This window comes from Eublepharis macularius, chromosome 15, assembly GCF_028583425.1.
Source record: "Eublepharis macularius isolate TG4126 chromosome 15, MPM_Emac_v1.0, whole genome shotgun sequence".
NCBI lineage: Eukaryota > Metazoa > Chordata > Lepidosauria > Squamata > Eublepharidae > Eublepharis > Eublepharis macularius.
Genome location: NC_072804.1, coordinates 50,812,336 through 50,873,283, shown reverse-complemented (window position 1 = coordinate 50,873,283; position 60,948 = coordinate 50,812,336). Strand labels below are relative to the sequence as shown.

At 45.7% G+C, this 60,948-nt stretch overlaps 1 protein-coding gene across 1 annotated transcript; it reads left to right on the top strand.

The window, feature by feature from the left end:
* Nucleotides 1–4,645: 4,645 nt before the first annotated feature.
* On the top strand, nt 4,646–21,871 carry LOC129342851 (phospholipase A2 inhibitor and Ly6/PLAUR domain-containing protein-like). Its single transcript, XM_054998797.1, has 5 exons — nt 4,646–4,735; nt 10,790–10,909; nt 12,088–12,243; nt 14,437–14,580; nt 16,020–21,871. Exons 1-5 carry the CDS (start codon nt 4,690–4,692, stop codon nt 16,220–16,222), a joined length of 669 nt encoding a protein of 222 aa, XP_054854772.1. The 5' UTR covers nt 4,646–4,689; the 3' UTR covers nt 16,223–21,871.
* The last annotated feature ends 39,077 nt before the right edge of the window (nt 21,872–60,948 follow it).

The window sequence follows — 60,948 nt, the reverse complement described above, 5'->3', positions numbered from 1 at the left end:
CCAATACTTGGCAGTTTTCACTGATTTAAAGCAGGTCATATCCCCTGCTGAAGCAGTCTCTAAGGCACTGCACAGCACCGACATAGTGGCAGATTGGATTCTTCTGCTCTGCTTACGAGGCTGACCTTAGTATCTCCAGCCTGGCATACAATAATCTTTCTGGTTGGACCTGTCCATCCAGATTCTTAGTATCTTCTGTGCCACTGCGCTAAGGGAGGGGTGGTTTCGTTTGGAGGTGAGCAGCTCTCAGAAATGAAAAGCTTACATTTAATCCTCAGAAAAGACAACCTCTGAAATGAGATAAAGACTTTGCTTGTGCATTGATGCATGCTGTGCACTTAGGCACCAAATCTCCAGATGTGTATTATGGCAGCAAAAGTGTCGAAAATCAGCCATGGGCTGTGGCACTTAGGAAGGGGAAGATTCTGTCTCTCCAGGGACTTAAAGCAGCCTGGGCAGGTCACTTCAAAACAGAATTGGCAGCGAAATCAGCGATAGCTTCAGTCTGGAAACTAAAGAAAATGCCAACTAAAGAGATGTGGCTTTCTAAGATATGGGACCATTTCATCCTGGATAGGATTAATGACAATATCCTCAACGCTGAATGCTTTCCTGCCAGGTCTAATTTCTATGAGAAATGGTTCCCTTTTCTTGAATTTATAGACATGCATGATTTACATCCCAAAAATAAGAATTGCTCAGACGTTGACTCAGTTTTCTGATATTTGGTAATATTATGTATGCTTTGTTTAAAAGTTATTGTAATGTTCATATTCTTCAAAACTTGTAAACTATTGTTGATTAGTTGTTGTGTTACAGTTGATGTTCATTGTTGATTTCTATTTGTTGTATGTTATAAAGCTTAATAAAAAAAAAAACCAGAATTGGCACAGAAGGAACATAAGAAATCCCCTTTCCCAGATCCAATCTGTTTCTCAAAGATCTGCATAAAGAAGCCCATCCAAGAAGCAATAGTTATGAAAAATAGGAAGGTAGACTTAAAGGTCTTTGAGCTGGATAGCCCAGGCAAGCCTGATCTCGTTGGATCCAGAAGCTAAGCAGGGTTGCCCGTGGTTAGTATATTGGATGGGAGACCTCCAATGAAGACCAGGGTTGGAGAGGAAGGCAATGGCAAACCACTTCTGTTAGTCTGTTGCCTTGAATACACCACCAGGGGTCGCTACAAATCAGCTATGGCTTGACAGCGCTTCTCACCACCACCATACTTGAACGCAATAGTGTCCAAACGGCCAAAATATGTTGGTTCCCCGCCCCCCATGAATAAAAAATAAAGGCATATATACCCCCCCCCCCCACACACACACATTTTAGAATGCAGATGAATGAGAATGATGGCCCTCCTGAGTTTTAGCATAAATCACTTTAACCTATACATCCTATACCCCCTCCAGCTTCCCCCCAGTTTCAGAGCTTGCTTTGGGGAGGCATTTGAAAGGGAGAATTAGCAAGTGCAGAAAGGGTTAACCGCTCTAACCTTTTTCATTGTGGGCTGTAACTCCACAATGAAAAGGGCTAGAGTTATTTTCTTTTTAAAAAAATGAAACCTAGGAACGAGAAGATCATGTTGATTGACTGTCATCATTCTGTAGCAATCTAGTAATATCCAATTTTTTAAAAAAACACTGCCCAATGTGAGAAGGAAATGATCCCCGTGGGAGATTGGGGCCAGGGAAATGCTGGGAAACCCGCCCTGCGGGACCCGATCGTCGCTTCGCTGAATCAGCTACAATGGGGAAACTACAGGAAGTTGTCCCCATGTGAAAATCCCCTCTGAGTGGATCCTCACTTTACAGTCATTTTATAAGGGGGAGGGGGTAAAGTGTAGATGACTGGGGAAGGCAATGGCAAACCACCCGTAAAAAGTCTGCCAAGAAAATGTAGTGATGTGACGTCCCCCCCATGGGTCAGTAATGACTTGGTGCTTGCACAGGGGACTACCTTTACCTTTTTATAGGGGAGTAAACTTATAAATGCTGCCATGAGTGTGAGCCAGTCCAGCCCCTTAAACAGTACAGGCAGGCAGCTGTCAGGACAGTCAGAATTCAGGAGGCACCCGGCTAGTTTCTGGTGAGCTCTCAAGGGGAGAGCACAGCTGCGGTCTCCCAGCCTGGGGACAGCAATGTCAAGGGAAAGGTCTTCTCCACCATTATTTTTTTTCAAGAGCAATACCCTAGTCACTTCCATCGCTTGAGCTACAAGAAACCTCCAGCCCTTGAAGAGGAAGCACTCTTCTTCTTCTACATCCGGCTAAATTAATTGTTATGCCTCAGGCAGCAACGGGAGCTGGAATTGGCCTTGTTCTGAAACGCCTCAGAAGAAGCTTGAGGGTGAGACAATACGGAAACCATCTGCTTAAAGGTCTGTGCTTCCCCATGTTTTGTTCATGTAGAAAGCAGACTGAGTTGGGATGCCTGTAAATTTGGCTTGGAGAGGACAACCTCCCTGTGTGAGAGAAGCAAAGAATCCTGCCCCACCCAAAGGAGGTTACTATGACAACCGGCCTGGTGCCACTTAGGGGCTTGTCATTAGTATGGGTCAAAGCGCCTAAGCTTTGGTGGTTTGCCATTGCTTGCCTCTGCAACCCTGGTCTTTGTTGGCAGTCTCCCATCCAATTACTAAGCAAGGCCGACCCTGCTTAGCTTCTGAGATCTGATGAGATCAGGCTCACCTGGGCCATCCAGGTCAGGGAAAAGAAGGCAGTAAGAAAGCTGCAATGGGGGAGACAGGTAAGACATCTGGGGCCCAGTTTAAATGTTGCGACGGGTATGTGTAAAAAAACCTTGTGCTGTGCAGAGACTCACATGTGTGTGGTGCCCTCTCTGTATCAAGTTGCTGGACCCACACATGGTTTAATATTGTGCCATTGGCATGAGGAGTTAGCATGCTTGCGTTTTGGATGGATGCCCCACTGGTGTATTAATGCTACAACAGCAGTGTGATCCCTTATGCATTGCACTGGTTGGTGTTTTTAATGTGCTTATTGCTATGTATAAATTTGACCCTTGTTGGCTTCCACTGTACACTCATTTAACACAAATGTGATACTTATAACCAGGGCTTTTTTTCAGCAGGAACACAGTGGAACAGAGTTCTGGCACCTCTTGAAAATGGTCACATGGCTGGTGGCCCTGCCCCCTGATCTCCAGACAGAGGGGAGTTTAGATTGAGCGGCGTGGAGGGCAATCTCAACTCCCCTCTGTCTGGAGATCAAGGGGCAGGGCCACCAGCCATGTGACCATTTTCTCCAAGGGCAACCCACTGAGTTCCACCACCTCTTTTCCCAGAAAAAAAGCCCTGCTTATAACTATGCTTCCTTGTTTACTTTTACTAATTTGAGATGTCTTTCTAGTTGATGTGCAACCTGACCCTATGCGTGTTTATTCAGAATTAAGTCCCACTGAGTTTAGGGTGGATTTATGCTGGATTATTCTTATAGTAGAATGTATTTTTTTTAATTTTACACCATTATTATTTGTATATTGAATTTGTTTTGAGGCTGGTTTTTGTCATTTATGCTTTGAACCAAATACAAAAGATTTTAATAAGTTGCGGTATGTAGATCTATTGAAATGTAAATAGGTTTCAGCACTATTGAAATGTAAAATGTAAATAGGATTGTCACTTCGGACTGAATTCACATGTGATTCTGAATGTGCTTTTCAATTATTCTCCTTCATTTGTTGGTGCATAAGTCTGAAAATGAAAAGTTCCTCCTGAACTCAATTCAGAAAGGTACACTAGTGGAAAAGTTCTTGCCGTTTCCAGTGCATATAGGAATTTTGTCTTATCTTATTCCATCTCTCATCTTTGCTACAGATGCACTGCACTTTCTCTACATATGTGAGAATCTTTATACACTTTTTTCTTTCCATAACCACATGGAGAGAAGAGCAGTCTTTTTCAAAACAAATTTATCAGGAGCTGTTTCTAGAAACTATTAGAAGTCCCTTATCACTCTCAGCTAGGCTTGCCAACCTCCAGGTATTGGCTGGAGATCTCCCGGAATTGCAACTAGTCTCCAGGCCACAGAGATCAGTTCACCTGGAGAAAATGGTTGCTTTGGGGGGTGGACTCTATGGAATTATGCCATGCCAAGGTCCTGTCCCTCCCCAAACCCCACTTTCTCCAGGTTTCTCCAGGTTTCACCCCCAAGATCTCCAGGAATTTCCCAACTTGGAGCTGACAACCCTACTCTCAACCAGCAAATTTTCTAATAAGGCATTTAATAAAAAAGTCATGCCTTAGGTATTATTAACAGTGTTCTGCTTTACAGGCATTCAAACATTCCCTTGAGAACGTTTAAATACGTGGCTTGGTGGGAGGGGAGGAGGGGTTTACGAGGCTTTCCTGAAGTGACAAATTGTGACAAGGGCAGAGGCATTGCTGGTTTCTGAGGTCGTTTTAAAAACGCTGGTGGGCAGTGCCTGGAGTGTCACACGCAGTCTGAAAAGATGAGGCTTCAGGGAGTGAAAGGGAGAGGTAGTTTGACGACTTGAAAGGTCAGAACTGGGCTTGCCTGGGGCACCAGAAAAGTATGCCACATTTGCCCAGCCCAGCTCCTCGCCCCTTTTGTAACCCTACCCACGTCCCTCCCAGGTGCATAACTCCCCAAAGACAGGAAGATCTTGGCTCTGCCTCCAGAAAGCAACGGAGATCCCACCTGGCACCATGCATAGCCTCACCCTTTGCTTCCTTTTCGTTCTTCTGGCTCCAGGTAAGTCACTGCCTGAGTTCAATTTTTTTTTAAAAAAAGAAACCAACTCTTGCTTAAGAAGGTGTACCACTGTTTCTTCTCTTTTCCCCTCCTCTGCTGATTTTCCAATATATGGACCTCTGCTTGCCGCCATCTGTTCAAGTACAGGTTGATCTGCAGTAATTGTAATATATAGCTCCCTGTCACAAAATACGTCACTGGAGTTGTGGCTCCGTGACTGAGCATTTGTGTGGCATGCAGAAGGTCTGAGGCATCTCCAAAGGGTTAAGGGGAAGGTGATGGGAAAGTCCCTGGAGATCCGTTGCCACACAGATTAGGCTACACTGACTGTGATAGACTAATGGCTTAAAACGGTGGCTTCATGGGTTCGTAGCAACCCATGTGATGTGGGTAGAATGTCGGGCCTGAGATCAAATCCACACCGGGCCATCAGGCGGGATGAATGTGGTCAGTCTCTCAAAGGGCTCTTGTGAGGATAAAGCTGAGTTGGGAAGAACCATGTATGCCCCCCAGCTGCTCTGAGGAAAGGTGGAATAAAGGCACTGCAGCGGATAGGGCTGCCAATCTCCAGGTGGGGCCCTGAGGATCGTCTGGAATTTCAACTGGAAATCGGCTTGTGCGACTCAAACCTCACTTCTGGAATTTCCAGATGATAGAGATTGGTTCCCTGGTGAAAAAAACGCTGATTTAGAGGCTGGACTCTATGGCATTATACCCTGCCGAGGTCCCTTCCCTCCCCAAACCCCACCTTTCCAATTTCTACTCTCAGATCTCTAGGAATTTCCTAACCTTGAGTTGGCAACTAAGAGCAGACCAATTAAGTCTCTCTCCGCCCCCGTCACCCCTCTAGATAATCATCATGGTTATACCTCTAAATGCCTTTGGTTGGGTGTAGGGTTGCCAGGTCCAGGCTGGGAAATTCCTGGAGATTTGTGGGGAGGGGAGCCTGGAAAGGGTGGGATTTGGGGAGGGGCCTCAGAATGGTATAATGCCATAGAGCCCACCCTCCAAAGCAGCCATTTTCTCCAGGGGAACTGATCTCTGTCACCTGGAGATCAGTTGTAATTCCGGGAGATCTCCAGCCACCCCCTGGAGGCTGGCAACCCTAGTTGGGCAGTAGGTCTTCCAGATTAAACTGAACTAAATATCCTTAAACCACTCATTCAACTCCTTTTACTATTTGGTCATAATAATACGAACAGAATTGGCATTTAAAAAAAAACCCTGGTCCTTTGATAACAGTCTAACAGGTGGAAATTTAGCAGGTGAATTTATTTCTTCTTGTGGAGCACAAAGAAAAGCATCACCTGTTTAACTTCTGCATGATAGGTTCTATATAAGGCACAGGAGCCACACCAGTGAAAAAGTTGGCAACCTCATCATGCAGGATATATGTTCGGCACACTGAGATAATGAACACTCCGAAGTGCTGAATAAATGCTACGTACTACTATTATTATCAACACCTTGAGAATGATGCGTTCATTGGAATTTTATTCTTTTAAATTTTGCATACTTCTGGAAGAATATCTCTGACCAGCTGCTGCACCAGCAGTGGAATTAGGTGGTACTGTGGACTGTACCACTTCAGACAGTATGGGGGGGGGGATGCTTTGTTTGCATTTTCTCTCATGTTTAAAACCCCTTGCAAGTTAAACAAGGGGGGGGGGGGAGAAAGCACACCAAAGGAAGAGGTTTCAGACTCATCCATTCCCTGTTGTCCAGTTCAAAGCTTACAACAAGACTTTTTTCAATAGTACTAAGTGAGGCATTCAGAAATGTATATTTCTCCACCTGCAGTCTAAAGTATCACAGTTAGGCTACCTTGTTCTGCAGAAAGTCTATGGAAAGTCTGTGTTTGGGATGGTTGTTGTGGATTTTCCGGGCTGTATAGCCGTGGTCTTGGCATTGTAGTTCCTGACGTTTTGCCATCAGCTGTGGCTGACATCTTCAGAGGTGCAGCACCAAAAGACAGAGGTCTCTCAGTGTCACAGTGTGGAGAAGATGTTGGCAGGTAATTTATATCTACTCAGGAAGGTGGGTTTGGGCTGAGTCATCCGTAAGAGTTTCCCAGGGTGTGGAATGCTAATGGAGGGAGGCTTCACTGTATCCTGAGGAGGTTCTTTTGCATATGGATTGGTGTTTGATATGCTAATCTTCTCTGCAGGGCTATTGTAGGGTGTAGAGTATTTTGTTAGCTTGGTGTTTGGGATGTGTTTGGGATGATTCAAACTGTCTGGTCCTGTGTATGGTGGTTGTGTGTATCTGCCCCTATGCACAGGATTTGGTTTTCAGTGCATGCTGGAAAGTTTCACTTTTTAAGCCTTCAGTTTCTGGACTCCTGTTGTCAGATTGGGGTAGGCTTGCTAACTATTCAGCTGTCAACTGTAACTGTGCCTTTTGCAGTCATTTGATGTGCAGCTGTTGGAAGCTGGTAATGTTGGTTGCCATGCTTTGTGAAACTTCAGTTGCTGATTTCTAAACGTTGTTCTGCAGTGAAAGGCACAGGGGTTGGTTGGGTTGGAAGGAGTTGTTAATCCTACCTGGGAATATTTATTTCACTATTCATTCACATCTCTGTTATGTCACTATTCATTCACATCTCTGTCTGAAAATAATGAGCTGTGACTCGCAAAAAGTTCATACTGACATAGATGTTGTTGGTCTTTAAGGTGCCGCTGGACTTTTGTTTTATTTCATTATACACCCTTTTAAAAAGAGACCAGTGAACTGAGGTGGTTTGTATTACAGGAGAAAGTCCCCAAATATCAGAACAGTGTAATGCTGGCAGAAATGGGTGGTTTCCAGTTGTGTGCAAAGATCTTTATATTTGTTGTGGATTTTCCAGGCTGTGTCACCGTGGTCTTGGCATTGTAGTTCCTGACGTTTTGCCAGCAGCTGTGACTGGCATCTTCAGAGGTGTAGCACCGAAAGACAGAGATCTCTCAGTGTCAAACTGTTTGACAGTTTGACACTGTTTGACAGTTTGACACTGAGAGATCTCTGTCTTTCAGTGCTACATCACTGAAGATGCCAATCACAGCTGCTGGCGAAACATCAGGAACTACAATGCCAAGACCACGGTGATACAGCCTGGAAAATCCACAACAACCATCGTTCTCCAGCCGTGAAAGCCTTCGACAATATATCAATCTTTATATTGTTACTGCTGCAAACTAGGTGTCTATAGGCATGTGTTCCCTGCACCCAATATTCTGCTTTACCTTACCAGGTGGCTGTAAAATGCACTGAGATACAATCTATTATGATGTTAAATATTTTTGCAGGGAGCAATACGGTGTTATTCTGTTCACTACTTTTTAACATCACACCCTTAAGTTAACATAGTAGAAAGAGACTTGACAATGGGCCAGAAAAATGAATGGCCCGGCATGCACACTGCCTGAAAGGGCAGGTTGATTTGCAGGAATGGAAAGGTGTAGAGAGCAGCATGATATAGAGAGGGGCATGATCACCTGTTAACATCTGCAGATCAAGTGGCTGAAAAAGCATAGGAGCGCAGAGGTGATATAAAGTTGGCAACCTACATAGAAAAAGCAGTGAGATTTTTTTCTGTGAAAGGAGAGGCGGATAAGATCTATACACCCCTCTTCTCTCCATGCAGGTACTAAGATTGTTTCAGCCTCTGGCTTCATGGACTTTTCCACTGAACCATGCCTTTCTTCACCCAGCCAAGAATAATTGCACACAACCCATGTGTGTCCAAACAGAACCTTCCTGAATTGATGGCCATGTGGTTTAGTGGCGTACTGTAAATGAACGGAGCAGTGCCACAAAAAAGAAGATAGCTTGTATAAGAATTCTTCCTTTTTTAAAAAGAAAATTTCTTTCTTTTCAGTAAGTGAGGACCATAGAATAACTCAATTAGAACAAAATGAGACTGTCTCAGAGTCTCTCTGCACAAGACAACTTACACGGGGACAATCAAGTGACTTATTTTCTGTGTTGTCTTATATTCAAATGTGCTCTGTTTCCCTAGCAGTGCCTGTGTATCCACAATGGGAGAACGACTGTAAGATCTTTCACTTGAGCATCCCCCTGTTATGATGTCTTGTGTAGATAGGCTCTAAGTAACTGTGAAATCTTATGCAAAATTACTCCAGTATAACCCATTTCAGTGGGATTAGACTTGAGTAACCCTATTTAGGATTTCACTCTAAGTGAACAGATGAAAACTAAATGACAGCCAGTGTGGTGTAGTGCTTAGGGTATTGGACTAGGACGTGAGAGCCCCAGGTTTCAACCCCTTCTCTGCTATGGAAGCTTGCTGAGTGACTTTAGGCCAGTCACACTCTCTCAGCCTAACCTGCCTCACAGGGTTGTTGTGGGGATATAATGTAGAAGGATAAAACGTTATAAGCAACTTTGTGTCCCCATTGAGGTATAAATGAAGTAAATCAATAAAATGAAAATAATCACCAAATATCCTGATTTTATCAAAGGCATGGATGAAAAAATGAGGACTCTAGACTCTCTTAAAGGTGTCCAAAATCCTGGCAGTACTGAACCACAGCAGGAAGATGGTCTCATAAGGCTGTGAGCTGCCACCCAAAGCTCTTACCACTTGGTCCCCACCACCCATGCTCTGTCACTAATCAGTGGTTCAGCCAACTGGATTTGTAGAGTCCCACATATGGAGTGGGTCAGTTCCTAAGTGCCAAAGGCTCGGGTGCATTCACTAAACTGGCATGGCTTATTGGATTAAGAGTGTGGGACTCTAATCTGGAGAACCGAGTTTGATTCCCCACTCTTCCACTTGAAGCCAGCTGGGTGACCTTGGGTCAGTCACAACTTCTTGGAGCTCTCTCAGCCCCATCTACTTCACAGGGTGATTGTTGTGAGGATAATAATAACATACTTTGTAAACCTTTCTAAGTGGGTGTTAAATTGTCCTGAAAGGTGGTATATAAATTGAATGTTGTTGTTGTTGTTGTTCTTAGATCAGGTGAGGTGGCACCACATCTGTGGAAAGCCCTTCTCCTTAAAGTTCACCTAGTGCCTACTTTCCTTTCCTTTTGACACTGGGCCAAAACACTTCCGCTTGTGTAGACTTCTGATTGAGGGATTACATGTTTTTTAGCTGTCTTTAGAGCCAGTTTGGTGTGGTGGTTAAGAGAAGTGGAACTCTAATCTGGAGAACCGTGTTTAATTCCCCACTCCTCCACTTGAAGCCAGCTGGGTGACTTTGGGTCAGTCACAGCTCTTCCAGAGCTCTCTCAGCCCCACCCACCTCACAGGTTGATTGTTGCGGGGATAATAATAACATACTTTGTAAACTGCTCTGAGTGGGCGTTAAGTTGTCCTGAAGGGTGGTGTATAAATCGAATGTTATTATTATTGTTATTATTAGAGGTGTGCTCTGTTTCCCAAGAAAGAGCTGCTGCTGCTTTTCTTCTGTTTGAGCTCTGGTACTTTTTAAACACAAACTAGCAGAAAATTCAGCAAGGAAAGGCTATCCTGCTCTATAGAACTAAATCCAGAGGAGTTAGCTGTGTTAGTCTGTAGTTGCAAAATAGTAAAGAGTCCAGTAGCACCTTTAAAACTAACCCACTTTATTGTAGCGTAAGCTTTCGAGAACTACAGGTCTTTTCATCAGATGCACAGCTCTCTTCGTCAGATCTGACAAAGAGAGTTGTGGTTCTTGAAAGCTTATGCTACAATAAAGTGGGTTAGTCTTAAAAATGCTACTGGACTCTTTACTATTTTACAGAACTAGAAGAAAAGATGGCAATCCCTTGGTGACAAAGGCTTGCTTTGGGCTTAATTTGTGCACCAAGATCGCGGTGATTCAGAGACTGAAATAATAATTCAGAAGATAGTGTTTCTTTACACATGAGAAAGCCTATTTTATATCAGACTCCTGGATATATGGGAAAGGAAAGATTTTATGATCAGTGACTTTGTTTCAGACCCTTCCTCCCCAACATTTTGAAAGCAAGCTTTATGCTATCATTTGGGTAGATGGGCACATAGTGGAATGGTTCTGGAAGCAATTTAAATCTAAATTGTTGTATTTTCTTTCTGTTTCCACAGCTGATAGCATCTTCTGCTTCAACTGCACCAGTAGTGAAGGCTATAACTGTAGCACAACCCAAGAAAAATGCACTTCTTCAGTAAATAGCTGTATTACCATTGCCCGGGATGAGGACACAGGTAAGCTGTATATCTCTTGTCTTCTGAGAACCAAGCTACAAGTGACAAATTACACTTGAACAGGGAGGAATACACTTGAGTCTGTTCACTTGCCGTTCAAGTGTCATTCGTCACTTGTAGCTTGGCCCTGAGCCTTTCTATTCTGCCAGGATTTTGAGAGCTATTATAGCCAGGGCTTTTTTTCAGCTGGAACGTGGTGGAACGGAGTTCCGGAACCTCTTGAAAATGGTCACATGGCTGGTAGCCCCACCCCCTGTTCTCCAGACAGAGGGGAGGTTAGATTGCTGGCCAGTGGCACGGAGGGCAATCTAAACTCCCCTCTGTCTGGAGATCAGGGGGTGGGGCTACCAGCCATGTGACCATTTTCTCAGAAGGCAACCATCTGAGTACCACCACCTTTTTTCCCAGAAAAAAAGCCCTGATTATAGCTAATGGTAGTATTTGCTGTAGTATGGTAATGGTGCCCTCCTCTCTTCATAAATTTTGGTTGCTTTAACATATTGTTGTTTTATTGATTTTTTATTGGTTAAACAGCTTTGGGGTTCCTTGGTGAGCCAAAAGTTAGATTTGAATTGTAAATGCTAGGGGTGTGTGTGTTATGTGCCATCAAGTTGCCTCTGACCTATGGCGACCCTATGAATGAAAGACCTCCAAAACGTCCTATCATTAAGAGTTTTGCTCCGATCTTGCAAAATGGAGGACATGTCACATGACTTCTTTTATTGAGTCAAGTCATCTCGTTTTAGGTCTTCCTCTTTTCCTACTGCCTTCAACTTTTGCTAACATTATTGACTTCTCCAGAGAATCTTGTCTTCTCATGATGTGACCAAAGTATGAAAGCCTCAGTTTTGTCAACTTCTTTGGTTTAGCTTTTAGGGAAAATTCAGGCTTGATTTGATCTAGTATCCACTTATTTGTCTTTTGGGCTGTCCATAGTATCTGCAAAACTCTCCTCCAGCACCACATTTCAATGGAGTCAATTTTTTTCCTGTCAGCTTTCTTCTCTGTCCAACTTTCACATCCATACATAGTAATGGGGAATACCATCATTTGGATTATCTTGATCTTGATCCCCAGAGAGACATCCTTATCTTTAACTATCTTTTCTAGTTCCCTCACAGCCACTCTTCCAAGTCTCAATCTTGCTTCCTAATTGAACTGGCTCTTCCCTTTCCTAGGAGCCCAGGATATAGAAAACCCAACCTATGAGAAGAAGTGCAATACTGATGATCGCCTCTGCAACCAGTTCTATGGGTTGGTGGCGGGGGATTTCCGCATGCGTTGGAACTCCAGCTGTTGCCGCTCTGACCGCTGCAATGATAAGAACATCATAGGTAAGGGCTTAGGGCTTCCTTGCACAAGGGGAGTTGGTCTTCATGTTAAGGCTGTATTAATCATTATACCAGCCCAGGGCTGTCACCAGGGTGGGGTCAGCAAAGCAGATGCCCCACCCTACCTGGAACACTGGATTGCCCCACCTAACATTACCCCCTCCAAATAGGTTTTTTAAATTTTGCAACATGACATTTTCATGTTAAAAAACCAGGAACTTGTTTTTGGAACAGAAAATTTATGGTGTAAATGTAGTTGGTGCCTCTCCAATAATGCTCATAATAGACTGCAGGGGATTGTAGCAGAGTTCCTGCTTTGCATCAAGGGCCGTTTCCACACGTCTCCCTCTCCTGAAAAATAGTGCAGAACGTACGGAATGACGCGCGCTCATGGCGCAGTTTTCCATCATGACTTTGCTTCGTGGCTCGTTTCCTGACATCATTGTGCCACGAAGCAAAGTCATGTTGGGAAATCGTCCCATGAAGGCGCGTCGTTCCATAAGTTTTGCGCTATTTTTCAGGAGGAGGAGAAGGCGTGTGGAAACAGCCCAGGTTCAGTTCTAGGCATCTCCTATTAAAAGGGAGTTGGTCTTGAGAAAAACCCTTTTGAGTTCCTGCAGAGTCCCTGCTGTTGAAAGCAGGGCTGTGGCTCAATGGCACAAAATCTGCTTGGTGTACAAAAAGTCCCAAGTTCAATCCTGGGTCTCTCCAGTTAGAAAAGGACCAGGCAATAGGTGACGTGAAAGACACTGAGACCCTGAAGAGCTGATGCCAGTCTGAGTAGATAATATTGATTTTGGTGGACCAATGGTCTGATTCATTATAAGCCAGCTTTATGTGTTCACGTGTGTGTGTATATTCGGGGCACACCACACTATTCTAGACAGATCTATGGTCTAAGGCAGCTTCTTACATTTTGACCACCTGGCTCTGCCTACCTAAACTTCCCCGAGTTCAAGGCAAACTTTCCAAGATCACAGTAAAATGCAAAGACACACTTGGACTGACAGGCCCTGTGATAACTACATTGTAGAGTTGGACCCTGGACTAATCAGGGCCTGTGGTAGTGTTGCCAGCCTCCAGGTGGTGGCTGGAGATCTCCTGGAATTACAACCGATCTCCAGGCAACAGAGATCAGTTCCCCTGGAGAAAATGCTCACTGTTGGGTGTGATCTCTATGGCATTATACCCTGCTAAGGTCCCTCCCTCCCCCAAAACTGCCCTTTCCAGTCCCCCCTCCCAAATCTCCAGGAATTTTACAACCTGCAGCTGGCAACCCTGGCCTGTAGATATCTGTGAGTGTTTTTATGAGGGGACAAGAGGGAACATATCCTGTTTTCCATATCTCACTGTATCTTAATGAGCAAGATTTGGGTCCAGTAGCATCTGAAAGACCCTGACCTGGATGTCCCAGGGGAGCCTGATCTCATCAGATCTCAGAAGCTAAGCAGGGTCCGCCTTGGTTAGTAATTGGATGGGAGACCTCCAACGAAGACCAGAGTTGCAGAGGCAGGCCATGGCAAACCACCTCTGTTAGTCTCTTGCCATGAAAACCCCACCAGGGGTCACCATAAGTCAGCTATGACTTGAGGGCACTGTCCATCACCACAGCCCCTTAAAGACCAACTAGATTTCCGTGGTATGAGCTTTCAAGAATCAGAGTTGTAGAACTACTACAAAAACAGTAGCATTACTGGAACAGTAGAACTACTACAAAAAGAATGAGGAACACAATCTCTTCTACAGTATAATGCTCACCTATGTTTATTTAAATCATATCCAGGACCTCATATGTAGAGATATTTATATCCTATTATGTAAGTTGATTAAAAAAATCCAGATGTTTGATACAAAGTAATTGGAAGAAACATTTGCAGTAAATAGTAGGCAAAATCTAGTAAGACAAAGTCATGGGATGAGCTAGGCATAAATGACATTCATTGATTTTTTTCAGATTGTATGAGTTATATTGGCTGGTTGATAACCTTACAGTGAAACCCTAAAGTGTGATTCTTTGGGTGAGCTGGGCGTACGTTGTCTGTGGATGTAGGCACTGGTTTATGTAGAAAATGAAGCTCATGTCTAAAACCTACATGCTGGGAATTATATGTGAATTAGACTACGCTCTGGAAAGCAGAATGTTGCAGGAGGGAGGTCCTCTTATTTGTTTGTTTTATTACCTGTTTTTGTCTGCAGTACAAGCAGCATCTCAGGTTCTCAACGGTGTTCGTTGCAACTCATGCTTTGCTCGTGGCACGGATGTGTGTTTGAACACCACCGAAGTGAGCTGCACGGGGCAACTGGACCGCTGCATCCATTTTGTTACCGTTGCCAAGAAAGGTAAGCAAAGCAAGTTAATGTAGGGGAGAACAATGTCCACATCTCTGTGGAAACCCACCTTCCTGCCCACAAGCATTCTGAAATAAGCCGCATCCCCTTTTGCAGCATGAGAATAAGTCACGCCCAGACTATGGCTGCTTCCACACACATTGGATAATCCACTTTCAATACTCTTTAGTGAACTGCTTTTCCATGGCCATTTCCACACAAGTTGCATAATGCACTTTCAATGCACTTTTGTAATACTTTAGAAGTGGATTTTTTGTTCCACACATGGAAAATCAGTTTCAAATGTTCACTAAAGAGTATTGAATGTGGATTATCCAACATGTGTGGAAGCATCCCATGTGTGGAACATAAAATCCACTTCCAAAGGATAGCTAAAGTGCATTGAAAGTGCATTATTCAATGTGTGTGGAAATGGCCTATGTCATGTTCCATTCATGGACGCCGCATGCGCCACCTCAAGCAATCCACAGATGGCTGAGTAGTTGCCTCCCCAAATGTCTTTGCCTCCAGATGTTGCTCTTCTACCTCCACTCATTGGCAAGACTGTCTCTTCCTCTCTCCACCCTTCGAACCAGGTCCAGAGTCAGCCTGTCACTTTCTTATCTCAAACGACACATCAAAATGGCACCTTTCCGCCTTTAAACAGTAACTTTAAGAAAAGAATTATATAGAGTATAATTATATAGAATAATTTACATTGGAGAAAATGACGCCTCCCCCCCCCAATTTGCTGATCTCTAGGTTTTTTTTTTTAAGGTGGTGCCAGTTCTGAAAAGAGGGAAATGGTGCAAAGGAGATCAGAGATTCTGTACTTTAATTAGTTGGGCAGAAGGGGGGGGATTTTAGCGCATGTATGTCACATGACAGTGACCCCTTTTTTTCTGCACAAACCTAAAAGGTACTGCACTCACGTCCTTTATGTCTGGTCTCTATAGAAGATAACACCTCCTATCATGGAAACATAAGCAGCTTTCCCTTCCTTTCCATGCATGTTTACTACAAGGGCTGAATAAGGGAGGAGGGAAGAGCACCTTCCCTTTCCAGGGCCGTTTCCAGACGGCTTACCTGCCTCCGGAACGTTGTGCCATCTTGCGGGGAAAACGCGAAATATCGCGTTTTCTTGCGCGAGTTTTCTTGCGCGTTTTCTTGCGCGAGTTTTCTTGCGCGAGTTGCGCGAGTTTCTTGCGCGAGTTTGCGCATGACGTCGCGCAAAACTCGTGCGAGAAAACGCGATATTTCGCGTTTTCCCTGCAAGATGGCGCAACGTTCCGGAGGCAGGTAAGCCATCTGGAAACGGCCCAGCATTTGCAAATAACTAGGAACATACAGTACAGGTAGGCAAACACCCTGTGCCAACTAGTGAATATGACGATAAGAAGATGACGCCAGTCATTCAGCTAGGCTAACCCTTTTTCTACCTTTCCCTGCAGAGGCAGACAAGGACCAACAGATTGCCTTCACAGGCTGCGCCACCAAGAACATGTGTTCCATGGGAGCTACTGCGCTGTTTGCTACGGGCCGCCAAGTCTACGTCAAGACCATCATGTGCAGTGGCGCTCCAGGAGTCCCTTCCCAGCACAGCCTTGTTCTATCGGCCCTGGCAGGGTTGTTCTTCCTTGCTTACCAGTCTTGATTCCTTTTTCACACCTGTTATCCATGTTTCCCCCCTTGTAGGCCTTACTCCCGTCTCACTTGTATGTTCCAGTTTCCCTCTTGGAAGATGCGTTCTGCACCTTTATTGTCACATCGGACACTCCTCTCTGCATAATGTGCAGGTGTTGCCCCCCAACTTAAGGGCTCTAAGCCCTGGTGGAAAGTGGTCTATGTTTTATTCATCCCTTTTCCATCCAGCTGATGTTTGTAAGGGCCTTGTTAATGCGCCTCTGTCACACTGAGGCTCAACACATACATAGAACCTATGAAGTTCAAAGACAGAGGTATATTGGCTCTCCTGCTGGATTCTACCGAGTGCGAAAGGTTGCACATGCTCTTTACTTCATCTACCCTCAAATCAAAAATGTGCCGCAAGGGAAGACCCCCACTTCCCTTATGCATTTTACACACATTTGCAATTGTATTCTTGTGTTGTCGAAGGCTTTCACGGCCGGAGAACGATGGTTGTTGTGGGTTTTCCGGGCTGTATTGCCGTGGTCTTGGCATTGTAGTTCCTGACGTTTCGCCAGCAGCTGTGGCTGGCATCTTCAGAGGTGTAGCACCAAAAGACAGAGATCTCTCAGTGTCACAGTGTGGAAAAGATGTAGGTCATTTGTATCTACTCAGGAGGGGTGGGGTTGAGCTGAGTCATCCTGTAAGAGTTTCCCAGGGTGTGGAATGCTAATGGCGGGAGGCTTCACTGTATCCTGAGGAGGTTCTTTTGCATATGGATTGGTACTTGATGTGCTAATCTTCTCTGCAGGGCTATTGTCGGGGATAGAATGTTTTGTTAGCCTGGTGTTTTTCAGAACTGGAAACCATGCTCTGTTCATTCTTAATTGTATTCTTGTTTTGCAAAAAATCGTATTTTAATTGTATTCTTGTTTTGCAAAAAATTGTTTTGCAAAAAATCAGTTGTATTCTTGTTTTGCAAAAAATCGTGGAGGTTCACAAGAAATAACTGGAATTTTTTTTAAAGCAATGACTGAGAAACAGGAAACATACAGAGGCTGTGGATTCAGTGCTGGGGTGCAATACCCCTGGATGGGGTGTGTGTGTATTGCCTATGGATGCAAATGATCTCCTAGCCCTTTTACCATCAACAGTACAATCTTTATTACAACCCTTTTACCATCAGCAATACAGTCTTTATTACAAGGTTTCAGCAGATACTGCAGAAAGATTTTCCAAACTGTTCTCTGTGTTCTTAAGGACTAGAAGTTTATTGTTTTACTTTAAAAAAAAATGAGATCTGAGATGATTTTTTTAAGGATGCCAAAGCAGGGAGCTAAAGAGGGCAAGAGCGTAAAATATAGTTGGAGTCAGAACGCGTGCATGCATAGGTTGGTACATAGAATTTTATGCTATGGTTCTATAAGGGAAATAGCTCTTCAGGAAAGATGAATCCTTATTATCGCTTCTCAGCCAGCTACGTTTATTGACCATACTGTATGGGTTACAATAATATTGTAAACTATTTCTGTTCTTCCAATTGACAGAGCTGTTGAGTCCAACCCCATGCTTGTAAATCCCTCTGATTTTTATAGGGCTTATTCATAAGATTGTAGCCGGACTCTTTAGAAAAGCACAAAGAAAAAACATTTACATTTTATTATCCCTCGACCCTCATGACACTCCCATAACAATTGAGGGGGCAGCTAGAAATAAATACTATCTCACATTAAGTGAATGGAATGCTCACTGGGTGCCATGTCAATTACTCTTTCTTTCTCTCTTATGCTTTAAAAATTATGTAAAATTGAGCATCTCCTAGTCTGTGGCCCAGGCTAGCCTGCTATTGTCAGATCTCAGAAGCTAACCAGGTTCAGCCCAAGTTAGTACTACTTTGTTGGGAAACCACCAAAGAAGATGAAGGTTGCTATGCAGAGGAAAGCAATGGCAAACCACTTCTGTTCATTTCTTGAAAATCCCATATGGGGAGGGTTGCCAGCTGTCCGGTTTTCCCCTAGACAATCTTTTTTTGCCAGACTGCCCAAGGAAAACAAAGTTGAAATACTGAACACCTGTACAGTGCACGTCCCCGCTCACCTGACTGCCCGGCCTGCCACATGCCTGGGGAGCGGGCGGCCCATTTGCCTGCCCGGCCTGCTGTGCAGTGTGTACTTGGGGAACAGCTGGCCAGCCAGCCTGCCGGCATCTTGCACTCCAGCAATGATGTCACAGAAGCGATGTCATCAAGCTCGGCTGGGAACACACATGCACTTTGCAAGCTAGGCTTGCCAACCTCCAGGTGGTGGCTGGAGATCCCCCGGAATTACAACAGATCTCCAGGTGACTTAGATGAGTTCACCTGGAGAAAATGGTGGCTTTAAAGGGTGGACTGTATGGCATTATACCCTACTGAGGTCCCACCCCTCCCCAAACCCCTCTTTCTCCAGGCAATAACTCCCAAATCTCCAGGAATTTCCCAGCTTGGAGCTGGCAACCCTATCAAGCACACAAAGGAAAGAAGAAAGAGTAAGTGCCAGGAGCCCCTCTGGTTTGGCGGGGGGGAACTACCTGGCAACCTTGCATATGGAGTTTCCATAAGTCGGCTATGACTTGATGATGCTGTATGCATGTGTGCATGCATGTGCACAACACACACAAAATTAAGTCACTTGTGGACATTAGAGAACAAAGGTATGGCAGAAAGCTTCTAAATACAAGTGGTAGGATACAACTCAGGCTTTATTCTTTATACTCTGTCAACACTTAAGGACAACTGGTTAGCCACCTGGGCTGCCTGGATGGGCTACTGGTCTGATTGCCTAAGGCTCTTCAGATAACTACGTCACCTCCTGAGGAGGCTCTACTTCCTTTTCTCTTCTGTGGGATGTCAGCGGATGGCAAGAAGGAACATGAAATCTGAATGACTTTTTAAACAGCAAGCGTGATCTCAGTAATAATAAATTATGTCTTTCTTGGAAGGAAGAACTCCTCATCCTGTACTTCTGGCAACCTTCCTGAATGTTCTGTACCAAGATTCTTTCTATTGTCCTTTGTGCTGTGGGGCAGGTGGGACTGGTTTGGAGGAGGGTTGGGCCCAACTGCAGATAAAGTTAAATCTTTAAAAGCAAAAAAGTCAGCCTAAGTATTACGTTGGACATATCCAGTTCCAGATATTGGACCCTAGGAAAATTAAGCATCCTAATATGGGCCCATGGATGGAGTTCATTTGTTGAGTTGATGTTTTGAATTTGGACCCATGTCTCCTCATGGCAGCCATTTTGTGCTTCCTCCTAGCCCTCCCATCATGGCAGCCATTTTATTGTAACACCCACTACCTATTCTCAAAGTTACAAATGCGCTTGAAGGATCAACAACGTTGAGGATTCCTGTCATAGGTGGGTAACCTGGAGATATTTGGTGGAGTGGGTGAGGAAGCATATTGTTGGCTAAAAATTGGTGGATGTGTATTAGATTCCAGTTTTTATTTACGGAGGCTATCATGTTTGTTTTGCTAAGGAATGAGGGAGAAACATTAAAATGGGCTTTCCCTTTAGTTTGTGAAATTGCAAGTTATTGAGACCATTCAATACCTTAATAGGCACCAGTCTTTTGTATGTTCAGTTGGAATATATTTGATCGTGGTTTATGCAGTTGTTATACATTCTCTCAAATTTGTCCTATTTTAATTTTTATTGCTTATCATGCTAAAGATGTCATTGTTATATTTCAGATTTAGATATCATACTTGTTAGCTGCTTTTTGAAGGTTCGCTCCTTGGATGGAAAAGCGATAGAAAATATTTTAATGCATAAATGCATGTCACAATGTTATTGCAGCATGTATTGACGCAGCAAAAATTAATGACAAAATATTTTAAGACTTGTACAATTCCATCGGTTTCTGAGAGCGGAACTACAAGTGACAAAAGGCACAGGTTGGACACTTGCTAGCTTCCCTCAAGTTTTGATGGGAAATGTAGGCGTCCTTGTCTTGCAGCTTGGCTCTCCGACTGCTGTCCAATGGACTTTTCAACCGTCACTTGTCCAACATTCCGCCAAGCTGCCTACATTTCCCATCAAAACGTGAGGGAAGCTGACAAGTGTCCAACCTGTGCCTTTTGTCACTTGTAGTTCCTCTCTAAGTGACTGATTACAGTTTTTAGATGAAATGGTGGTACTTTTCCATACAATGCATTATGTTTTTGTGTAGCCTCATAAAAAAGTCTATAGTTGATAGAGAATAGCGGTTAGAGTATCAGGTTATCAGGGAGACCCAGATTCGAATCCTTACACTGCCTTGGAAGCTCGCTGGGTCACCTTGAGCCAGTCACACACTGTCAGCCTAACTGACAATATTGCTGTATGCATAAAAAGGAGACGAGGAGAACAATGTAATCGTCTTTGGGTCTTCATTGGAGAGAAAGGCGGGATGCTGAGTTTTGGCCCATGAATTTCCCCATTCGATACCAGGGGCTCCCTGGCACTTGAATCCCTTCAGTCACAATTGGTTGGTTCTCCACGGTTTTCCCAATTAGCTTGTGCAGTTATATGCCCTGGATCCCTGCTGTTAGGTGAAGGATTGCCCAACTGCTGCTGTATCCAAGATATTTGATGGCTCTCTTCCATATTCCCCCTCTTTGTGCTAAGGTGACATTGGCGGGAAGGAGAGCTATTCCTTTACAGGTGGAGGCGATGGAGGCGGAGTCAAATTAATTACGCTGGATGTAATTAATTTGACTGTTTTCCATTTGATTGTACTACATGGTGCTGTAAACTATTAACTGTTTGATTGTTGCTTGGTGGAAGTTTTCACCCCTGAAGAGGTTGTTGCCACGAAACTCCAGACTCAAGCAGGTGCTGCTGTTTGCTGTTCTTGCCCTGCCTCCATCTCCTCCACCTGTAAAGAAATACAGAGATGTTCTTTATTATATTACGACTTTTCTATACTTATTGTGACTTCATATTGGAAGCTTACCTGTCGGACGCCTTCCTGTTTTTACCTTATTTGCACCTTGTTTATTAATTTCGGATATTTACTGGGTGTTTCTTGCTTAAGAATTTGTTTAATGTGTGTATAAATTTTCTTTTAATTTTTTTTAAATTTTGAAGAGGTCAGGACAGGGAGGGGCATGGGAAGGGAAAGGAAGATAGGAGGGGGAAATCAACAAACACGCTAATTAGTCTGCTTAGAACATTACTCTACATATCATCTGATACTACAGACAGGTAGACTGTGATGATTAAAACAAATTGTATTCGAGCCTTTATATCCTTAATATATTCAAGTCTTTGTGCTTATTTTCAACCCAATCATAGAATGAAGTCCAAGGCCCAGCAAAATCCGATTCGTCCTTTCAATATTGAGGTCAATTTGTCCATTTCTGCGCTCTCCGTAATCTTCACCACTAGTTCTTCTTGAGTGGGAATTGTTTGACATTTCCAATAATATGCTAATAAAATTCTAGCTGCCGTTACTGCATGTATTATAAAGTATTTCTGATCCTTGCTAAATTCATCTGGAATGCAGTTCAATAAAAACAACTCAGGTTTAAAAGGTATTGGCACCTGTAGAATTGTTTGGACCATTGTATGCGCAGTTACCCAAAATTTATGTATATCTTGACAAGTCCACCACATGTGATAAAATGTTCCTGTATGTGTGCATAAATTTTCTTGACTTAGAGGAGAACTTCTGGCTCCAGATTGACTTAATTTCCCTTCTTTATTCATTTAGTTTGGTTATTGTTCCTACTCAGGTGGTTTCACCTCTCCTTCCTGTTGTTGTATACTGTGGGTAGGCACCTCTCCTTTCTTTATAAGTTGACAACAGCAGCAGAAGAAAGCCAGGGCAATAACTCCTATTCCTTCCTTCCGCAAGCTGTACCCTCTACAATCATTTGCTTTAAAAGACGCACCTAAAACACATTTTATTTGCTGCGACATCAATTTATTTGATCATGATTCAATGAAAATTCAACCCATGAACCAGATTTTCCACTGCAGCAGCCCCAAGTCCCAAATCCATACCCTCTGTCCCTTTGCATGCCATTCACCTCCACCCAGCATGAAGACAGCCCAGGGGTTCCCTTGGCCTCCTCACTTAGATTCTAACTTCATTTCCATCTTCCAGTAATAGTAGAATCTATTATAGAAGGAGGCGTTTGCTCTTTTGCATCTATCCTCCGGGCTGGTAAAGCCGATCCTAATCCGCATATTTGGCGCAGGAACATTGCGCTACGGTTGCGTTTACGGGTTGCAGCAGCATGTGTGCTCCTTCTGGGTCTCCCCTTAGTAAGGCACACAGATTTCCAGTTGCACAGCCTCGGAAACTGATTTTGGGATAGGTGTACTCGTCTGAGAAGCAGAGCGAAAACAAGGGTATTATTAACATGAGTCCTTTATCAGTGCTTTAGGTTCATTGCCTAAATGGATGTAATTTTTTTTTACAGGGCCTCTGAATTCAAAAGCTTCCCACAAAATGGAGAATTGATAGTTCTGCTCATTGCTTTCCATGGGTTAGAAAAAGCAATACAGCCCAGTCTCTGATAAGAATACTGATTTGTATCCCACCACTCAGCAAAGTCTGAAGCCTTGATCCAGCCCGAAAAACTCCTCAAGTCGATAAAGGCTCCTTGGGGTGGAGAGGAAGGTTTCAGGCATTCCAGAGCCAAGTGGTAGGGCACAAGACACCAATAATAGACACAGTCAGGTTGCATGCAGATTACAATTCACATAATCTCCTATTGTCAAAATCCTTACTTGTACACAGATCATATACCAAGATGGGCAGCTGTGCTCGTCTGTAGCAGTAGAAAAAAGCAAGAATCCAGTAGAACCTATAAAACTAACAAAATTTGTGATAGGGTATCAGTTTTCGTGAGTCACAGCCCACTTCTTCAGAAGACGTCAGCTCACTTATCATACCCTACCACAAATTTTGTTAGTCTTATAGATCATATACAAAACATCTCCAGAGCAATTCTACTAAAATGGAAGAATGTAAAAAGTATCTGCATGCATGCATTATATTAAATACTAGCAACAAAGCCTGTTGTTGGAAAAAATACAATGGGCTCTAGAAAGGGGAGAGTGGGCAGGTGGGCATTCCCTCCTCTGTCATTGATCCCAGCTGGATGAAGGTGGGGAGGTGAAGGTGGGTGGGCATGGCCACCTCCTCTGTACCTGATCCCAGTGGAGTGAATGAGAGGTTGGCGTTGCCTCCTGCTCCACACTTGATCCTGCCTGGGTGAAGGGGTGGCGGGCATTGACACCTACACCACTCCTGATCCCAGCCAGGTGAAAGGGCAGGCCTCGCCACCTGCTGCATGCTTGATACCAGCTGGGTAAAGCGGGGGTGGGCATTGTCACCTACACCACTCCTGATCTCAGCTGAATGAAGGGCAGGCGGGCACTGCCGCCTTCTCCGCTCCTGATCCCATCTGGGTAAAGATGGGGGATGGACATTGCCACCTGCTCCACTCCTGATCCCAGCTGGGTGAGGGCAGATGGCGGGCATTGCCACCTGCTCTGTGCTTGATCTCGGCCGGTTGAAGTGGGGGTGGGAATTGCCACCTTCTCCGCTCCTGATCCTGGCCGGGTGAAGAAGGGATGGGCATTGCATCCTATCCTGCATCTGATTCTGACTGGGTGAAGTGGGGGGGGTATTGCTGCCTCCTCTGCACCTGATTCTGGCACTTTGAACTGGGGGCAGGTGGGCATTTCCTCCTTCTCTGCAACTGATCCTGGCTGGTTGAAGAGGTGGGCCTTGCCGCCTGCTCTGTGCCCGATCCCGGCCAGCTGAAGCGGGGTTGGGAATTGCCACCTGCTCCACTCCTGAGCCTGGCCAAAGGAAGAAGGGATGGGCATTGCCTCCTATCCTGCGCCTGATTCTGGCTGGGTGAAGGGTGGGGATTGCTGCCTCCTCTGCGCCTGATTCTGGCACTTTGAACCATGGGTGGGTGGGCATTTCCTCCTTCTCTGCACCTGATCAAGGCTGGGTAAAGGGGGATGTGCATTGTCACTTGCTCCACTCCTGATCCCTGCCCGGGGAAGTTTGGGGGCAGGCATGATCTCCTGATCAGTGCCTGTTCCAGGCTGGGTGAAGGGGGATGGGCACTGCCTCATACTCTGCTCCTGATCCCGACCAGGTGAAGGGGGGGGGCAGGCATTGCCTGCTGCTGTGCTTCTGATCCCAGCTGGGTGATGGGGGGATAAGAATTTCCTCCTGCTCTGTGGCTGATCCTGGCTGGGTGAAGGGGAGCGGGCATTGCCACCTGCTCCTGATACCAGCTGGGTGAAGGCTGGGTGAAGGCATTGCCACCTGCTCCACATCTGATCCCATCTGGGTCAAGGTGTGGGTGGGCATTGCCACCTTCTCTGCACCTGATCCTGGCTGGGTGAAGAGGTGGGCCTTGCTGCCTGCTCTGTGCCTGATCCCAGCTTGGGGAAGATGTGGGGTGGGCATTGCCATCTGCTCTGCTCCGGATGCCAGCTGGGTGAAGGTGGGGGATGAGCATTGCCACCTGCTCTGCTCCTGCTCCCAGCTGGGTGAAGGTGGGAGGTGGGCATTGCCACCTGCTCCACTACTGATCCCAGCTGGGTGAAGGCAGGGGTGGATGGGCATTGTCACCTGCTCCGCTCCTGATCCCAGCTGGGTGAAGATGGGGGAATGGGCATTTCCACCTGATCCGCTCCTGATCCCAGCTGGGTGAGGGCGGCAGGCAGGCATTGCCACCTGCTCTGCTTCTGATCCCAGTTGGGTGAAGGCAGCAGATTAGCATTGCCACCTGTTTCACTCCTGATCCCAGCTGGGTGAAGTTGGAGGGTTGGCATTGCCAGCTGTTCTGCTCCTGATCCCAGCTGGGTGAAGGTGAGGGATGGATATTGCCACCTGCTCCCCTGTTGATCTTAGCTGAGTGAAGAGCAGGTGGGCATTGCCACCTGCTCTGCTCCTGATCCCAGCTGGGTGAAGGTGGGGGGACAGACATTGCCCTCTGCTTTGCGTCTGATTCCAGCCTGAGCTTCCCACCATGGCGTGCTCTTTGGAGGTCTGGCTGCCTCATCTGGGCTTCCCTCCGCAGCAGTGCCCTCTGGTGGTGCACTAGGATAGGAAGTGAGTTGTCTTGAATGCGCTTAGCCATATATGGAGGGGATAAATGGCCCTCTTTTTTGATATGGGGAATATGAAATGATATAAAATGTAATTATTTTTGCTCTGTTTGCCTTTTTTCGGGTAGTTAGACTATGAAAGAGGAATGATGAGAAGGGAGAAGGTGGTGGTGGTGGTGGTGAGAGATATGGGTGGGGTCAGGTTTCTGGAAGGTAAAAAAGGGCCTCACAAACTTATAGGAAGTTCCTACGGCAGAGTCTTAGAATTACCCAAAAACTATGGTATGAGTGACCAACTTCATTATTGAGTGCTTCCTAGAGCTACCCTTTCTTACTTTCAGGTAGCTCTAGGAATTGCTAGAACTCTGTGGTAAGTACTTCCTGTAAGTAGGCCTTAATTTCCTTTTTAATTTTCTCCTGCTGCTACTTTCTCTACACAAGACCTTTTATACAAGTAGGATCAAGTGAAAGATATTAGACTTGTTCTCCCATTTTGGATAAGCATGTTCTGCTAGGGGGACACACTTGAATATAAGACTACACAGAAAGTAAGTGACTTGAGCATCCTTGTGTAAGATATCTTATGTAGTGAGATTTTGAGACCTGGGGGCTTCTGATTTTTGACCAGTCTATGACTAGAGAGTGTAACTAGGGGCACCCAATAATTGCCATCCTTCAGGGAGGTGGCATGAAACTGGAGACTCTGGATGCCAACACACAGTATTCACATTTAGATATTCACATTCTACAAAGCAAGCATAATATGATTTAATCAGAAAAGAAAGCCATCTTTTCAGTTTGCTTTTCTGGAAACAATTCAGAAAGCCAGGGGTGGTGGTATTGTTGGTGGAATCCTGGCATAGGTTTGCCAGATCCCCTTATCCCCTAGGCAAGAGGGGGGAAACCTGGCACTCACCTTTGGAGGGGTGTGCATGCTCCCAGGTGGTGCGATGATGTCACTTCTGGGAAGTGATGTGATCACACAGGCCTCGTGCTACCCCTGGGAGTGCTCCCGCTTCAGCACGCTCAAAATAGCTCAAAATCAGTCCGCTACAGAGTGCAGGAGTGTTGTCGGGGCAGTGCAACGGGCCCTGAAGTGCTCCTCTGTTTTGCAGTTGGCTGATTTTGGCCCCAAACTGGCCCAATTTGGCCAGCTGTGGAGTGCAGGAGTGCTGCCAGGAGGGCCATGGCAAGTTCCTGCACTTCACAGCGGGCCAATTTTGGCCTCAAACAGGCCCAATCAGGGCCCAAATCATTCCACTGCAGAGCACGGGAGTGCACCATGCCACCTGGGGACATGCCCCAGGAGGCACATCCCCCCCACCTTTCCCCCTGCCAGTCAGGTAAGTGGGGGTGGGGTACAGAGGATGTGAGTGGGGGAGCCTGCGTCCCTAGTGGGGGACTAGCAACCGTATCCTAGTAGGTGGGCGTTTATTTATTTTAAAAGGTTGATCGTCGTATGTACTTACGTGTTTTAACCATACCAACAAATTCAATGCATCGATTCTCACGGCCACGGCAACTGACAGTGGTCTGACTTGAGCAAAGTTCGTTTGACTTTGACGAAGCATCAAGGCAAGCTGGGCACTGGAATCCATTGGGTTCACGGTCTGCTGGATTTGGCACTACAAAAGGAAAGTCTTTGGACAGCACATGGTTGTGTTATATTCTCGCAGTTTTCCACCCATCCATTCAGTACAAGTGCTATAAGGGCTTCTGCTTCGCTGCTGTGTTTTGTGTTTGGCATCGACTAGGAGCCAAAGTTAAGACACACCTAATAATTAATTTAATTTAATTTATTATATTTATATTCCGCCCTCCCCGCTTTTGCAGGCTCAGAGCGGATAACAAAATACAAATAAGTAGATGGATACTAGAAAGATCAAAATATTAGAATATTAGCAATAAATAAAATAATATTTATAGTTTTTTGGGGGGGATGTTCTTCTATGGGCAATCAAGATGTGGGTATGATTTGCCCTCACCAAGCCCAGAAAGGTACTCAGGATACTGGAAATACCATCTTTCCCATTAATGTACCCATAGTCTGCGTATAGACTTTGAATGGGAGATTATTTCTACAATATAAAGGGAAGATGCCAAACTGAGGAGCCATACCTATAGCCAGTGTTTTGATTTCATGTTATTATTGTTCTATTTTCTATTAAATATTTTGATACCTGTTTTTCATTTGTGTATGTGTGTTAATGTTTGTAATTTAATTATTCTGATTTGTTTCGGCAGCCTGCCTCACAACCCAGTTTTCATGGAATGGAGCGGAAGAAGAGAAAGCTACGCTCTTACCTACTCCAGGCGTTCATATTGGTTTTTATATAACTTTAATTGTCATGACATCACTTAAAGAATCTGTGATAATTTGTTGAGGGTGCCTAGCTCTTCACCAGAGGGGTGCCAAGGAGTGCACCAAACCAAGAGGACTTAGGGTAGCTTTGACTGCAGGTTGGTGTCCCAATGCTAAGTGTTTGTTTGTTTTTCTGTAGGCTGCTTTCAGGGGATGGGGTGGTGTCCCTGCATACCTCCCCCCAACTGAAGTGCTTCTGTCCAGGGCTTTTGCACAGCGACAGTCTGCAGTTGCCCCCTTCTGGGTTTTCCATGGCTCCACTGCAAGTCTTCCCAAACCTGCTTTGGTACCGTCTTTCCTGAAACATCATCCCCCAACCATGTGTGAGGGACATGCTGATGGGTGGGTTCAGATTGCTGCACTGCCCCACGTACATTCTGGTGTGATGGCTATGTGTAGCCAAATCGGGGTGGGGGGGGGCAAATAGTTCCCTGGGGCTGTTTCAGCTTGAGACGATGGCATGAAGGGATGTAAGCTCCCTCTCCTCTGCTCTTTTGTCCCAGAGTTTGAATCAGGGCCTCATGCACTGAGAAAAACATGGGAGTCCCCACACATCTGATAAAAAGTCCTTGTATGGAATATCAGGGCTTTGTAACTTGTGGCTTGGCCCCAAGGATCTAGCAGGACTGGAAGTCATGTTTCCATCCCCTGGTAGGGGGAGATCAAGGGTTTGTGTATGATCCCCAACTCTGGGTTAGGAAAATCCTGGAGATGGGGTGTGTGTGTGTGTGTGTGTGTGTGTGTGGAGTCTGGGGATAGTGGGGTTTGGGGAGGGAGGGAACTCAGTGGGGTATATTGCCATACAGTCCACTCTTCAAATCATCCATTTCCTCCAAGGGGACTGATCTCTGTAATCTGGAAATCAGTTGTAATCCCAGGACATCTCCACAGCCCACCATAAACTGGCCACCCTACACAAAGCAGGACCAAGCACTGCACACAGTGGCCAGGGCAACCTTACACCCCCTCTGTCCACTTTCCAAAGCTGCCATTTCTCCCTGGGGAACTGCTCTCTGAAATCTGGAGACCAGTGGCAATTTGGGCCGACCACCAGGCCCCACCCTGTTTGAAAAAGAGGCAGAGAGGGATTCGGGAGGCCTGGCTGTGAATCGGGAGGCCTGGCTGGGAATCGGGAGGCATGGCTGGAAGAGTTTTGGACTGAAGCACCTAGAAGGTATAGGACATCTGTCTCTCTGGAGATCTCAAATGTTGTATTATAGGCTGTTTCCACCAGTGCTTTAAGCATATATTTGTAAATGAAACAAAAACCTACAGAGATACCCTAGTTCTGCAGGACCTTCTCCTTCAAATGGGTAAACCTTAGCCCCTGGAACATCTCGTTGCTTGGAAGATCAGGGCTACAGTAACAAGATGTTTAGTAGCCTGGCTACAAGAGGATGATTAATTTTGCCTTGGTCCGGGTTTGTCCAAGGGCAATGACATCAAAGATTTTAGAAAGTTTTCTCAAAAAGCAGTGTCATCCGCCAACCCACTTCCAGGTTGCCCCGGGCTGGCCAGTCACTCCTGGGGGGCAATGCAAAGCTTTAGAAGGCCAGCCGGGCACTTGGGCTGGTTGGCCATTTCCCCAGCCAGTGGTGGTACCATGCAATTGCAAGAGGCTGGCTAGGCACCAGGGCTGGCTGGACAGCCGCTCCTAGGAGGCGCTGAGCAGCAGGGCACCCGGGCTGGCAGGCCACTTTCCTAGCCTGGTGGCAGTACAGTACAGCCACAGGAGGCTGGGTGACTGGGTTGGGCAATCGACAAGCCAGAGTGAAAACTGGACACCTGGCAACCCTAAGGTGTACCTGTCATACTGTGTTTCCCCCTTTGCCCAAACTTATTATCCCCTGCCATGGGCCCTTTATCTCTTCTCCTTTATACACAACTACAGAGTGCTTTTTTCTTTAACTGCAGTCTGCAGTCCCCTAGGTTTGGAGCTTCCCTATTGATCCCATCTCACCTAGGGAGCAGCCCTGGCATTGCCTGGCATTGCCCTCTGCCTGGCATTGCCCTCTGCTGCCAGGTTCTCTTTGCCTCCAGGTCCAGGGCCCTTCCCTTTCTGAAAAGCTTTCTCTGCTCCTCTCTCGAGCAAGCTGACTGCAAGTAAGCCTTCCCTTGCCCTGCTCTGGGCATACTTTTTCCCCTTGCAGCCTGTTTTCCCTTCTCCCAATCAGGTTCCAGGTTGGGAAAGGGAAATTGCACCACTTCTTGCTGCTCTGCTCTGGCTAAGTTTAAAATCAGCAGAGCTGGCAGTGGCTCAGGATCCAGTGGCTCTTGTGCCCCCCACCCTTGCACAGACAAATACTTACCAGTGAAACTTCTGACACTGCAGAAGTCTGTGTAGCAACACTTGGATTCCAAGTTGATGTATCCACCATCCACTAAAGTGGCAGTGTATGAGACTGGGTGACAATCCTTGCGATTCTTGCAATTCATAACTATAACTCTTGTGGAGTTTCTGGGGATGCCACCTGCAAAAGAGATTTGGAAATGCATGGCCATCGTCACACGGGCATCTGTTCCGTTAAATTTACAGCATATAGCGTCATCGCTGATATCGGCACAGTAATGTTTCTTTGGGTCACCTTGTGTTTCTTCGCGCTCCCAGCTGTCCACACCTAAACGCTCTGTTCCGTTCTCTCTAATGGGCGCAGAAGCAGCTCCCCCCCCTTTTTAAAAAAAAAATTGGCGTTTAATTTCGCTATAACGGAATAACATTAGATAACGTCGTAATTAACGTAATGTTAAAAAAAATCCCTGGAAAATGACTGAACACGGCCATTTTTAGCGAAGTGTGGTTTTGGGTTTAAATAAAAATTTCTCTAATGGCAATTCAGTCATTTTTACTTGTTTTCTTCAGCAGAAAATTTTCATTGTGTGATGTTGTTATAGCGATATAAGGACATTATTACAAAAAAAAAGGGGAGTCATGGGAGAAATGGATTCTGGGATTGAGAAGAGAAAAAAAGGGTGGGTCTATGGCGTGGCGAGGCAAAAAACATCGATGTGAGGCATTCACACTGAGGCGCAAAATATCGTGACTATCAAGCACAAAGCAGAAGAGAGAAAATTGCATCAGTGTTGGAATAAGATGGGTGTTTGCCGGGAAATTGCACCATTTTCGTGCTAAATAAAAGCCCGTGTGATGACGGCCCATGTCTAGATCTGGGGAAAAAAACCCAACCTGGCTAACAAAGCATCTGGTGCGTGCCATAGAATATGTTATTATTATCCCCACAACAATAATCACCCTGTGAGGTGGATGAGGCTGAGAGAGCTCCAAAGAGCTGTGACTGACCCAAGGTCACCCAGCTGGCTTCAGGTGGGGAATCAAACCCGGTTCTCCGGTTCTCAAATCAAACCCAGTTCTTCAGATTAGAGTCCCACTGCTCTTAACCAGGACACAAAACTGGCTCTCACATGAGAGTCCTCCCACGATGTCACGCTGCTTGAGTAAATAATGCCCATCTTAAGTATGGAATAGAGAAGTTCTTCTTACTTACTCAAGGGGAAATCTAGGAACTCGGTGGAACAAGCTTGCTCCTTGTCATCTTTGATAGGACACGACCTCATGCCCATGTCTTTGCAGTCAGGTGAGAAGTGACAGAGCTGACAAATCAAAGACGCCGCTGCCAGTGGCACCAGGAGTAAAACAGATTGGAGATTATTTGGTTTGCATAGGCGAGTCACACAGTCATCAAAGCACGGAATCATATGCAATAAACAGACCCATCAGGTAAAATGATAAAATCTACATGGATTGAGGTAGATTCCAATTCATAACTTTTTTTGTAGCAGAAAGGGGAGAGAAGCCTAATCTACTTTTCCCTGTGACAAATGGGCAGCTAGTCTGACATCAAGTGTGTGGAGCTGTGAGGGTGTGGCTCCGCGGGAGACAATCCAGCGGAGGCATCCTGCTCCTTGTACGGCCACACAGAGAAGAAGGAATGGACAAAGGACACAGGAAAAGGAGTCAGGGAGATGCTCCCAGTTTAGACAAAGAGAGGCATCCTGTTCATTAGGAAGATAACCCATAAACACAAAGAGAAATATATTGTTCCTCCTCAATGTCCAGGTATGCCGAGTAGCCTGAATTCCAAAAAACCAAACATCATTGCCTAAGTTCTTGACAACGAGCAACAGCATTTCCAGTTAGGCCAGTTTGTGCTACTGTGGTGTTACCAGGAATCTGAAGCTTTGGGTTCTCGTGGTGGACTTAAGGAACCTCCAAGTGTGAGGAGGAGACAGTTATTCTATATGAAACATTAGGAATTGGGTCCAGTGGCACCTTAGAAACCAACAAGATTTTCTGCGGATAAGCTTGCGAGAGTCGAAGCTCCCTTCTTCAGAAACAGGCCGGAGTGGAAAACCCTGTGCCTTTATACAACAGCCAGGATATGGGTGGGGAAAGCAAGGAAAGAAGTCAGGACATACAGGCGGCTAGATTAAAGCAGAAATTAGTATCTGTCCCTAGTACATAGGGTGATGTTGGCTAGGCCCAATAGGGTTTCCCCCTTACCTTGAAAGAGAGGGATGGGGGGGCTGACAGGCAGGTGGGCCCCTAATTTGGCCTCCTTATGTGTGAGGAGCACTCTATGGAGGTCTCAATGATGTCATTTCCAGTTGGAAAATGGAAACTTCAGGGTCTTCACAGGGCTAATTTGACCCTGCTGCGACCGTGTAGCTTCAGTTTTCCAACTGGAATTGCACCACTGGGGCCTCCATGGAGCATGTACGCTCCATTTCACTGCATGCTCTGGTTGCTCCCAGCCTGCCTCCGCACTCCTTTCCCCCTGTTAGGTAAGCCCAAAGGGACTGATTCTCAAAGAATATTGGGTCCTCCCTGACTTGCTGGGAGGTTATAGGCCCTATCAACTCTAGCAGGCCCAGAGGGCAAAAGGTGGGGGTGTGGGATCCCCCAAGACCACTGGGGGGGGGCTAGCATCCCTACCCTGAACTCCCTCCACTCCCCCAATCCCACCAGGCTCTTCCCTTCTCAGCATTGCCTGTTTGTTCCTCCTTTCTTCTCCTGACTGCCTGCTCATTCGGCTGCCCTTTCCCTCCTGCGTGGCCCAGTTTGCCCTCCAACCTCCTAGTCTTTTTGCTCCCCTCCTGCCTATCTGCTAGGGCTGCCGACCTCCTGTTGGGGCCTGAAGGTCTCCGGGAATAAAAACTGGTCTCAACTACAGAGATCACTTCTGCTGGAGAAAATGGGCGCTTCAGATGGTGGACTCCATGCACTATACCCTGTTGAGGTCCCTCCCCTCCCCTAATGCCACCCCTCACAGGATCCAGCCTAGGACTGCCAGATGGCATCGGGAGAAATATAGGACCACAAAGGGTGGGGGGCGCACTCACCTCCTAAAAACAAGTAGTGGGCACGAACAGCTCCTATTCTTGCCCCTGGTGTGATGACATCACTTCTGGGGTGACATCATGCTCCCCCACTTTTGAGGTGGCTGGTCTAGCTAGCCACTCCTGGGCACTGTGGTGGAGGTTGAATGGCTGGTCACTCCCGAGCAGCACCATGCAGCTGCAGCAGGTCAGCGGCTGCTTTGGCTGCCTGGCTGCTCCTTGGTGGCACCGTGTAGCCACAGGGAACCTGCCAGGCACCCAGGCTGGTAGTCTGCTCCTACCAGTGCTGCTGCCACTGGGGAGAAGGAGTCAGCCAAGTGTCTGGTATTTGGGGGATATTTTTCCCAAACAGTCCACCAAAATACTAGACGGTTCAGGTGAAAACTGGACGCCTGCCAATCGTGCTCCACCCCAAAATCTGTGGGAATTTCCTCAACCTGAGTTGACAATCCTAAGAGCAAACCAGGTTATGTTTTCTTCTCCTTCTCCAGCTAGTTGATCATCATGTTTTCTGAAGAAGGGAGCTCTGACTCTCGAAACCTTACACTCTGAAAATCTTGTTGGTCTCTTAGGTGCCACGGGATGAAAATCCTCCTGTTCTATTGAGGGAAGAAAGTGCAGCTAACACAGTCTTTTAAAACTAGGCCATAAAATGTATTTCACCCATTAGTCCAAATGAGAACATATAGCTGGCTCCAAGACTCTAGACTGCAGAGTATTAGACTGTAGAGTGCTAGATGCTTCTATCTCTCCTCCAAAAATCCCAGATTCATAAATCCTTCTAGAATCATCACTCACTTCCTTTTCTTAATAGAGAACCCATGAGCTTTACAGACTCCTTGCTGTAGCTGAATTGTATATTCCCTTTCCAAAGGTGATAAAAAGAATGCTAGATTTTGGGTTCCTACTCACCTGGAGGAAGCAGGGCCAAAAGGAGACATGTACTCACGAATACCTTCATGACACTGCAAAGATGAAGAACCAGAGAAAAGCCAGATCAGAACTGGACCGGTCAAGTGGGCTGCTGCTGCACCCTCGCCTGCAGGAATTTATAGGCCACCCAAAGGCCCCACAGCAGAAAGTGGGAATAACTGGCTTGGTGAGATATTGAAAGTGATGAAATTTTGGATTACACTTTTTCTCAGAAGTCCCTAAATGTTATCCTGGAAATCATAGCGCAAAGGCTGATGAAATGTGTTTCTGGAACGCCATGTAATTTTGCCAGGAAGGCTTACCAATCCACGGCGGGCCCAGTTTTGCCACACTGAATGTGGGAATACATGTCCACAGACAACCTGAAAGAGATCAATGTGTACCATACACAATCTCTTCCTAGCATTCATGGGGATATAATGTTCCCAATTTTCAATTCCGAGCAGCAGAAGAATTCCAGGACAAGGGCCCATTTCAAAGTGCATATGAACAACACAAACTGGAGAAATATATATCCCAAGTTTTCCATGATAATAAATCCAGAAGGGTAGTTATTAGAGGTGAGCACCAAGAAAAATTCCATTTCAGTTTTGGTTTGGGTATGTGTGTGGTTTTGGAATAATTCTGTTCCAGCACTAGTTTGTTCCAGGCCAACCAGTGCTAGCTCAGAACTGATATGGGTCCCCCCCCTTCATTTTCATGAGTTTCAGTCCATTTCGCACCCATTGGCCGCACAAGCTCTGCCCCCCAAAATAAGGTTTGAACCACCACAAGGTTGCTTGCCAAACAGTTTCCTCCCCAAGTTTCTTCATGTGCATTTGCTCTGGAGCACCCCACTTTTGAACAATTAGCAGAAGAATTAAGCTTTGGACCAGGAAACCTCACAGGTCTAGTTGGAGGGCAGAGTCCCTTGAATGTGGGAGTGTAGGACATATGATAGTCCAAGTCTTTTTGGGGGGCGCAGAGCTTTTGTGGAGCTTTTGTAGTTGGATTCATGAACAAGGAACTAGGAACTAGGGTTGCCAGCTCCAAGTTGGGAAATTCCTGGAGATCTGGGGGGTGAAACTTGGAGAAAGTGGGGTTTGGGGAGGGAAAGGGCCTTGGCTTGACATAATTCCATAGAGTCCACCCCGCAAAGTAGCCATTTTCTCCAGGTGAACTGATCTCTGTGGCCTGGAGACCAGTTGTAATTCCGGGAGATCTCCAGCCACTACCTGGAGGCTGACAACCCTAATAGGAACTAAGAATAAACTTCAATCTCCTTCCTACTTCTGCCTCTGTAACTTTTATGTTATTCCTGTTCTGGATGTACATTTCATGTATCTGATGAGGTGAGCTCTGACTCATGGAAGATTAAACTGAAATACACTGTCACTGGACTTCTGTTTAATCCTGCAAGTTTGTTATTTTATATTTTTGGTGCTATCATCAATGTCTTTTCATAGAGACTCCCTGAAACTTTATTCATTTACTGTACTTTTAGGTCTGTATGTATAGTCTTTTGCTGAGATTTAAAATGGCTAGAAAATTAGAAATATACTAGAAAAAAACTGTATAAGATATACTGTAAATGTAGGAAGTGGATTACAAAAATTAGGAGACAATGCAGTTTTTAAAAAAGTTGTGTGTGTTATTATTAGGCTGCCTTTATCACTGAGTCTCAAGGCAGATTACACAGTCTAAGTCCACTTTATCAACATCTGGGATATGCAATAAACACTGCAATAGGGTATGCACTACAGAAAAGAAGGATACATTCTAATACAGGAATTTTGATCTGAACAAAACATAAATAATTTGATGTGACATATTAAATGAAGTGAAAACTACCCAGTTGGAACACATCCACATTAAGAGATAGTTGTATTGTCTACAGTTCCTGCCCCTTTACCAAAGTGTGTCTCTCTGAACCACTTCCTTATAGCACACCTCTATTGCCTGAGTAAAAAGCTCTCCAGAATAGTTTGCAGAAAGACAAGAGACTGGGAGCTATCTTGATTCCTGACCTCTTCTGGTCAGACATTCCATAAAGTGGGGGCCACCACAGAGAATGCATGTGTACAGGCAGCTGTTGATGTTGCTCATGTGCCACGTGGCGCGGAGGGCAATCTCAACTCCCGTCTGTCTGGAGATCAGGGGGTGGGGCCACCAGCCATGTGGCCATTTTCAAGAGGTTCCGGAACTCCCCTCCGTCTGGAGATCAGGGGGCGGGGCCACCAGCCATGTGACCATTTTCAAGAGGTTCCGGAACTCTGTTCCACCACTTTCCCCCTGAAAAAAAGCCCTGATTATAACTGATCTCCAGGCCATAAAGATCAGTTCCTCTGGAGAAAATGGCTGCTTTGGAAGGTAGACTCTATGGTGTTATACCATGCACAGGTCCTTCCCCTCCTCAAACTCTGCCCTCTCCAGGCTCCATCCCCCAAATCTCCAGGAATCCCCCCCCTCCTGGAGCTGGCCACCCTACAGTGTGCTCCTGGGCTGCATGATGATGTCTCTTCTGGGAAGTGTAGTTATTGCGAAGGACATCGTGCCACCCCTGGCAGTGCTCCCATGCTCTGCAGCGGGCCAATTTTGGACTGTTTGGGGCCCAATTGGACCCCTTGGGAGCCTAAATTTGCCTACTGGGAAGCACAGGAGCTCTCCAGGGCCCTCCTGGCAGCGCTCCTGCACACTGCAACAAGCCAAATCAGGCTGGTTTGGGGCTGAAATCAGCCTGCTGTGAAGCGCGGGGGTGCTGCTGGGGTGCCGCAGCATCATGGTGCAGGGCCCTGAAACTCTCCCGTGCTTCACAGCAGGCCTATTTCAGCCTGTTTGGGGCAGAATCGGGCCCGTTACGGAGTGCAGAAGCGCTGCTGGAAAGGCCCTGGAGTGCTCCTGTGCTTCACAGTGGGCCAACCCAAGCCCCAAATGGACCGGAATCGACCTGCTGAGGAGTGTGTGAGCCTGCTGTGCACCCGGGAGAGCGTCCCAGGAGGCACGTTCCTCCAGCTCCCCCCCCCCCCGCTGGCCAGGCGAGCGATGACGGGGGGAGGGGGGAGTGAGGGATCTCCCGTCTGCAGCAGGGGACTGGTAACCCTATCTGCAGCGCATGTAGATGGAGCCTGACCTTTCAGTGCTTAAAAGTCCCTGGGGATATCCTCAGGTTACATGCAGAGACGATTCTGTGCTTTGTCTGTGCTGGGTGTTGGACTAGTTCACCTTTGGGCTCCCTCCCAGCTCTATGTTTCTATGTATCTCCACCAGACCTGTCATAAGAGGCTTGTTTTGTCTTGTAGACACATTTTTTGATTTTACAGCATATGGTGCCAGAGGCTGTCTCATTTGCTGTTGCCTGGAACCTTTGCTGCTCGGAAAGATCCCAGTCAGGCTGACTCTGGGGTGGGAAATTTCTGGAGATTTGGGGGTGGAACTTACTTCCCATCCTCTTCTGTGGGACATAGCTGGCCGTCCTTAGAGAGCAGCTGGCTGGACGGAGCCTGACATGTCAAAGAGCAATCAAAATGTAAGTAATAATGGATACATTCCACCTTACTTCGAAGGAAGAACTCATTCTGTTCCACTGAAAACCTTTCTAGATGTTCTCTAATAGATGCCAAGGGCCAAGATGTTTTCTGTTGTCCTTTGTGCTGCCGGGCAGGTTGAACTGGGCCCAGGTGCGGGTAGAGTTACATCTTTAAAAGCCAAAGACTCAGTCCAGATCTTAAGTTGGGTGGATCCAGGTCCAGCCACTGGGCCCTAAATATATACTCAGTATATCCACTTCCTCCATGGCCCATCTTTGGGATGTTAACAGGGTTAGTTTTCTGCTAACATCCCAAAGATGGGCCATGGAAGTTGATATATTGAGTCATAAATTGGAATACGGGCCAGATACATAAGCTTTTGGGTGGAAGGGGCTAGGGGTTGTGAGAAAAGGGGCATGCTTTGGTGGTAAGTCACATCACCATGTGTGTAAAGTGCTGTCAAGTCGCAGCCGACTTATGGCAACCCCTTAGAGTTTTCAAAGCAAGAAACCAACAGAGGTGGTTTTCCCATTGCCTGCCTCTGGGCTTCCTTCGAGATCTCCCATCCAAGTATAAGCCAGGGCCGACCCTACTGAGCTTCAAAGATCTGATGAAATCGGGCCAAGCTGGGCCACCCAGGTGAGGGATACATCATGATACTTCAGTCAGATGAAAGCCCTACCCCATTAACAAATACCTTTGGAAATTTTCCTCTAAAATCTTGAAAGTTAGAAGCAGAGTTCCAGTCAATTCTGCTAAAGCTGATTAATTTTGCAATGACAGTAGGTGTGCTGTTATAGCAGAATAAGAAAGCTTGTGTATTAGCCTTAGAGAAAGCTAGATAATGGAGTCTGTACCTTTAAGAACACAGACTCATGGGATTTGTAGTTAGATATTCCCTTCCTCTATGGATGTATGGGAAATGTGAATTTTATCACCCCTCTTCCTTCCATACTGTGAACTTTATTCCCTTTAACCTGCCTTTGTGCTCTCTAATCACTTATCTCCAATGGACATGAAGGAATTCAGTGCTTTTTGCTGCAATTTTCAGAAATGCGCTCCAAGCAGAAAGAAAGATGTACCCTGGTCATCATGGATTCAATGTGAGTTGTCTCAGATGGGTGTGAAGAGCCATGTAAATGTTTACCTGGCAACAGGACTGAACTAATTTACAGCTTGGGGCCAGGGACAGTAGGGTTGCTAATGCCGGCTTGGGACGTCAGCGGGAACTGATCTCTGTTGTCTGGACATCAGTTGTATTTCTGGGAGTTCTCTAGCCCCCCTTGCCCAGTAGGTTAAGCCTGTAGTGTAGACTGGGCTTTTTTTCAGGGGGAACGCGGGGGAATGGAGTTCCGGAACCTCTGGAAAATGGTCACATGGCTGGTGACCCCGCCCCCTGATCTCCAGACAGAGGGGAGTTGAGATTGCCCTCGGAGGACAATCTCAACTCCCCTCTGTCTGGAGATCAAGGGGCGGGGCCACTGGCCATGTGTCCATTTTCTCTGAGGGCAACCCACTGAGTTCCACCACCTCTTTTCCCAGAAAAAAGCCCTGAGTGTAGATCTTGATGGATCTGAGTTTGGTTCTATGGAAGCCATAAAAGTATCCTGGTACAAGCAATGTGTTGATCAGTCCATGAGAGGTCCAGACTGACCTCCATAGGGAACTGTTTTCCCACCAGAACCATTAAGTGAAACTTTGTAGTTGATGGATTGATAGAGATTTGTAAACTTCATAGTTAACAATCCAAAGCAATAGAACAAAACTCTGTAGTTGAAGTATTAGCCACTGGACAGGAGAATTGTTTAATCATTACCTTCTCTGATGCACTCCAGAGCAGAACCTCAAAACGTATATAAGCCTTGTTCACAGGGGTTTTTTTCTGAGAAAAGAGGTGGTAGAACTCTGTGGGTTGCCCTCAGAGAAAATGGTCACATGGCCGGTGGCCCCGCCCCCTGATCTCCAGACAGAGGAGAGTTGAGATTGCCCTCCACACCGCGGCATGGCAGGTAATCTAAACTCCCCTCTGTCTGGAGATCAGGGGGCGGGGCCACCAGCCATGTGACCATTTTCAAGAGGTTCCGGAACTCCGTTCCACCTCGTTCCAGTTGGAAAAAAGCCCTGCTTGTTCGTAACCCAGCTTCTTGGGAGAACTTGGGATATTTCTCCCCTGCAGTAATGCATTAAAGTTCTGTTTTCCTTTCCAGACTTGGTCCCCTTGTGTACAGGGTTTTTTTTCCTGTAGTCTGGAGAGCCACTGTACTTCCGAGATATCTCCAGGCCCTACCTTGGGGTTGGCAGCCCCAGGAATGTGTCTGCGTGAAAAAGGCAGAGTGTTGACATTTGAACAGGACAGAAAAAATCAGGAGACAAAGCTGGGTGAGTTTTGGGCTGGAGCACCTAGAAAGAATACAATCTGTCTGTCCAGGGATCTGAAATGTTGTCTGGTGTGGGTATCTCCACCTGCCCTTTACTCATTTATTTGTAAATGAAGCAAATGACAACAGCGATACCCTTGTTCTGCAGTACCATCTCCCTCCCACGGAAGCAACCTGGATAAACATGAGCCCCTCTTTGTGCTAAGGTGACATCATCAGCAGAAGAAAGCCAGGGCAAACTCCTATTCCTTCCGCAAGCTGCACCCTCTACACCAAGAAATCATTCGCTTTAACAGACACACATGAAATACATTTAATTTGCTGCAATATCAGTTTATTTGATCACGATTCAATGAAAATTTGACCCACACACCAGATTTTCCAGTGCAGCAACCCCAAGACCGAAATTTATACCCCCTGTCTCCATGCATCCCATTTACCTCCACCGAGCCTGGGTTTCTTTGGCCTCCTTACTTAGATTCTAACTTCATTGCCATTTTCCAGTAATGGTAGAACCCGTTAAAGGAGGAGGCATTTGTTCTTTTGCATCTACCCTTCAGGCTGGTAAAGCTGATCCTAATTCTCATATTTGGCGCAGTTACATTTTGCTGTAGTTGCATTTATGGGTTTCAGCAGCTTGTTTTTTCTTTTTGGGTCTCCCCTTAGTAGGGCACACAGATTTTCCGATGCACAGCCTCGGAAACGGATTCTGTGATAGACGTGCAAATCTGAGAAACAGAGAGAAAGAAAGAGTATTCGCTTGAGTCCTTTAGCAGTGCTTTGGGGGAGCTCATTGCCGAAATTGATTTTATGTGTTTATAGGGCCTCTGAATTCAAAAATTTCCCACGAAACGGAGAGTTGATCATACTGCTCATTGCTTTGCATGGGTTCAGGGCTTTTTTTTCTGGGAAAAGAGGTGGTGGAACTCAGTGGTGGAACTCAGGACCTTACAATGGCATTACATTGGGTCAGCTGGAATGGGGTGGGGGGGGAGTTTTTTATAGTTTAAATTGCCATCAGTGAAAATAGTCACATGGCTGGTGGCCCCGCCCCCTGACCTCCAGGCAGAGGTGAGTTTAGATTGCCCTCCGCAGCGCACGGCACGGAGGGCAATCTAAACCCCCCTCTGTCGGGCAATCAGGGGGCAGGGCCACCGGCCATGTGACCATTTTCAAGAGGTGCCGGAACTCCGTTCCCCCGCGTTCCAGTGGAAAAAAAGCCCTGCATGAGTTAGAAAAAGCAGTACAGCCCACTCTTTGATGAGAATGCTGATTTGTATCCCACCACTCAGCAAAGTCCAAAGCCTTTGCCCAGCCTGAAAAACTCCTTAAGTCAATAAAGGTTCCTTAGGGTAGAGAGGAAGTGGTAGGGCACAAGACACCAATAACAGACACAATCAGATTGCATACAGATTACTATTCACATAATCTCCTGCTGTCAAAATCCTTACTTGTACACAGATCATATACCAAGATGGGGAGCTGTGTTAGTCTGTCTGTAACAGTAGAAAAAAGTAGTAGAAAAGAGCCAGGATCAATGACAGAGGAGGAGGAGGGAATGCCCGTCTGCCCGCTCTCCCCTCTCTAGAGCCTGTTGTATTTTTTATAGCAACAGGCTTTGTCACTAGTCTTTAATATAAAGCATGCATGCAAATAGTTTTTACATGCTTCCATTTTAGCAGAATTGCTCTGGAGATGTTTGGTATATGATCTATAAGAAGGGTAGGGAGAGGAGGTGGTATGGTATAAAGCACCAGTAAGTGACACAATCAGGGCCGTTTCCAGATGGCTTACCTGAAGCCGTGCCATGCCGCAACGTTGAGGATCGTGCTGGGGAAAACGCGAAATATCGCGTTTTCTCACGCGAGTTTTGCGCAACGTTGTGCAAAACTTGCGTGAGAAAATGCGATATTTCGCGTTTTCCCCAGCATGATCCGCAATGTTGCGGCATGGCGTGGCTTCACGTAAGCCATCTGGAAACGGCCCTGATTGCATACAGATTACAATTCACATAATTTCTTATTGTGAAAATCTTTACATGTATGCAGATCATATACCAAACATCTCTGGAGCAATTCTACTAAAATGGGAGAGTGTAAAAACTATTCTCATGCATGCTTTATATCAAATATTATTGGCTCTCTTTTTTGTTATTGGCAATATGAAAAGATTTAAAGTGTAATTATTTTCGTGGGGGGGGTGAAGTTTGACTATGAGGGAGGAATGATGAGAAAGGAGAAGGCCAAGGGTGGGAGATTTTGGTGGGGGAAAGGTCCCGGGAGGAAAAAAAAAGGTTTCATCAACTTATAGGAAGTTCCTAACTTCCTATGATAGAGCTCAGGTGATTCCTAGAGCTACCCCAAAACTATGGTATGAACAACCAACATCACTAATGAGTGTTTCCTAGAGCTACCCTTTGTTACTTTCAGGAAGCTGTAGGAATTGCCAGAACTCTGTGGTAAGTACTTCCTGTAAGTAGACAAGGCCTTAATTTTCTTTTTAATTTTTCTCCCACTGCCACTGAGATCTGAGGGCTTCTGACTTTTGACCTCTCTGTGACTAGGGTGTGTAACCAAGGGTACCCTACAATACCCTTCAGGGAGATGGCATGAAACTGAAGATCCTGGTGCCTTCAGACACACAGTATTTACATTCAGACAGGGCTTTTTTTCTGGGAAAAGAGGTGGTGGAACTCTCTATGAGTCCATGTGCGCGCGCGAAGTGTGCGCCGCCCAAACACACACAATGATGTTACTTCCGGGAAGAGACATCACTCCCTGGAAGTGCCCCCCTCCCCCCGGAAGTGCCGGCTCTTCCTCTTCACTGCCACATTTTTTTCACTGCTGTTTTCAGCTTTGAAGGATAATTTGTGAATGGAGTGGAGAGTGCTGTCAAGTCATAGCCAACTTATGGCAAACCCGGCCAGCAAGAGACTAACAGAGGTGGTTTGCCATTGCCTGCCTTTGCAAGCCTGGCCTTCATTTGAGGTCTCCTGTACAATTACTAACCAAGGCCGACCCTGCTTAGATTCTGAGTTACTGAATTTGCTATCATTCAAAGAAGGGGAAAGGAAGAAAGGTGTTGTTGTTTTAAGATTGGTTAAAGCAAAAGAAAAAGAGAGCAAAAGAAAGCCTAAATATTTCAAAATTAGCAGAGCAAAACAAAAGGAAAGAAAAAAACCAAAGGAGACTGCAAACTCAAGCTCCCACAGACAATAGACAGGAGCACCCGTGCTCAGAATCTAGCAGGGTGCAAAATTCTAATAACAACCTGCACACACACACCCCGGCCCAAGAGGAAAAACAGAGACCAGATACAAAACAGCCAAGATATTAAAACACTTTAAAAATTCTCAGAAATTGTTTCCAAGACAAAGCTCTAGTGCAGAACCAATAACAGGGTCAACAACTGATAGACCAAAGGCCATCTAAAAAAAAACAACGTCTTCAGAATTGGTTACTAACTACAAGATAAAGGTTGGAGTTCTTCTGCAATTACAACTGCCATCCAGACTACAGAGATCAGTTCCTAGATGTTTTTCTAAGACTTTATTTTTCATATTCTAATGTGTATCATAGCTTTGTGGGGTGGACTCTATGGTATACCATGGAGTCTTCCTTTCAAAGCTGCCTTTTTCTCCAGGGGAACTGATCTTTGGTAGTCTGGATACCAGTTATAATTCTGACTGAGAGAACTCTAGGCCCAACCTTGATATTGATAACCCTACTGGGGTTGCCAACCTTCAGGTGGGGCCAGGAGATCTCCTGGAATTACAACTGAAACTCCAGATGACAGATATCAGCTCCTGTAGAGAAAATAGCTGCTTTGGAGGGTGGACTGTATGGCATTTTATCCTACTGAGTTCCCGCCCCTCCAAACCCTGCCCTCCCTAGCTTCACCCTCCCAAATCTCCAGGAATTTCCCATCCCAGATTTGGCAATCCTACCCTACACAAAACTGTTTCTAAGAGGCTCACAGATTTTAAAATCACAATGCCCAATATGTTCAGGGCACATTGCTTCAAAACATCAGGGATTAGCAGGGAAAGGATGGGATGAATGAGAATGAATGCCATCTGGAGTTACTATGTTTGCATGCAAATACTAGAAAATGGAAAACCATGACAGGCAGAGCCTCTAGTCCTTATTTTACCCTGATTTAAAACTAAAATGATCTCAAACAGTTAAGGTGCAACTTGGTTCTTATACAGCAATTTCATGCACTAGAACCAGGTTGTTGCGGCTGGTCTCCCTGACTTTGGCTGTCTTCTGACAAAGCATATGTTATTCTTTCAGCAAAAATATTTCTCTTCTCTGAAGTTCCTCTGCTCTTTCAGGTGGTTTGGTTTTTTAAATTTGAAAACTCCCTCTCCCCCCAAGCCAGCCAATAGGACTTCCCCAGGCTAGCTAAAGCAAGCCTGCCCGATGTTCCTCGGCTCTTTCAAGTGGCTTGTTTTTTAAAAAAATTTAAAACTCGCTCCCCCCCCCCAAGCCAGCCAAGAGGACTTCTCCTGCCCGAAGTTCCTCTGCCGTAGAAAGGGTGGTCTTTAAAGACATTAAGAGCAGACTCACCTTTGGCTTCCCCAGGAAATCTCCTGCTACTTCCCTGCCCTGCCACAGGCCGAGTTATCGAGGAAGGAAGCAGCTCCTCCTGGGCAAGCTGCCGCACAGGGGTCTACTGCTGTTTTTTGCACCAGGAGGCAAAAAGAGCCTGAGCTGGGCAGCGGGAGGAAGCAGAATGAGGTGGGTGGGGTTGCCAGACACGTGAGCTCTTTGAAGAACTCCCGGAATGGTGTTCCGGAGCATTCCTGCTCAAAAAAAGGCCTGCATTCAGATATTCACTTTCTACAAAGCAACCAAAATATGATTTAATCATAAAAGAAATCCATCCCTTCTGTTTGCTTTTCTGGCAACAATTTAGAAAAAATGTTTTAAAAGGTTGGTTGTCATATCCACTTACGTATACGAAGTCCGCCGTCAAATTCAATGCATTGATTCTCATGGTCATGGCAGCTGACAGCGGTTTGACTCGAGCAAACTGGTGAAGTATTAAGGCTCCCTGGGCACTGCATCTCGTTGAGTTTACGATCCACTTGACTTGGCACCACAAGAGGATTCCCTTTGGACAGCACATGGTTTTGTCACATTCTTGCATTTCTCCAGCCACCCATTCTGTACCATTCCTATAAGGGCTTCTGCTTCATCGGTGTGTTCTGCAGTTGGCATCAACTAGGAGCCAGACTCAAGACTCATCCAATAAAATATTATTTATAGTTTGTTCTTCTATGGGCAATCCACAGCTTTTTAAGTGCCCCATTGTACTCCCGTAAGTAACCTTGAAAATCCCCATTAACTCTTCCCACCAGGGCCGTTTCCAGACGGCCCCCCGCCTCGCGAAACGTCGCGCGTCGTCGCGCGTCGTTGCGCAGAAAACGCGAAATATTGCATTTTCTCGTGCGAGTTTTGCGCGACGTCGCGCAAAACTCGCGCGAGAAAACGCGATATTTCGCGTTTTCTGCGCGACGACGCGCGACGACGCGCGACGTTTCGCGAGGCGGGGGGCCGTCTGGAAACGGCCCTTATTAGAATGGATCCATTTGGATTTTGCTCCCATCTGTAATGAATGTTATACCATGTTAACAATCACAGCAGTTCTCAAGGAATCCTAAATTTGTTGAAGATACTTAGAATCCTTTTTCTTTAGACCAAGTAGACAAACTTTTTGTCTACCTTCAAATCTATGGATCCCACCTCACCTAGGGAGCAGCTCTGCCTGGCATTGCCCTCTGCTACTGGGTCTCCAGGTCCAGGACCTTCCCTTTCTGAAGAGCTTTTTCTGCTCTTCCCTTGAAGGTGCCTGCAAGTAAGCCTTCCCTTCCCCTGCACTGCGCAACCTTCTTTCCTTGAAGCCCATTTTCCCTTCTTCCAGCTAGGCCTGCCATTTTATCAGGTTCCAAAATGGGGAAGAGAAAGCTGCATCAACCGTTGCAACCCTGCCCTGGCTAGGTTTAAACTCAACAGAGCTGGCAGTGGCTCAGGATCCATGCACAGCTCTCGTGCTCTCCCTCTTGTGCAGACAAATACTCACCACTGGGACTTTCAGCATTGCATTCGTCAGTGTAGCAACACTTGACCTCCAAGTAGATATATCCGCCATTCACTAAACTGGCAGTGTATTTGCCTGGGTGACATTTCTTGCGACTCCTGCATCCCATATTTTTGTAAAATGTTTTATTCCTGTGCATACCACCTGCAAAAGAGATTTGGAAACATATCTCTAGATCTGAAAAAAAAAATCCAGTCTGGCTAACAGAGCCTTTGATGAGTGCCACAGAGTCCCGACAGACCGTGGCCATGCTATGTCCGTGCCCACCAAGCCTAGGCTGATGCCTTGGGACTGAAGTTGGGAGAGAGCCATTCCTCCCTCTTCACCCACCCGGGTCACTGTAATACACAACAGGTCTGCCTCCTGATTCCTCATCCAGTGTTAAATCCTGGACGAGGAATGTTTTGAACCCACCAGGCATTCAGAAGCAGGATTCCTTTGGTGGAGAGAAAGAGTGGAAGAATGGATGGGCACAACCCGCCGCTCCCTTCTTCTCCTTACATGTCCTCTTCTTCTCCTATTGCCATACCTCCCTTTGGCTACCACCAGGGCTTTTTTTCAGGGGGAACGCGGGGGAATGGAGTCCCGGAACCTCTTGAAAATGGTCACATGGCTGGTGGCCCCGCCCCCTGATCTCCAGACAGAGGGGAGTTGAGATTGCCCTCCGTGCCGCCCCTCTGTCTGGAGATCAGCAGGTGGGGCCACCAGCCATGTGACCCTTTCCTCCGAGGGCAACCCACTGAGTTCCACCACCTCTTTCCCCAGAAAAAAAGCCCCGGCTACCACCATACATTCTGAATATATACAAATTCCACTTCCAGAATATTTCTGCTATTGGGGTTTGCAGCGAATGCTGTGGCAAATAACAGCTCCCTGGGGCATTTGGAGGTGGATTTTTTTTCCTTGTAAGGTGCCTTTTTGGTGGGGTTCCCATCACAAAAGTCCCTCATGTGTTTTCTAATAATTGTTATGAGGCATGAGAAATACAGCTCCCTGCTTCTCGTCCTATAATCTCAGTTACGGCTGTCTAGTTGGAGAGAAATGTGCTCGGGAGAACGATGAATGGCTGCAGACTTATAAGGGCCGAACTACATGTTACATTTTACACAACTGCCCATCAGGGACTGGGAAACTTGGAGTTTCCGATGGTAACTCCATATAAAAGACTGCAGGAGCCTGACTGTGATCAGGACCAAGGCATGGGAGAGGAGCTGAAGCGTCTGTCTTCCATCTGTGCCATTTTCCAGAGCCAAATCCCCAGTGTGGCATTATTTGCCCCATTGGGGGCAAATTCAGTGTCTCTGCAGCCCCCCCCCCCCGGCCAATTCAGTTTAGGACAACAGTGTGTGGGGTGAAAGCTGGGGTCACAGCCCCCATTTCCTATTTGAATCAGTCCACCATGCCGTTTCTACATGGAGTTGCCACTGGAGACGTGCAGCAGCAGAATGGATGCCAGTACCAGTTGGGAATGTGTATAAAACGTACCGTGTAGTTTGGCCCTGAGCTGATATTCTAAACTGCACCTGGCCCTGAAAGCAGGGTGGGAGCCCGACAGTGCAATCCTAAGCAGCATTACCTATGCCCAGAGAAATCAGTGGGCTTTGATGGACGTAACTCTTTTTAGGATTGTCACTCTGTTTAAGTGGACTGGGATGTTTAAAAGTTCATCAGGATTATTGCTAATATAACAACAATGATAGCAACAGGAGCATGACCGAAACTGGGGTGGTGTTGGATTCTCAGTCATGCTCATAAGAACACCAGAGGCGCCTTGCTGGATTAGACTAGTGGGCCATGTAGTTGAATAGTCTGTTTCATGAAGCAGGCAAACATCGTCCCTGGAGAGCCAACCAACAGGGCACTGAAAGCAAATACTCTGCTTGATTTTGCCTGCTAGCACAAGTACTCAGATTTTGTCTGCCTCTTACCGTAGAGAATTCCATTAATCAAAGTGGCTAGTAGCTGACGTTCATGTATTCTGATCTGGACACATCCTGACACTGGAGAATTCTTCTCCAGCACTCAAGTTATACTGCTGTGTTGCTCATGTCTCTTGGTATAAGCTTGTCTCCAGATTCTCTAGTTTATCTCCCGCTTAGCCCAGACACTCTTCAAGATGTGCTTATGTACAGCTTAGTTGCTACCCTAAGCCCTTCAGAGATGATATTAGTCTCCCCCCCCCCCCCACCGCCAGTTGCTCAGTATTTGGTGACCACTGAATGTGTGAAAGGTCTCCCTTGAAAAGGATTCTGTTTGTTGCCCTAGGTGAGACCAATCTTCTGGTGCCTCAGTTACATATGAGAGACTTCCCGTGATGAGTGAATAATGCCCATCTTAAGTGGAGGAGAAGAACTTCTTACTTACTCATTGGGAAATCTATGACATCAGTGAAGCAAGCTGGCTCCTCACTAAAATCAGTGTCATGGGGTTTAATTTCGTCGCCGTCTTTAATGTCTTTATTGTCATTGTCGTCATAATCGGGCTCTCTAAGTTGACTGCATGAGAAAATCTGCGGATTATTGCATTCCTCTCTGAGACAGAACAGACAATTCAAAGACGCCGCTGCCAGTGGCACCGAGAATAAAACAAATTGGAGATTATTTGGTTTGTATAGGCGAGTCACACAGTCATCAAAGCATGGAATCACACTCAGTAAACAAACTCATCAGGTAAAAAGATAAAACCTACAATGCATTGAGGCAGATTCCAATTCACATCTTTTTTTTTTGTAGCAGAAAGGGGAGAGAAGCCTAATCTACTTTTCCCTGAGATAAATGGGCAGCTAGTCTGACATCAAGTGTGTGGAGTTGTGAGGGCAGAGCCCCACAGGAGACAATCCAGCGGAGGCATCCTGCTCCTTGGATGGCCACACAGAGAAAAGGGAATGGACAAGGGACACAGGAAGAGGAATCAGGGAGATGCTCCCAGTTTAGACAAAGAAAGGCATCCTATTCATTAGGAAGATAACCCATAAACACGAAGAGAAATATATTGTTCCCCCTCAATGTCTAGGTATGCCGAGTAGCCTGAATTCCAACAAACCGAACATCATTGCCTAAGTTCTTAACAACTAGCATCAGTGTTACTGTGGTGTTAACAGAAATCTGAAGATTTGGGTGCTCATGGTGGACTTAAGGGTCCTCCAGGTGTGAGGAGGAGACAGTTATTCTATATGAAACATTCGGAATTGGGTCCAGTGGCACCTTAGAAACCAACAAGATTTTCTGCGGATAAGCTTACGAGAGTCAAAGTTCCCTTCTTCAGAAACAGGCCGGAGTGGAAAACCCTGTGCCTTTATACAACAGCCAGGATATGGGTGGGGAAAACAAGGAAAGAAGTCAGGACATACAGGCGGCTAGATTAGAGCAGAAATTAGTATCTGTCCCTAGTACTTAGAGTGATGCTGGCTAGGCCCAATAGGGTTTCCCCCTTACCTTGAAAGAGAGGGATTGGGGGGGGGGTCTGACAGGCAGGTGGGCCCCCAATTTGGCCTCCTTATGTGTGAGCACTCTATAGAGGCCTCAATGATGTCATTTCCAGTTGGAAACAGGAAACTTCAGGGTCTTCACAGGGCCAAAATTGGCCCCTAATGTAGCATTTTTTGCTATGTTTTTTGCTATGTTTGCTGAGACCCTCTTGCTTCAGGTTTCCAACCCAAAATGCATCATAGGGCCAAGCTACACATGACGAATGACACTTGAACGGCAAGTGGATTGAGTGGAGGGCAAGTGAACAGGGAGAAATACACTTGCCGTTCAAGTGTCATTCGTCATGTGTAGCTTGGCCCATAGGTGCTTCTATGCAGCATGTATGTTCCATTTCTCTGCATGCTCCGGTTGTTCCCAGCCTGTCTCCCAACTTCTTTCTCCTCTGTTAGGTGAAGACAACGGGGCCGATTTTAAAAGAATACCAGATTCCCCTCCTGCCAGGAGGGTATAGGTGTTGGGATTTTAGCAAGTGTCTTATGTTCAGTCATGAAAGAGTTAAATTGTTATTCTGTTTGTTTAGAGATATAGCTAGTTAGCAGAGGACCACGTAGCTGTCAAGTAAAACTTTCAGCCACAGCAAGGGGAGTCTTTAGTCTTAATGAAGGGATGTAGGATTGTTTATTGGATGAACCAGTTTGTGGGGGGCAAGGCCGTTTCCACACGTCTTACCTTTTGCCGGAACATCGCGGAAGACAGCGTCTTTGTGAGCCAAATCGTGCCAGGAAGATGCTGTTATCATGGAAGACAGCTTCTTCTCGCGCTATAACAGCGTCTTCCTGGCACGATTTTGCGCACAAAGATGCTGTCTTCCGCGATGTTCCAGCAAAAGGTAAGACGTGTGGAAACGGCCATAGTAAGTTTTTAATGCTGTTTGTTCAGTCTAAGTCATTCTCTCTAACTCTCTCTCTAAGATCTAAGTCTAGCTATTAAGATGTAGACAGTTAGCTATTCTTTATTTTCTAACCAACATAGCCTTTCCCCTGATATAGGGTAATGGTAGTCCCCTGTGCAAACACCAAGTCATTACTGACCCAAGGGGGGATGTTGCATCACAATGGTTTTTTTGGCAGACTTTTTACGGGGTGGTTTGCCATTGCCTTCCCCAGTCATCTACACTTTACCCCCAGGAAACTGGGTACTCATTTTACCGACCTCGGAAGGATGGAAGGCTGAGTCAACCCTGAGCTGGCTATCTGAACCTGGCTTCTGCCGGGATCGAACTCATGAGCAGAGCTTGGGCTGCCAGCACTGCAGCTTACCACTCTGTGCCATGGGGCTCCTATTCCCCTGATATGCAGTGAAAGTATTTTTGTAGAGCTAAAACCACAGAAGTCTGTCTACTTATTTGCAATGCCCTAATTTTAACCCTGCAACTCTTTAAATCTCCCAACAACAGTTTTCCAGGAATTAGAACTGATCCCTAGCTACAGAGATTACCTTTGCTGTAGAAAATGGCCCTTTCAGAGGGTGGACTCCATGTATTATACTCTGTTGTGTTCCTAGCTCTCTCCAAATGCTACCCCTCCCAAGCTCCAGCCTAAGGTTGCCAAATGGGATCGGGAGAAATATAGGACCACAAGGGGTGGGGGGCGCACTCACCTCCTAAAAACAAGTAGTGTGCAAGAAGAGCTCATGCTCTCGCCTCAGGTGTGATGACATTACTTCTGAGGTGATGTCATTATGTTCCTCCACTTCTGGTGTAGGTGGTCTGGCTAGCCACTCCTGGGCGCTGTGGAGGAGGCCGGAGAGCTGGCCATTCCCAGGCAGTGTTGTGCAGCTGCAGGAGGTCAGCTAGTGTTCTGGCTGGCCGCTCCTTGGTGGCACTGTGCGACCACAGGAGGTCAGCTGGGTACTGGGGCTGGCATGCCACTCTCCAGGGAAGGACTTTTCCTCCCATAGGAGGCAGCATTGATCACATTGGATGTTTCCTCACTATATACTAGTATTCCCCATGAGGAAGCATGGCTGGTGGTGGAAGAGACTCTATCTATATTCCGATTAAAATCCCCCCACTCATTTTTTGGTGTCCCTAGTTGAGCTTATTTTGGAAAAGAATTATTTTAAGTTTGACAATCAATTTTATTTACAAATGAAAGGTGTAGCCATGGGTTGCACGAGTGCACCCTCTGTGACTAATTTGTTTATGCATAAATTGGAACATTTTTTTTTTTGTAATTCTGCTGTCAACCCATATTTTGCTCAGATTATAGCCTTTCATCGCTATATTGATGACCTCCTAATTATCTATGCAAATGTTGAAAATGTGGACAGTTTTTGTCATTGAAGGATGGGGTGACTCCCCATATATGATTTAGTTGGGAATTTAGTACCCAGGAGATTAAATTTTTGGATTTAACTATATATCGGGACAGTGACAATTGATTAGCAGTCTGGCCTTTTAAGAAGGGCACGGACCGCAACTCATATCTTCACTATCAATCATTTGAGAACCAGTTTGGTGTAGTGATTAAGAGCATGGGACTAATCTGGTGAGCCAGGTTTGATTCCCCACTCTTCCGCTTGAAGCCAGCTGGGTGACCTTGGGCTAGTCACAGTTCTCTGGAGCTCTCTCAGCCCCACCCACATCACAGGGGGTTGTTGTGGGGATGATAATGACATACTTTGTAAACCGCTCTGAGTGAGAATTAAGTTATCCTGAAGGGCGGTATATAAATCGAATGTTGTTGTTGTTGTTATTATTATTATTTCACCCGCATCATATAAGAAATAACATACCATTGGGTTAATTTTTACGTTTAAAGCAGAATTCCACCCAACCAATGGATTTTGTAAAACAAAGTAGACAACTTGCGAAGGATTTTCCCCGGAGGGACTATCCTGCCCATATTGTGAACAGCGCAAAGCATCGGGCTGAACAGTACTCTAGAGCTGACCTTATGAATAAATGCAGGATGGTGCCTGAATCGAGAATAAAATGTGTTTTAGACTATACACCCCTGGCACCTACCATTAAAAAAACCCCTTAAATATTGGAATCTGGTAGAAGACATTCCTGGTTGTAATGATCCTCCTATAATAGCATACCGCAGGACCAGAAATATTAAGGACTTGTTAATTAAATCTGAATTTATTAGCACTCCGACAAGAGTCCTTAGACACCTTCCAGAGGGGCATTATGCTTGTGGGAATTGTAAAATCTGTCCACAAGATATGAATACACAGGAGTTAGCATCTTCAAATATAAAAAATATCCAACTATTTTACTAATTGCAATACTCAAAATGTTGTACATTTGATTAGATGTCACTGTTCTCTTCTGTATATAGGCAATACGACCTGCCAGGTAAAACAACGGGTACTTGAACACTTATCACATATAAGAAATAGAGTAACTGAAACCCCCACGGTTAACCGTTTTTTTGGAAGCTGGGCACAATGAAATGAACGTAAAATATACTGTACTGTATACTTCTAAATAAAAATACCCAGAGGCAATAAATATGGACTTACACAGAAAGGAGACTTATTGGATCTACAAACTAAATGCCTAGGGGTTTGAATATTAATAATGACTATATATGCTTCCTCTAGTGGCGGGCATAATCGGTTGATATATAGCTTTAAATTTCAGTTTACGATTGCCAGCTGGAAGTGATTTGTAAAAATTGCTGATAGACAGTTGGTCTGCATGCATTACCTGACATCCGTGTTACCATTACTTGAATAGGATGTGAGTATGTATTGGTTGTTGTGGGTTTTCTGGGCTGTGACACTGAGAGATCTCTGTCTTTTGGTGCTACACCTCTGAAGATGCCAGCCACAGCTGCTGGCAAAACGTCAGGAACTACAATGCCAAGACCACGGCAATACAGCCCGGAAAACCAACAACAACCATCGTTCTCCGGCCGTGAAAGCCTTCGACAGTATGTATTGGCCTTTTAATTTTTATGGGTTATTCATTTATGACTGTAATTATTACCAAAATTTTATATGGTTTTTATAAAAGGCTTTGAGAACTGTGAAATTGACATCGGTTCAACTACCATCTTTGATATAGAACAGAAACGGGACCAAGAAAGTGAACCGGTCTGCCCATCAGATGTTTTTTTCTTCCATCTACCCTCCTTGATCTGTACATGGCAATTATATCCTATGAACTCAGCATTTAGAATTACTGCTGAATTCGCTGTATTTTGTCTTGAATAGCACTTTAAATGAGTTTGAATGACCCTTTGTACTTAGTTCATAGGAACTGATATTAGTTTATGCACTAATACTTTATGTCCAGTTCTTGAGGTGGGAAAATTGCATGTAAAAGAATATATTGAAGGCAATTTGTGTATGTAATGAAAAATTTAATAATAAGCACTAGACACTGGAGTTGTTTATAGAATTTTTTAGTTTGTTGTTCCTTAGTTAGTTTTTCTGGGTTGTTGACTTTCGTGATTCTCTCTGTATTGCTATACTCTCACCAGTGCTGCTGCCACTGAGGAGGGGGGGACAGCCAGAAGTCCAATATTTGGGGGATATTTTCCCTGGACAGTCCCCCCGTATACCAGACTGTCCAGGTGAAAACAGAATACCTGGCAACCCGACCCCACCCCCAAATCTCCAGGAATTTCCTCACTCTGAGTTGAGAACCCTAAGAGCAACAAGGTTTGTTTTTTCCCCACTCCAGCTAGTTGATCATCATGATTTCTGAAGAAGGAAGTTCTGACTCTCGAAAGCTTACACTCTGAAAATCTTGTTGGTTTCTTAGGTGCCACTGAACTCTAATACTCCTGTTCTATTGAAGGAAGGGAGTGCAGCTAACACAATCTTTTAAAGCCTGTCCATAAAATATATTTCACTCATTAGTCCAAATGAGAACATATACTGGCTCCAAGACTCTGGACTGCAGTGTTCTACTGTAGAGTGCTAGACATTTTATCTCCTCTCCAAGAATCCCAGGTTCATAGAGTCTCCTACATTCACCCCTTGATTCTTTTTCTCTACAGAGAACCCATGACCATCTCAGGCTCCTTGCTCTAACTAGATTGCATATTCCCTTCCCAAAGAAGATAAAAAGAATGCTGCATTTTTGGGTTCCTACTCACCTGGAGGAAGCAGGGCCAAAAGGAGACATATATTCGCGAGTACCTTCATGGTGCTGCAAAGATGAAGAACCAGAGAAAAGCTAGATCAGAACCAGACCGGTCAAGAGGACTGCTGCTGCACCCTTACCTGCTGGAATTTAAAGGCCACGGCCAGAGTCCCCACAGCCGAAACTGGGAACAACTGGCTTGGTGAGATGTTGAAAGAGGTAAAGTTTTGGATTATGCTTTTTCTCAGAAGTCCCTAAATGTTATCCTGGAAATCATAGCTCTATGTTGCAGGCTGATGAAATATATTTCTGGAACTTCATGTAATTTTGCCAGGAATGCTTTCCAATCCACTGTGGGCCCAGTTTTTCCACACTGAATGTGAGAATACGTGTCCACAGACAACCTGAAAGAGATCAATTTGTACCATACACAATCTCTTCCTAGCATTCATGGGGGTGTAATATTCCCAATTTTAAATTCCGAGCAGCAGAAGAATTTCAGGACAAGGGCCCATTTCAAAGTGCATACGAACAACACAGAATGGAAAAATATATATTGCAAGTATATATATCCAGAAGGGTAGCTATTAAAGGTATGCACCGAGAAAGTTTCCATTTCAGTTTTGTATCGGGGTGTGTGTGTGTGTTTGTCCCATTACTAGTTTACTAGTTTGTTCTGGGTCAACTGGTGCTGGCTTGGAAATTGATCCCCGCCCCCCATTTTCATGAGTTTCAATCCATTTTGCATGCGTTGGCTGCACATGCGCAAATACATGCTGTTCTTTTCGGGGGGGGGGGAGGGTGGCGGCAAAATGAGGCTCTGAGGCACCTTTCACGCTTAGCCAAAAACAGCATCAACCATTAATTCTCCTCCTAGTCTAAACTATTGATCTTCTGAGTTTTTCCTCAAGCATAATAACACACTTACATACACACGCACACACACACAGAGACACACAAACAATGCACCTGTAGAAGGTGAGTGTCTGCAGTTGTAGCAAAGGCAGTGGCATTCCCAGCTAGGAAAGTACTGCAACCAGTGCAGTGAAGCAACATTAACAACATTAGTTGTAGATTTTACAGGCTGTATGGCCACAGTCTTGGCATTGTAGTTCCTGACATCAGCCATACAGCCCAGAAATTCCACAACAACTAACATTCTCTGGCTGTGAAAGCCTTTGACAATATAATATTAAAAACAGTCCCACTTCTTCATCTGAAGAAGTGAGCTGTGGGTCACGAAAGCTCATACCCTACCACTAATTTTGTTAGTCTTATAAGTGCTACTGGACTCTTGCTCTTTTCCACTGCTGCTGACTGACTAACATGGCTACCCATCTTAATCCTGCTTCATGCTCACTTTTTTCTTTTTCTGCAGTGCCAGTAACACCTTTGCATTCTGCTGTTGCCTGTTGGGCCGTTTCCACATGGGTTACCTTATTCTGCAAAATAGCGAAATCAGACGCTGTTATTGCGCGAGAAGACGCTGTTATTGCGCGAGAAGACGCTGTTATCGCACGAGAAGACACTGTTATTGCATCTTCTCGTGCGATAACAGCGTCTTTGTGCGAGATTTCGCGCGAGATTTCGCTGTTTTGCAGAATAAGGTAAGCTGTGTGGAAACGGTCTTGGTTTTAGGTATCCTTGTTCTTTGTAGTTTCATTCCCACAATGAAGGGTGAATCCCAATCTTTCCTACTGATGCTCAGCATTTTGCTGCAAAACGCGGCATTCTCGCTGCCAATCTTGTCTATCAGCCAAGTGCAGGCAGGCAAACAGAATGATTGTCTGAATTCCACCCGGTCGCACAATCAGAACTCCTTCCCCCCCATAAATTTTCCTTTTGCTAGGGGGAAGGCTGGATTGTTTCTGAAAGGAGGGAGAAGATACCCGTTTGCCGTTTGTCTCAGAATAAAGAGAGAGCCCTGAAAGATTAGGGAGGTAGTCCTAAACAGGTCTACTGAGATGTAAGTCCCATGTTATTCAATAGTGCTTACTCCCAGGGAAGTCTTTTTTGAATTGCAGCCTGTGATTGAAGTCTCCCTTCCGCACATTTCTAAAGCTGACAAGAAGGTAGGGGAGGGGTCTCCCCTTGTGAGGACAAGATTTGCAGGGTGGGAGAGAATGCCATTTCCCAGGTAGTGATGGGGTGTGTGTGGGGAGATGCGCTTGTACAGATTGGCCTCATTCCCCCTTCCTGCCAACAGTGTTCCTGCACAAGGTCTCTCTTCCCTGATTGGTTCTGTTCAAGATAACAGGCTGCTGGCCTGCTGCGAGGGCCTGACTGCTGCCGGAAGGAACGAACTGAATGGAACACAGAAACTTTTTGGTGGGAGGGATTCGTTACAATTTAACAACAACATTCGATTTATATACTGCCCTTCAGGACAACTTAATGCCCACTGAGAGCGGTTTACAAAGTATGTTATTATTATCCCCACAACAAAACATTCTGTGAGGTAGGTGGGGCTGAGAGAGCTCCAGAGAACCATGACAAGCCCAAGGTCACCCAGCTGGCTTCAAGTGGAGGAGTGGGGAATCAGACCCGGCTCTCCAGATTAGAGTCCTGCGCTCTTAACCACTACACCAAACTGGCTCTCTTTAGTTTACTGGATTTGTTTCAGTGATCCAGAAGCTGCTTTAACAAGCCAAACCAACAATTTCTGTGTGTAATTTCAGCTTGTTTTTTCCATTAAAGCCACCCCCTATTAGCTATTATGTTGTAGTAGAATTATGAAACAGAAGTCCAGTGATATGTTGAAGACTAACAACACTAATAATATTTATTCCAGTTCATTGTTAGTTTTTAAGGCACCACTGGATTTCTGTTTTGTTTTGCTGCAATCGACTAACACAGCTAGTGGGAGGTGGGCGCCATGAATTTCCTGCATTGTGCTGGGTGTTGCACTCGTTCACCTTTGGGCTCCCTTCCAGCTCTATGTTTCTGTGTATCTCCACCAGACCTGTCATAAGAGGCTTGCTTTGTCTTGCAGATGCATTTTTTGATTATCCAGCATATGGTGCCAGAGGTTGTCTCATCTGCTGTTGCCGAAATCCTTGCTGCTCGGAAAAATCCCAGTCAGGCTGATTGTGTGTTGGGAAATTGCTGGAGATTTGGGGGCAGAGCTTTCTTCCCCTCCTCTTCTGTGGGACAAAGTTGACTGTCCTTAGAGTGGTTAAATGGAGCCTCACATTTCAAAGAGCAATAATGATCTAAGTAATAATGGATATGTTATACCTTACCTGGAAGGAAGAACTCATTGTGTTCCTTTGGCAACTTTTCTGGATGTTCTATAATAGATGCCAAGGGCCAAGATGTTTTCTGTTGTCCTTTGTGCTGTGGGGCAGGTGCAGGTAGCTGCAGGTAGAGTTAAATCTTTAAAAGCCGAATACTCAGTCCAGATACTAAGCTGTGTAAATCCAGGTTGAGCCATTGGGCCGTAGAAAAACTAACCCTCCTAACATCCTAAAGATGGGCCATGGATGGCGTTGATATGTTGAGTCATAAGTTGGAGTGGGTGGCGGGGGGGTAGTTAGAATCATAGAATCTGGGTGGAAGGGGCCTCTAGGCTCATCTAGTCTAACCTCCTGTACAGGGCAGGAAATTCACAAATACCTCACCCCCTCACACCCAGTGACCGTTATTCCATGTTCAGAAGATGGCAAAACACCATCAGGATCCCTAGCCAAACTGGCCTGGGGAAAGTTGCTACCTGACCCCAAAGTGGCGTTTAGGCCTTACCCTGAGTGTGTAAGAAGGGGCCATGAGAACTAAGCACTGATGTAACCCTTCCAGCCCTCCCTCTCCTGATCTGCCCATGTTCACAGAATCAGCATTGCAGGAAATTGGAACAAGAAAACAGCTTACATACAGCTGACAGAAATAGATAAAGCTTTTTTTCAGTGACAGAGAAAATGACAAATGTAACAGCTGAATTTTAATGTGAAGGATTTTCAAACTTCCTCCCACAAGAGACAAAAAAATTGGTGCTTTGCAAAGGAGAAGCAGACAAAACAGTGATCCCAATGACTGATATCCCTGCAATTCCTTCCTCTGGCTGGGGCAGAGTGGTCAACAAGAAGGCGAAATCCCATCGGAGAGATCTTTACTCACTATCAAGATTCCCAGTGTCTTTAGACCTGAGCTTGGTACGACAGTTAACTGAGGTTTAAGTTGATTATTCAATGGGGTGCCCTCCTTGTTGCTTTGTGCACATTTTTTTTATTCACTGAGAATGACAGCAGAGGGCACATCTCAGCCCTGAAAATATCTACTCCCCTAGGCCCCCCAAAGTAAATTACTTTAATGAATATTGTTAGGAATGTGGATGCAGTGGGTCAAAACAATACCTGCCTAATGTCACTCCCTGCCATGCAGAGTGAGGAAATCTAGCCGTGACTCCCTTCCAGGAGAGACTGGATTGGATGAGTTCTTCCAACCTCTACAGCCAGCTAAAGAATCCTCATCGACTTCATCAGTCAGCCTCTCAATCCAGTTTTAATAGAGGGGATCTGGAGAAGAACAAACGATGCTCCTATCCCCTCCAGGCATTGATATTGGTTTGATATAACATAATTGTCATGACATCACATAAAGAATCCGTGATAATTTGCTGAGGATGCCCAACTCCTCACCTATCCCACATCCGGTCACAGGAGTGTCAAGGAGGGCAGCAAACTGCCAGAGGGCTTTGGGTAGATTTGGCAGCAGGCTGGTGTCCCAACTAAGGTAAATGTTTGTTTTTTCTGTAGGGCTGCTTGCAGGGAGTGGGTTGGTTTTCCTCCACACACCCCTCCAACTGAAGTGGTTCTGTCCAGGGCTTTTGCACAGTGACGTTCTGCAGTTGCCCCCTTCTGGGTTTTCTGTGACTCCACTGCAGGTCTTCCCAAACTGCTTTGGTACAGCTTGTCCTGAAATATCCAACCCCAAGTGTGTGTGAGGAAAGTGTGGATGGGAACCTGCAGACTTCTGCAGTACCCCATCTTCATCTGCTGTGATGGTTCCATGTAGCCCCACCAGACAAATAGCAGCTCCCTGGGGCTGTTTCAGGTTGAGAGAATGGCTTGGAGTGGTTTATCCTCCCTCCCCTGTGCTCTGTTGTCCCAGTTTGAATCATGCACTGGGCATACATGGGACTCCCAACACATCTGATCCAAAGTCCTTGTAGAGGATGTGAGGATTTTGTTACAAGCATGTTGCCTCCAAGCAGCTGTCAGAACTGGAGGGCATGGTTTCGTCTCCTGGCAGTGGAAGGCAGGGGAATGTCATTGGGTTGCCCACTCCAGGTTAAGAAATTCCTGGAGATTTGGAAGTGGAGCATGGGCAAAGTGGGGTTGGAGGGGGAGGGACATCCCTGAGGTATGATGCCATAGAGTCCACCCTCCAAAGCAGTCGTTTTCTCCAGAGGAACTGATCTTTGTAGTCTGGAGATCAACTGTAATTCTGAGCCATCTCCAGGCACTCCCACGCTTCTCCGCTGGCTGATTTGGGCCCCAAACCAGCTGAATTGGACCCACTTGAGGCCCAAATCAGCCTGCTGTGAAGCGGGTGTGCCTCCTGCACCTGAGCGGTGACGTTACCAGAAGTGCCTCACTGGAATTCAAGTCACAGCACAATTGAGCTGGCAACCCTACTACTGACTGGTCTTCCCTCTCCCTCTGTTTCAGAAAAAGTAAGAGGCAGTTAGTTGAGTGGGGAGGAAAGCCTAAGTGGACTCCAGTTTCCATTCATGGTCAGCACCTGGTGGACATTGCCAGCACAATTTATCCTCCAAAATCCTTTTTCAGGATCACTCTGTACGTGCAGAGTTTTTGAGAGCACCCAGTCTTTAAGTTGTATTGCCCCGGTCTGTAGAAAGTTAAATTGTATTCATGATGAATGTTTTATGTTTTAATCATTATGGGGGGGGGGCAGCCCTATGCTGTATAAGAATACGAAAGCATTTTGAGAGAATAAAGCACACCTAGTGCAGTCTTTTAAAACCTTGCCTTAAAAATATTTCATTCATTCGTCTAAACGAGACTATATTTTGTAAAAGATTTCTTTAATTTACTCCAAACATTTTGGTTGGAATTTTTTTTAATGCCCTTGGAGAAAAAAATTGACCCCACTTCCCTAATTTTTTTGTTCTCTCCCATGGACCTTTGCTTCTTTACTTCTGTAGAGTACTAGACTGTAGAATACCCTATCTCCTCCTGAGGAATCCCAGGGTCATAGATTCTCTTATACATGCACACAAGAGTGCGGGACTCTAATCTGGAGAACCAGGTTTGATTCCCCACTTGAAGCCATCTGGGTGACCTTGGGCTAGTCACAGCTCTTTGGAGCTCTCTCAGCCTCATCCACCTCACAGGGTGATTATTGTTGTGGGGATAATAATAACATATTTTGTAAACTGCTCTGAGTGGGCATTAAGTTGTCCTGAAGGGCAGTTTATAAATCAAATGTTGTTGTTGTTGTTATATTCCTTTTCTCTA

Coding starts and splice junctions, on each gene's coding strand:
- LOC129342851 (XM_054998797.1), top strand. CDS start 4,690: ATGCATAGCCTCACCCTTTGCTTCCTTTTCGTTCTTCTGGCTCCAG. Junction 12,244..14,436: donor CAATGATAAGAACATCATAG/GTAAGGGCTTAG, acceptor TTTTGTCTGCAG/TACAAGCAGCATCTCAGGTT. Junction 14,581..16,019: donor TGTTACCGTTGCCAAGAAAG/GTAAGCAAAGCA, acceptor CTTTCCCTGCAG/AGGCAGACAAGGACCAACAG.